The sequence below is a fragment of the Equus quagga genome, chromosome 12 (genome assembly GCF_021613505.1).
Source record: "Equus quagga isolate Etosha38 chromosome 12, UCLA_HA_Equagga_1.0, whole genome shotgun sequence".
Classification (NCBI taxonomy): Eukaryota; Metazoa; Chordata; class Mammalia; order Perissodactyla; family Equidae; genus Equus; species Equus quagga.
The window spans coordinates 4,545,768-4,617,856 of record NC_060278.1 but is presented as its reverse complement, the minus strand read 5'-3'; the positions used below and the strand labels follow the sequence as shown (position 1 = coordinate 4,617,856).

Genomic DNA, 72,089 nt, shown 5'->3' with positions numbered 1-72,089 from the left:
CATATGTCCATTACTAATTCCATCTGGCATTTGAACTTTCATGTTTATATCCTTCATGGTGAGTGTCTTTGTATCTTCAATGTGTTGTGTAGCCTTGCATGTGTGTGTTTAAAAATTAACTTTCTTTCTTCCTTCCTTCCTTCCTTCGTTTCTTTCTTTCTTTCTCTCTTTCTCCCTCCCCCCTCATTCTCCCTCTTTCCCTCCCTCCCTCCCTCCCTCTTTCTTTCTTGGTGAGGAAGATTGGCCCTGAGCTAACATCTACTGCCAATCTTCCTCTTTTTGCTTGAGGAATATTGTCCCTGAGCTAACATCTGTTCCAGTCTTCCTCTACTTTGTATGTGGGATGCCGCCACAGCATGGCTTGATGAACGGTGCGTAGGTCTGCACCCAGGATCTGAACCCATGAATCCCAGTCTGCCGAAGCAGAGCATGTGAACTTAACAACTACGCCACCAGGCCCCCCCCCCATTCTTTTTTAATGTAAGCATTTACAGCAATAAACTTCCCTCTTAAACTGCTTTTGCTGCATTCCATAAGTTTCAGTATGTTGTCATTTTGTTTTCCTTTGTCTCAAGATATTTTCTAATTTCCCTTGTGATTTCTTCTTTGACTCATTGGTTGTTCAAGAATGCATTGTTAAATTTCCACATATTTGTGAATTTTCCAGTTTCCCCTCTGCTGTTGATTTCTACTTTCAGTCCACTGTGTTCAGAAAGGTACTTTGTATAATTTCAATATTCTTAAATTTTAAAGATTTGTTTTGTGGCCTAACACATGGTCTTTTCTGGAGAATGTTCCATGTGCACTTGAGAAGATTGTATATTCTGTTGTTATTGGATGGAGTGTTCTATATGTGTGTGTTATGTACTGTTGATCTATAGTGTTGGTCAAGTCCTCTCTTTCCTTATTGGCCTTCTGTCTGGTTTTTATATCCACTATTGAAAATGGGTTATTGAAAACTCCTACTATTATCGTGTTGCTATTTCTCACTTTAATTCTGTCAGTGTTTGCTTCATATATTTAAGAGTGCTGATATTAGGTGAATATAGCCATGCCTTGGAGATATTGTGGGTTTGGTTACTTTATTGCAGTGCAATAAAGTAAGTGTCACAATAAAGTGAGTCACACAAATATTTTGGTTTCTCAGTGCTTATAAAAGTTATGTTTACACTATACTGTAGTCTATTAAGTGTGCAATAGCAGTATGTCTAAAAAAAACAATGTCCATATCTTAATTAAAAAATACCTTACTGCTAAAAGATGCTGACCATCATCTGAGCCTTCAGTGAGTCATAATCTTTTGCTGGTGGAGGATCTTGCAAAATTGCAGTATCTGTGAAGTGCAATAAAACATGGTTTGCCTGTATATGTTTACAATTATTGTATCTTCCTGGTAAATTGACACTTTTATCATTATAGAATGTCCTTTGTCTCTTGTGACAATATTTTTTAAAAGATTTTATTTTTCCTTTTTCTCCCAAAGCCCCCTGTTCAGCCTATGTGTGTTCTTAGATCTAAAGTGAGTCTCTTGTAGATAGCATATAATTTTTTTTAATGCATTCAGCAAATCTATGTCATTTGATTGGAGAGTTTGATACAGTCACATTTAAATAATTACTGATAGGAAAGGACTTACTATTGCCATTTTGTTAATTATTTTCTGTATGTCTTGGAGCTATCCCTCTTTTACTGCCTTCCTTTGTGTTTTACTGATTTTTTTGTAATGACATGTTTTGTCATTTCTCATTTTCTTTGTTATTTGCTTGGGAGGGGGTTGGGGTTTTATGTTAATCATCTTTTACATTACGCTTTTATAAAAAATAAACTTTACTTTTTTAGAGCAGTTTTAGAAGCACAGAAAAATTGAGTGGAAAGTACAGAGCATTCTCATATACTCCTGTCCCCTCACATGCACAACTTCCCCCCCATCAATATCGTGCGTGCAGTGGTACATTTGTTACAATTGACAAACCTACATTGATACATCATCACCCAAAGTCCATAGTTTACATTAGGGTTCACTATTAGTGTGGTACATTCTGAGTTTTCACAAATGTATAATGACATATATCCACCATTGTAGTAGCATACAGAATAGTTTCACTGCCCTACAAATCCTCTCCTCTGCCTATTCATCCCTCACTCCCCCATAACTTCTGACAACCACTCATCTTTTCACTGACTCCATAGTTTGCCCTTTTTCAGAATGTTGTACATTCATCATACGTAGCCTTTGCAAACTGGCCTCTTTCGCTTAGCAGTATGCCTTTAAGTTTCCTCTGGGTCTTTTCAATGCTTGGTAGCTCATCTCCTTTCAGCACTGAATAATCTTCTATCATCTGGATATACTACAGTCTACTCATCCATTCACCTATTGAAGGACATTTTGGTTGCTTTTAAGGTTTGGCAATTATGAATAAAGTTGCTATAAACATCTGTGTAAAGCTTTTGTGTGGACATAAATTTTCAATACCAAGGAGCATGATTTATAGATCAAGTGGTAAGAGTATGTTTAGTTTAACGAGAAATGCCAAACTGCCTTCCAAGGTGGCTGCAGCCCATCGCATTCCCCGTCAGCAGGGAATGAGAGCTCCTCATCAGCATATGGTGGTGTCAGCTTTTTGGATTTTGGCCATTCTAATAGGGGTGTAGCAGTATGTCATTGTTGTTTTGATTTGCAATTCCTTAATGGCATATGATGTTGAACGTTTTTTCATGTCAAGTCATGCTTACTTGACATCTGTGTATCTTCCTTGATGATGTGTCTGTTCAGGTCTTTATCTTATATTTTTAATTGAGTTTTTCATTTTCCTATTGTTGAGTTTTGAGAGTTCTTTGTAGTTTTGGATTTCAGTCCTTGATCGGATATGTCTTTTGCAAATATTTTTTACCAGTCTGTCACTTGTTCTCTCATTCTCTTGACATTGTGTTTCACAGAGCAGAAGTTTTTAATTTTAGTGAAGTCCAGCTTACCAATTCTTTCTTTCGTGGGTTGCATCTTTGCTGTTGTACGTAAAAAGTCATCACCATACCGAAGATCATCTAGATTTTCTATGTTGTCTTCTAGGAGTTTTATAGTTTTGAATTTTGCATTTGGGTCTATGATCCATTTTGAGTTAATTTTTTTTTTAAATTTCTTTTTTCTGCTTTATCTCCCCAAACCCCCCCGTACACAGTTGTATATCTTAGTTGCATGTCCTTCTAGTTGTGGGATGTGGGATGCCGCCTCAACGTGGCCTGACGAGCGATGCCATGTCCGCGCCCAGGATCCGAACCCTGGGCCGCCACAGAGGAGCGCACGAACTCAACCACTCGGCCACGGAGCCGGCCCGATCCATTTTGAGTTAATTTTTGTGAAGAGTTTGCAGTCTGTGTCTTGATTCATTTATTTGTATGTAGATGTCCAGTTTTTCCATCTCCATTTGTTGAGAAGACTGTTTTTTCTCCATTGTTGTACCTTTGCTCCTTTGTCAAAGATCAGTTGACTATATTTATGTGAGTCTATCTCTGGGCTCTCTATTCTGTTCTATTGATCTATTTGTCTTATCTTTGATTTTCTGAAGTTTAATATCACATGCCTCGGTGTAGTTTTTTTTTGCCAAATAGTGTCCTCTGAGCTTCTGGATCTGTGATTTGGTGTCTGACATTAACTTGGAAAGCTTCTCAGTCATTATTGCTTCAAATATTATCAGTATTGCTTTAAATATTGTTTCTGTTCCTTTCTCTCTTTCTGATATTCCGATTATGTGTATGTTACCCATTTTGTTGTTCCACAATTCTTGGGTATTCTGTTCTGTTTTTTTTTTTTCTTCGTTATTTCTTTTTTGCTTTGCTTTTCAGTTTTAGAAATTTCTGTTGTTGTATCCACAAGTTCAGAGAGTCTTTCCTCTGCTTTGTCCAATCTGCTAATGAGCTTATCCAAGGCATTCTTCATTTCTGAATGTAGTGTTTTTGAACTCTAGTATTTCTTTTTGATTTTTTTAGAATTTCCATCTCTCTGCTTACATTATCCATCTGTTTTTGTAGCTTATCTACTTTTTCCATTAAAACCCTTATCGTATTCATCATAGGTTTTTTTTTGTTTCCAGGTTTGATAATTCCAACATTCCTGCTGTATCTGACTCTGCTTCTGATACTTGTTCATTCTCTTCAAATTGAGTTTTTTGCCTTTTAGCATGCCTTGTAATTTTTTGTTGAAAGGTGGACATGGGTAAAAGGAACTACTGTAAATAGGCCATTAATGTGGTGGTAAGGTGTTGGGGGAGAAGCATTCTATAGCAGTACGATTATGTCTCTGTCCTTTGGAGCACCTGTGCCCTTGGACTGTGAACTCTACTAGTGCTTCTTAAGGGCTTTTCCGTCCTCCTTAGGTGGGACAGCATAGCTAGAGGAGACTGGAGTTGGGTATTTCCCTTCTCCCACTTGTTGGGCTAGAACTAGCCAGAAATAGTTGTAGGTCGGGCTGTGATAAAACAGCATCAGGTTAGTCTTTGGTAAAATAGTTTCTCCTGAGGGCAGACTTGTTATGAAGAACTGAATGCCCTGGGGTATTTCAAAATGAGTACTTTTCCCCTCCCCCGGCCAGAAGCTTGAAAGGATTTTTCCTCCAGTATTCGCTGTGAGGACCTGGTAGGAGCTCCTATCAAACAATCTTAATTTGAAGGAATTTAAATGCAATCTGTTTGAACCACTAGGATATTAGTGCCAATTTGATTTCAGATGATATTTTTCTTAAAGTTCAAGTACATAAATAACTGTATGTGTAAAATTAATGCAGGACTATTTCAAAAGGAGTGTTTTTTTACATGGTATGTTTTTAAAAAGTTTTTCAGAACTCAGTTAATATCATCAAGATAACTAGCCATTTTTCTGCAAATTGAGGTAAATATTCCTACTTCTTATTCTCTCTTTGAATTGATATGTCACCAGTAATATATCATTTGAATGATCTTTTTTAAGAGTCCTCGTAATTGTTTCTTTTCTTTTCTTTTCTTTGTGAGGAAGATTGGCCATTCTTCCTCTATTTCATGTGGGATGCCACCACAGCATGGCTTGATGAGTGGTGCTAGGTCCACACCTGAGATCCAAACCTGCGAACTCTGAGCCACCAAAGTGGAGTCCGCGAACTTAACCACTACACCACTGGGCTGGCCCCTGTAATTGTTTCTTAAGAGTCTTGACTTTGTGTGTGTATCTGTGTTCTCAACTGGGGACAGTCTCCCCACCTGGGGAATATTGGGCATGTCTGGAGACATTTTTGATGGTTACAACTTGGAGGAGAGTGAGGTGCTACTGGCATTTAGTGGGTAGAGGCCAGAGATGCTGCTGAACATCCTACCGTGCACAGGACAGTCCCTACAACAAAGAATATCAATAGCATCAAGGTGGACAAACCCTGATATGTGTGTGTGTAAGATGTATGAATAACAATGTCATTCTAAAACATAGGGATACAAAAAGAAATTAATTTTTAGATGATACTTTGTTATCAAATGCAAATTTTTATTCTTTATCATTCAATTATAATTGATTGCTTCCAAACAAATGTCACTTGCTAATGTTCTATAAATATGTATTAAGCACATATTCTTTGCCAGGCACCATGCTAGACGCTAGGGGTAGACGTCATTCCTGCCATCATGAATCTTAGTATACCTTCCTAAAGAGACTTGAACATTAACTTTTTTATGAACCTCAATTAAACTATTTCACAGTGTGATATTTTCCCAAAAAGAGGGAAGGAAATGGCTGTTGACTGTCACAACTCAAGATACAAATATAAAATTAAATTAAATGAAAATAAATTAAATGAAATCAATGAAACTGGTCATTGTTGGCTTGCAAGGTTGTTAGAAAATAATGGAGAGGTCGAGCCACTGCTTTTTCTTTTCTCCTTTCCTTTAGGGAGTAAAGTTTCACAGATATCATTGCTTTTACTAGAAGTAGCTGTCTCTTAGGACATAGTGAAACATGACATTTGGAGTTTTAAAAATGATCTATTCTGGTCCTATTCTTCCTATTTAGTGACACTGTTATTGTTGTCCATAATATGGCAGAGCTACACTTATGCATGAATGAAATGAGTATAGCAACTTGAAAGCATTAAAAATATTTATTCCTGTTATGCCTGAAATTCAAGAACTTGAGAGTAATTCCTTTGGGTAGGCATTATGTCTTCAAGAGTTTTTTTTATTAAAATGCAGATATTCCAGAGAGAAATAGAGAGACAGAGAATACAACAAAAAGTAATATTGGTAAACAGTTTATTTTGAATGTTATTACTTTGGGGAATTAGAAAAGATATTAATTGACTGGAAAGATATGAGGGGGAAAATAGATTGCAATTTACAAAATAGTAGGTACAATCTAAGATGTATATTATACGCTTCGTGTATAACATGTGATATATAATTCACTCTGGGTGGTATGATTCTAGGTGATTTTTATTATTTATTTGCTCTGATGTACATATTTTGTTTCTTTTCCAGTAAACATGTACTATTTATGTCAGTTTTTTAGAAAGTTAATCATTTAGGTCAAAAAAGGAAGCACTGAGGCCTCAAGTAGGTTTAACTTCAAACTACACAAAGTGTTCTAGAGATCTGGAGAGGGAGTGGCGGCACATTTTAGCCTAAGAGAATGTGTATTCCATGAAGGACCCAGGATGGAATCTCAGAGATCTAAGTCTTCACAAATCTCCTGTCCAAGTTTAGCACCTCTTGCCACTGGGCAGCTATTGAACTTACACAGGATGTAATGCACTGCTGCAGATTGCAGTGTGGCCTTGTTTTGAGTCAAGAAAAGATGTCACTACATGAGGAGCAAATGATGAGATTGTTTGCTTGGCAGTTTACAGTTACATTCTGCTCAGGATGAGCTGTAAATACACAAGCCCTTTTTCATAATCTATGATACACTGAAAAGATCTCATGCTCAACATAAGCATCCAAACCAAATGTACAGACGTGCCAAACAATCTGCCACCCTCCTCAAGGGAGGCTACAAACAGACACACTTCTAAGTAAACCACTTCTGTTGAGAATCATCTCATCTAATGGCTGAGAATTTAGCTAATGGCATACTTGATTCAAAGAAATACAATAGCAGAACTTCAGAATATAGAAATTCACAGCCAATTTTTGCAGGTTAAGAACTTGTAAAATACTCTGAAATAAACAGTGAAGATTGTTTTCTGTTTCAGTGTAATCACATGCAATGTTTCAATTTGTCTGACCAAGCATATGTTGAATACCTGCTATGTTTCAGCTTTGCTAAGTTTGAAGACAGAAAGATGAGTAAGCTGTGATCTGTGCACACAGGGCTTAGAGGTCAATGAGGGGGACCAACCTGTATGGTGTGTGTTTGATGCCATGGAGCCCAGAGGAGGGATGCTGGTGTGGGCGCAGGTTGTGCTGGGAAGGTTGGGAATGGAACCCAGTCTTGCCAGACAGACAGAGTGGAAAGGAAGGACGTTTCAAACTGACACAAAAGCTGAGAGACATGCAAGAGACCAAAGTTTTAAAAAACGACAGATAGTTCCAAAAGATTGAATTAGACTCCAACATCTGGCCAAGATGGAACGATGGGGACTGGGTTTACCATTTCATCTGAAACAACTTAAAATCAGGCAAAAATATAGAAAACAATTGTTTTCAGACACTGCACACCAGGCAGTGAAGACACTGATCCCTGAGAGAGGGGAAATCAATGAGGTGAACCTGTGGTTATCCTTACTGACTGCCTGAACAGAATTTCCGGGGTGTATTAGACAGGGGGCCCCCACGTGGAGCCTGAGTGTCCACGGAGGCCATGGCTTCTTCAGCTCAGGCAGAGAACTAGGGAGGGGCGCCCTGCCAGGGCGAGAGCTCTAGAGACCTGCGGGGGCCCCCAGAGTCTTCAGGGGAGTACCGCTCAGCACCAGAGTGTGGGGAAGCTACTCAAGGCTCAAGAAGGAACCACTAGATGGGATCAGAGGAAATAGCCCTTGAAAGAAAAACCTGGTAATTCACAGGGCATCAGATAGGCTGTTTAAAAGAACATTGCTTCAGCAGTGTGGCAAAATTAGCTCTAGAATAAAGGCTGCTCTCGTGCCGCCTATGGAAGCTTAAAAGAAGCTTCAAAAATATCAAACTGCTTCCAACTAATTTCCTGCTTCCCAGAATAAAGCTCAAGAAAATATTTATAGGAATAGAAAAATATCCAGCACCTAAGAAGGTAAAATTCACAGTGTCTGGCATCCAAGTGAAACATGACCAGGTGCACAAACAAGTAGGAAAATACAATGAATAATGAGGAGAAAAATCAGTCAATGGAAACATAACCAGAAATGACACAGACATTAAATTAGACAAAGGTAGAATTAGTAGACAAAGAAACTAAAAAGTTGCCATAACTATATTCCATTTGTTTAAGAATCTAAAGGAAAGATTGAGCCTGTTAAATAGAGAAATGGAAGAAGTTAAAAAACAAACTGAAATAATAGACATGAAAAATATGTCTATGGTGAAAAATATACTAGATGGAATTAACAGCAGATTAGACCCAATAGAAGAAAAGAATAATGAAGTTGAATGCATAGCAAGAGAAACTATCCAAAATGAAACACATGGAGAAAAAAGTAGAATGAACAGAGCAGCAGTGAGCTGTGGGACATCTTCAAGTTGCATGCGCTGTAACCCTGTACCTGAGGCTAAAGCTGATTGATTTATGGGTGGACACATTGACCATGGCTGGAACAGTGACTTTCTTCCTTGAGATTTTGAACTTAGGACCCAGAGAGAATCAAGCTAGTCTCACTCTGTGAGACTGAAGCAGGAACACAGAAACTTTCATTGTTCCCCACCAAGTAGACAGAGGTATACAATATGGAGGGAGAAATCATTGAGTTTTCTGGGTGCTGGTTCCAGTTGTTTCTGAGCTTTGTTATACTCCTGACCTGTAAAGCTTCTCCTTAGATTCCATGAAATATGTTTTTTTGTCACATATAATGAAAAAGGCCTTAAATTATAGAGAAGTGATGCATTTGATGTTGGATGCACAATTGGAGTGTCTGTGGGATGTCAGCATGGAAGTGTCCACTAGGCAGGTGAATACACTTATCTGAAGCTCAGAGAATAAGTATGTACCCTAAATTTACATTTTTATTCTATCAGTCTATAGAAAAAATAGACTACCTAAATCCATAGGAGTCTATGAAATTGACAACGGAGAACATACAGAGGGAGACAAAAGTAAGGCCAAAGATGGGACCTGGAAAACAACCACATCAAAGAGGCCAGAAGTGCATCGAGAGAAAGACTCTGAGAAGGAATGTTTATCAAGGTAGGATGAGAGCATGATGCTGAGGAAATCAAAGGAAGGGAGAATCTAAAGAAAAGAAATTGATAACATTGTCAGATTCCTAAAGGACCCAAGACATTCCTGACCCTCGATTGGCAACCACTGACTCCCTGTATTGCTAACCTTACTTCATTTTTTCTGCTCATATTTGCCACACCTGAGTCCATATTTCCTTTTCTCACTTCAACATGCTCACGTAACCATAGTTATCAATCTCTTTAGGACAGTTTGATTTTGGCGATCTTAACCCTATGTTACTGACAATACCTGACAAGGATTAAAGACTCAGTCAAAGCAGATGAACAGAGAAGAGCTGAACCCTTCTCCCCAGAAAGACAATTGTATGCCAGTAGGACTGGGGGAGGCAAGAAAGGAGCTGGAGGGGAACTTATGGTTTCCATAAGAGGAAAGCAGACGTCATCAATTATTAAAGCTCTTTTAGGAGGCACATATGCATATAGACAAAAGCTCATGAATGGTGTCTATTTAGATTTCAACAAGCCTTTCACAAAGTTACGCACAAAAGGCTATTTTAAAACTTGAGTCATCATAGTGTGATGCAGACCGGTGTAATACACAGGAAAGTTGCTTAGAGACAAGAAACAATGGTTTAGGATAAAAGGGCACTTCTTGGCGCAAGAAGTGTGACCATTGGCATTCCCCTATGACTACCCTTGTTTAATATTTTTATGACTTGTTTGGAGGAAAGAAGGTACAATGACACTACGTTCTTCTGATTATGAAAAGCCCAAGTATATGGGAATGACTTGATGTTAGTATGAGGCTATGTGAATAGGCATAAAATATTGAACTGGTCTTTTATATGGCAAAAATAAAGTATTGAACTTAGGGAAAAATAATCTAAAGTATACTTAAAAGATTCATTTACTCATTAATTCATTATATACTTATTGAGGATCTACAATGTGGCCAGATATTGTCAACAAGTTGGGGAGAAAATAATAATTAAGAAGGCATTTCTCCCTGCTCTTGGAGAACTTAAATGGAACAAGAAGGTATTTCCTGAATCTCAAGAAGAGCAAATTTAATAGGAAACACGTGGAGTTTAGTTTTCTAAGAATTAAGTTGATAAGATTGCAAAATGTAAATATACTCCTAAAAGGGACCGATATGATGGTTCTGTTAAGGGAAGCTAGAATATTTGGGGCTACATCCATAACATCTGGGTGTGTTAGGACCATTTTTTGTTGCAAGTAACAAAAACCCAATTCAAAATTAACTAAAAAAACGGTAAGCCTGCCTGCAGGCATAGCTGGGTATGGAGAGGCAGCAGATGCCATGAGACCTTGGTGTAGCTCACTCACTCTCCATCTCTCAGCTCTGTGTTATTCTGTTGGTTTCATTCTAAGACTTTTTTCACAGGGAGCAAAGGAAGCTTATATATAGGCATGGAAGAAATTCCAGTTTTCTGTGTTCCACAGCACCTGTGATCTTAGGAGACCCTTTTTCTCCCAGCACCCATGTGAATTCGTGAAAAAGGACAGTGAATGGCCCATTCCTGAACCACTCACTGTGGCCAGAAGTTTGAAGTTGATTGTTACTGGCCAGGCCAAGGACCCCACAGCTGCCAACCGCAAGAGCCAGGGGGAGGGGAAACGATCAGCCCCCCAGAACCACACAGACTGAGAATAAGGAGGAAGTCATTTCCCAAATATATGGGAGGCAGACAAGAAATACGAGAGAACCACTATCTACTTCCTCTCTCTGAGTCATCATAGACTGATTACGGCTGTGCTGGGAGCCTCTAAAATAATCCTCCTCTGATTCCTGCCTCCCGGTTCACACCCTTGTATAATCCCCTCCTTGTCAATGTGGGAGATTTAGTGACTCACTTTTAAAGAAAAAGAATATGGCAGAAGTGTTGGTACGTCACTTCTGAGATTAGGTTATAAAAAACTGCAGGTTCTATCTTGGATGCTCTGACTTTTTCTAGCTCTCTCTTTGATTGTTCACTTTAGGGTAGCCAGCTACCAGGCTGTGAGTAGGTCCTATAGAGAGAATAAGCTCAGAAGTGGATTTTCTGAGACTGATAATAACTAGGTGTATGAGCTTGGAAGTGGATCCTTCCCCAGTCTAGTCTTTAGATGAGACTGCAGATCTGGCCGAGAGCTCAACTGCAACCTCATGAGAGAACTGGAGCCAGAGGCACCCAGCTGAGCTGTGCCCAGATTCCTGACCCACAAAACTGAGATCAGACATTTTTATCATTATAAGCCACGAAGCTTTGGGGCAGTTTGTTAAATAGCAATAAATAACTACTACACTGGGGTTGGTACAATAAGGTAATATTTATGTACAAATGACCAAAGATAGATAAATACATACAGGATCAGACAAACAAATCTGTTAAAATAGCACATGTGATTGTGTCATATATTTGAATATTTTCTGTGTTGAACATGAAGAAAATGAACTTTTCCCCCGTAGATGAAACTATTGAGTATTATTTTTATCTATAAACAGACTGAATATATAGCAGCTATATTGTATCTTATTAAGTAAAGATCTTAAATCCAGATACAGCAATTACAGCATTCTGTAGCTAGTTAAAGTCTAGACTACATTATTTGGCTATATTCTGGACTGTTTCTCTAATTTTTCCATGCTTCAAATGAGGTTTTCAATTGTAATTTGAAGTTAAAAAGAATCATTTTGCCAAGTTTCCTTTGGCTCCTTGTTTAAAGACATGGATCACCATAAAGGAAAGGTCCATATAAGGTCAATGTGACTTTGTCTTTGAGATCTGTTTACGTCTTTGTGTTTGTAGGTTACCTAAGTACCTCTCCCTGATGAAAAGTCTACAAGAATCTCCGGGGAAAAAGAAAGAGGACTGAGTCCAATAGCAAAAGAATGTTTACTAAAGCCAATTTTCCTTAGCAGCAGGCTTACAAGAAAATAAAAGGTATTTTAAAATTTATAAATCCATAAACCTGTGTATAAACACCAGGCTAATGTAGTTCATAAAAATGATCAAGTCATAACCTTTGAAAACTGGGTAGGTGATAGAAATGTTGATTAATCTCAAACGAAGTGCTTATACCTGCTACTATTTTCAGAAGTTAATAGCTACCCTGGGGCATTTTTAACTTACGTGTAACATTGAGTGGTTTTTTTCCTCTGATGATTGCCCTAATATTTCACAAAATTCTAATTAGCATTCCACCCTGTCATCACACAACCCCCTGCTGCTGCCGTAACTTTATTTCTTCAGCGATGACAGAGGGAGACTCCAACAAGTTCTGAAGGTGCTTTTGATGATTATATAGCACAGGGAGCAACACCACATTTGCTAGTATTTCTGTAAGATGTAACTGTGTGCAGACAGCCAGTGCGCTCAATGTAGAGCCAAAACAAAGCTGATTTGCTTGAGTATTTTGGGAGGCCAGCGTCTCAAAGTGAGCCTATAATATGCCTCTCACCTTCTTATAGGCTCCAGGTTTTCTTGCAAGGGACTGGAAGCAGGGCCCTTTACTTGGAATTCATTGGAATTCAATGAATGCTTAGAATTCATTACTCATTACCAGTTAACTCATGTTATGGTGCAAATTTCTTCATCCTAACCAATTCTCACTCTTGCGCATAGAAAATTCCATGTTTTAAAATATAATATTACATTTGCTTGAGTTTTTTTCTTTCCTTCTGTAACTTTCTACTACTATGGAGGACTGTTTTGAAGCTATTTAATTCTTGTTGTTGTGGTTCAGTCCTTTGAAGTTTAATGAGGAAAATTGTATGAATACACACATGTTCATGCAAACATACCTCCTTATTACCTATGATGCTAGGTAATGCGCAAAGTTATTGACCCCAAGATACTGAAGTCGTATTTGTGATGATGGTGTTTGCAGAGAGCAAAGTCTATGGGACCTGGGGAAGAAACAGAACTGATGCTCCCATCTTCTCTCCCAGGGTCAAGCACTTTCACACCTCAGGCCCCTGAGAGGTGGAGCTCCTCCTGGAGCTGCTGCAGACCTAATCTGGTGCCATTACGTGGAAATGGAGGATTCTGTGCACCACCACCTTAATGTCACATTGGAAAGCCAAGGTTTCATTCCAACTCCAGATAATTCCACAGAGAAATGGTTATTATGTATGATTATTTGCCTATTCAAAGTACAAAAGACTTCTATATATAACAGCAAAGAAAGAAACAGTAAAGGGAAGACTGATAGATTTTGCTACAAAAAAGGGAAAATGTTTGCAAGTGAAAAAAATACTGTAAATTAAAAGGCAAATGAAAATAATGGAAAGTATTTGCAAAATATATGACAAAGGATTAGGGATAATGTTTTTAATACATAGAGACGTCTTTTTAATCTCTATAAATAAAATTAAGTTTCTGTTTCTTTTCCTCTTCTGAGGATAGTGTTCAGAACGGTCCCGCACTGGACATACCATTGTAGGCTATCTTACAATACAGGCTCTAACAATGCTGGGCTGTCCTGAGCCCCGGTATTAGAATTGTTTACCTTTATACCAAGAAGGGTGTGATACCAAAATCCACATGTAACACGTGCCCAGGTCAGCTTCAAGGAGTTTGTGCCATAAGATCTAAAGTTCTTATGAGACTGTCTAAAACAAAAATCATGTCATCCAGGCCTATGATACTTCCATGGTTGCTAAATGTGTCCGTGACAGGATCAAGTATGCTTTTTCTTATGGAAGAGCAGAAAATCACTGTGAAAGTGTTGAAGGCACAAGCACAGAATCAGAAAGCTAGATTAAAAATGGAGATTTTTGAAATAATAAAAAAAATCAAAAGCCTCCTAAAAAAGGTTAAGTTCCTTCTGTTACTACATCATGGGAAAATGGATGGGCATATCTTCACCAAATCTGGAGCTATATTTGGAGTGGTCTGACTTGAAATATAGTCTATGTGTCGTACAAGAGGTCCCTTTGGGAGGACCCTGAGGAAAACCAAGGAAGGTGAGCAGTCCTACTTTAGAGCAGCTGAACCTGAGGTTCAAAGCTAGGCCCTTGGGAGTGCCCATTGGGTCAGACATACAGCTAGGGCACTAATGGCATTGACACTGGCTGAAACGGAGAGTGTTGTGAGGACTCAATGAGATCATCCATGTAAAGTGCTAAACTCAGTGCCCGGCACATGCACTCATTGATTCATTTACTCAGCAAAGTTTTATTGAGTGACTACTGTGTACCAGGTGCTCTGCTAGGTGCTGGGGATACGGCAGTGAACAAAACAGACAGCCATGTCTACCCTCTTGGGGCTTACATTCTACGGACACATAGTAAACGATCATAAAAGGTAGCTAGCATTATAACATAATACAAAACATGCACAATTTAAAAACCAAGATACCTTCTTTCACCAGCCAGATTGGCAAAGGTTCTCTGATAAAGATAGTACCCAGCAGGTATGGTCCAAGGGTGTGGGCACTTTATCTATTTCTGTAGGCAGTATAAATTAACACAAACTTTCAGGAGAGCAGTTGACACCATATCTCCAAAGCCTTGACTCCCTCAATTCCACTTCTCTTGATTTATTATCCTAAAGACATATTTTTGGATTACCCAACAATCTCTACATTGGAAGGAAGCTAAGAGGCTCAGAGCCAGAGCTGTGGAGTCGGACAAGCCTGCGTTTACAGGCTGGTTCTACCATCGGCTAGCTGTGTGACCCGAAGGTTAATTACTGACTGTCAGCGGCTGTGTGATCTTAGGCAAGTTATTTATAGCCACCATGCAGGCTACGAATGTTCCTCATCTGTAAAATGGTGATAATAATAGGATTTACCTCCCGGGACATTGTGAGGAGTAACTGAGAAAATCCACACGAAGCACATAGCATAGTGCTTGCTACATGGGAAGGCTTCAATACACATAAAAGAGAAAAAAAAAGAAGTGTGTGTTCAGCCCAGCATTATTTACAGTGGTAAAAAGTAAAATAGAAATTACCTAAGAGGTTTAAAATAAATACAGAGACTAAATACCATACCATCACTGAAAATCACGTTGCATATGAATAGTTACGGACATGGAAAATGACCACAATATATTGTTAGGTGAAAAAAAGTTGGTCATAAGTGATATATTCAATATAATCCAAATTTTAGCAAAAGAAAGCATAGAAAGACAATGCTATATATTTTAGACAATGAGCATGCATTATTTTATAATTCAACCAAACCCTACATATTATTTATAGCAGACATATATGATTTTGGATGTCCAGCATCATTTTACTTCCTTATAACATCCCAGTCTTCTTATGGGGAGTAATCTTCCTACCTGTGCAAGGAGTCTCAGCAGGAGGGCAACTTTTAGCTTCCACATTTCACGTCCACCTCTCACTTACGGAAGCCAAGAGGGCTTTGACCTTGGAGGCAGTGCCGCAGGAATGTGGATCTTGTGGAGGACAGTCTTAGTGTGGTGGTGGCGTTGTGGATGGGAACGTGGGTGGGGCTGGGACCTCCCTGACCTCTGCCTCTTCCCAAGCCTGGTCTGCCTCCTCCTATTGTGTTCATGAGCCCCTATTAGCTTTCCAAGAAATGATTTTCTGCTTAAGTTAGCCCAAATCGATTTCTGTTGCTTGCAACCAAAACCTCTTACCAATAAGTTATTTTTGATAACTGCAAAATGAATAAAGCGAGCTGCACTTAATGTAATGGCAGCTACAGGCCATTCTTTGCAGGAATATTGAAGCCCAGGTGAGGCTGAGAGGGTTAGGAGGAAATGCTACATGACCTGGCAGTGGCCACAGGATGCCAGACATCTGGTTGAAAACTGGAAAAATTCATTATAAAGTTTAGATGTTTCCAAATGTCCAGTTGTTTGACATCATGTGCAGCTGATGGTTGTTATTCTTTGATCTTTGTGATTGCATTGATTTAGAATTTAGAACACTATAAAGGAAAGGTTAAACTAAAATGAACAAAGACCTTAAGCATGGTGCTAATTAACCACGTATACTGTAGGTACAAAAGCTACCCCTATATATGGCATTATGAGACCATAGACCTTAAGCTAATACACTTTTAAAACCTTACTGCAGAAGAATGATTTGAATTATAGCTTTGGTGTTATGCTATAACAATAGCAAACACATACATATATCCATCTACACTTAATTTTGGTAGCATGACACCATTTGTTTTCAAAAGTTTTCTGTAAGCCATCTGCTATTAAAATAATTACTGCCCTTGATACAAGTAGCTTTACTAGATATTAGTCACACATCCTCAGTCCTCGTTTTTACAGTGTTTTAGGAGTGTTCACTTCTAAAATCCCTTGGCTTGCCTCAATTCTTTTGCCAGCTTTCTCTCTCTCTCATGGAGAAGATACACTTCAACTGTGAGTCTGACCCAAGATTTGGACAAGTTTGGACATTGAGAGAACACAACACATTTAACAGAATACAATTATCCAGCTTTCTGGGAACGATTACTCTAAATATGATTTTCACTGGTTATCCAGTTTTTCATAATTTGCAGTCAGTGTTGTTAAGGGCAGTAGGGAAATTAAGTTACACAATTTTACTTTGAATCAATACTTCTCACATTTTAATGTGCATATGAATCATTGAGGGATCTCGTTAACGTGCAGATACAATTCAGTGGGTGTTCTGGTTATCTGTTGCTGCACAGCAGATCATCACAAACTTAGTGGCTTAAAGCAGCCATTAAATGATTAGTCATTTATTTTGTTCGCAAACCTGCAATTTGAGCAGGGCTTGGTGGGGTTGTCTTGGCCCCACACATCCTTAGATGGGAAGGTTGGATAAGGAGGGTGGCTTAATGGCGGGGAGCTGAAATCATCTGAAGGCTCCCTCCCTCAGTCTGGTGGTTGATGCTGGCTGTTGGCTGAGACCCCAGGGGGGGCTCAACAAGAAACCCACAGGCATCCCTTCCACGTGGACGCTTCGCTTCCTCACAGCACGGCAGCTGGCTTTCACCAAGGGTCCTAACAAAGCAAGGTGGAAGTGCCTGGCACTTTTATGACCTAGCCTCAGGAGTCATACAGCATCACTTCTGCCATGCTCAAGTAGATGCAGTTATAAAGGTCTTCCCATGCTGAAGGGAAGGGGACATTCCCCGTCACTCGATGGGAGGAGGGCCAGTTTCACAGCATATGGGGTGGAACAGATTGTAGTGGCTGTCTTTGGAAAATATCATCCGCACAGAAGGTATGGTGGGGCCTGATACTCTTCATTTCTAACTTCCAGGGGACACCAGAGCTGCTGATGCTGAGCCTACACTTTGAGCAGCAAGGGTGTGGATGGCTTAATGAAGCCAAATTTTATTATATAGATACTTTGGATGGTTGTAGAAGTAGACAGAAGACGCGTACGTGGATACATGAATACTGTGGATATTCTTGAAAGACGTCATATAATTTTCTTTTCTTATTTTTTTTTGTTTCATCTTTCTTTTTCTTACCACATTCTATTAGCCTAATCTCATTTACTCTCCATAATACCCTTAAAGAAAGAATTGCTTCCTAAAGCTTTGGTTAGATAGATCTATACCTCACATATAGAATTTTGTGCCACATATTTCATAAAGGCTACTGGACATTGTATTATAGTGTATTTTATTGAATGTTTATGGAAATAAATATTTGTTATTGGAAGTCACAATCTGTTTCTTAAGGGCAAAATTTGTGAATTTTAAAGCTATTTAGTTTTAAATTAGTTTATCTTTATGACACTGATTTAAAAAAATCTTGGGAAAATACGTTAATGTAGTCTCGGGGTCACGGAGAACCGTGAACCACCCCTGTGGCGTGACAGGATACCTTCAGGAGATGCCTGACTTCTAGAATCCCTGAGGTCCGTTCATTGAACTAGTGATCACTGAGTACCTTCGGTGAGCTCCGCACTGTTCTAAGTGCAGGCGATACAGGATAAGATTCCTGCCCCTCTGAAGCTTATTTTCTAGAGGGTAGGGTTTGGAGGAACAAACTATAAACAAGTAAATAAATCATCACTTCTCAAAGTGTGATCCATGGACCTTTGGGGATCCCCAAGACCTTTTCAGGGGTCTGCAAGATCAATATCATGTGTGAGTAAAACATCCATTCAAAGTACGAATGAACAATGGATTTTAGTATAATAGAATACAAATGGGGTCTGGCCCCATGGCCGAGTGGTCAAGTTTGCACGCTCTGCTTCGGCGGCCCAGGGTTTCACCAATTTGGATCCTGGGTGTGGACATGGCACCGCTCATCAGGCCATGCTGAGGCAGTGTCCCACATACCACAACTAGAAAGACCCACAACTAAAATATACAACTATGTACTGGGAGATTTGGGGAGAAAAAGCGAAAAAAAAAAAAAGAAGATTGGCAACAGTTGTCAGCTCAGGTGCCAATCTTTAAAAAAAAAAGAATACAAAGAATTCAATGATATGGTTTCAGATTCCATGTTGCAATTAACGTCTCAGAAACTACTACTTGCCAAGTTTTGGTGTAGTATCAAAGAACATCCAGGTACCTGAAAAAGCTAGGCTCCCTTTTCAACTCCACATCTGTATGAATCCAGATTATCTGCATAAACCAGAACAAGATACTGTGACAGGCTGCATGCAGAAGCAGATGTGAGAACTGAGCTTTCTTTTAAACCAGATATTAAAGAGACTTGCAAAAGTGTAAAGCAATACCACTCTTCCTGCTTAATTCTTTTTGTTTTGGAAAATATATTTGTTTTCATGTAAAATATGCTATTTATGTTTGCATATAATGTTTTTATTGATGTTTAAAATCAACTAGTAAATACTTTAAAGTGTTCTCACTTTTAACTTCTCATATGATAAATATGGATAGATGTAAAGCGCATCAAGAAAAGCTTTTTGAAGTACTCCACAAGGGCGAAGATTTCCTGTGGCTGTTAATCCCCCACGCTTCCAAGCTGCATCATCTGTACTTTGTGTGGACATTTAGGATGTCAGAACCCACGCCCTGCCATGTGGTTTCATCCAAGTCCAGAAGTAGCAGGAGGAGGTAGAAGCTCTGGGCGTGTGGTCGGCCTGTCTAAGGAGTGGCAGTGAAAGGAGAGTCTTGCTCACCCAGGCCCAGGGGTTTGTTGGGCCCAGATGGTAGAACCATGTGCTGAGGTGGACCAGAAGCTGAGGGTCTGGGAAGTGGCTGGTGCCTGGGAACTGAGAAGACATGTATTGTTGTGTCTGATACAAGCATGCCTTGGTCATCTTTTCATGGAAGTACATATAGGTCTACCTCATTCTTCAAAACAGTAGTATGGGGGCCAGCGCTGTGGCATAGTGATTAAGTTGGCACTCTCTGCTTCGGCGGTCTGGGGTTTGCAGGTTTGGATCCTGGGCGCAGACCTAGCACCACTTGTCAAGCCATGCTATAGTGGTGCCCCACATAAAACAGAGGAAGATTGGCACAGATGTTAGCTCAGCGACAATCTTCCTCAAGCAAAAAGAGGAAGATTGGCAACAGATGTTAGCTCAGGGCCAATCTTCCTCACCAAAAAAATAACAGAAAAGAGCCACAGGAAGACACTCTTCTTCCTCTGTGTCTGAATGTCATGCCTGGAGTTGCTGCAGCCATCTTCCCACCAGCCTGTGGAGAAACACACCAGTGCAGATGGCGGTCTTGTTTCCAAATTTCATCATTACAGTGATTCATGGAACATCTTTCTATACAATATATCTTTGCACATTTGTGTGAGTCTTCTGGTAGAATAAATTCTTAGAATTGGAAGAGCTGAATAACAGGATATACACATTTACAATTTTAATACATCTCTTTATTGATAATTTGTCCTCCCCAAAGTTTGCATAAACTTCCACCAATATTTATTTCACAAGCACTTATGTAAGCCTACTATGTGCTTACTAAGCAGCTGTTCTAAGGTTTTCACAAGTATTAATTCACTAATGGTATATGTGAGTGCCTGTTTCTCTATTCCTTTGCCAACTTATTTTATCCTACTTGTCTGATAAGCAGAAAATATCTTACTATTTCAAGTTGCATTTCTTTGAGAATTAGTAAGGTTGAACATTTCAAAAAATATTGTCTTTCAATGGTCTATTCATGTTCGTGGTCAATTTTCCTTCTGAGTTGTCATTCTTTGTTGTGTGTGAGGAAGATTGGCCCTCAGCCAATCTGTTGCCAATCTTTCTCCTTTTGCTTGAGGAAGACTGGCCCTGGGCTAACATCTGTGCCAATCTTCCTCTATTTTGTATGTGGGACACCGCCACTGCATGGCTTGATGAGCTGTGTGTAGGTCTGCACCTTTAGCCTTCGTATATTCCACTTAATATGAAGAGTGGTACATTTTGCTGAAGAAAAAAAACTGTGTTTGATTATAAGGCCTAGACCTGACTGGTAGTGTTATTTATATACTATCATCTTTTCTAAATCCTAAAGAACTCAAAATTCCATAAAACATTTGTCTCAAGGGTTTCAAGTAAGAGATTGTGGATTTTATTTATACAAAGTGTTCATTCTTTTTCGTTCCCTTTTGGACGTGTTTTATTGCAGGTGCCTGTAGGCCTTTCAAGTGGATATGGCTTGCATGCAGTTGGATATATGAGTTAGAAATTGATGGGAGAGAATAAGGATGGAAAAGCAGATTTTGGATATATCAGTTTATAGATAATAGTTTAATGCATGAGGGTCCACGTGAAAAAGCATGAATTGCCAGAAAAGCAATGGGACATCAGTGTTGAAGAGATGAATAAGGGAGCGAAGGGATGGATGACGGGGAAAGTGGCGAGGGTAACTATGGAGCAGAGTTGAGGTGTGATCATGCTGGGCCAGAACCGTTGACGGCAGCCATGGAAGACGCACGGAGTTTGGTGGCGGCCGAGTTCTCAGTGGAGCTGTTGTCAGGGATCAGGGAGCCTGGCCTTCTGGGGCGTGTGCTGGGGGTGGGGTAGGAAGGGTCTTTGATGGTTGCCTCTGTGTTCAGGCTCAGGGATCTGGACCTCAACATTCCTTAATAACCAAGCATCTTTTCATCAGCCCTCCTGAGTGGGTCTCCAGGCTTCCCCTGCTGTAAAAGTTCTGTTCAAGCGGCTGTGGCAGTTTCCCTGGCCCATCAGATCTCTGTGGGCCCAACCCTCTAGCAGGTGGCTCAGACCTTAAAATGAGCAAGGTACTACAATGGTGGGTGCGGGAAGAAGTTGGTCCTCATCACTCATACTGGACCAGAGGAGGCCAGAAAGAGGTGTTGACTTCTTCCTATTTACTCCGGGAGATAGGCCATGTCGGGACCCTTGACAGGAGCGTTTAGGAAGGACTTTGCCAGTGGACAGCCACCTTCAAAGAGGGAGCAACAGGAAGAGCTCAGGTCCGCCTCTAACTGTGTGCTGCAAAACGCTTTCACTCAGTCTCCTGTCTAGTGGAGGAAAAATCCGCTTCACATTTTCAGTTGGATGTTCTCAGCCTGAAAATGTGTGCCTTTTGTTCTTTCAAATTTGTCTGCATCTGCATCATTTTCAGAGCAGCGTGGAGGGGGACTGTGCACAATTCCAGTTATTGTATAGAAAAGCTGTGTGCCTAACTTTTTATTCAGCAAGAAAATAATATATGCAAGATGTGAGTGTGGGAGTTTCTGTAGCTCAGACTGGTGCTGTCTTGTCTCTCTCTCTAGAAACAATGGGCGTTTATTTGGGATTCCTTAGATTTAGTTACACTACTGTATCTTTCATGTCAAATGGCTCTCAACTGCTAAGTGGGTGAAAAGTGAGTTGATTTCTTGAATATTTTAAATAGTTGCATAGGTTCTGATTTTACTTACAGTGGAAACATTTCAAAGTTATTATGTTAACATTATTCTGGTAAGCTAATATGAAGTGAAAAACATTAAATATTTTGATGTAGATCATGACACAAATACTTCCAGTCTTGAGCTAACTTCTGTGTTTATTTTAAAAATCACTTCTCTTCCAACACTACTGAACCGTGCACTCAAAAACGGTTAAGACTGGGGCCAGCCTGGTGGCAGTTTGTATGCTCTGCTTTGGTGGCCCAGGGTTCATGGGTTTGGATCATTAAGCCATGCTGCGGTGGCATCCCACACACAAAATAGAGGAAGATTAGCACAGATGTTAGCTCAGTGACAATCTTCCACACCAAAAGAAAAAAAAAAAGGTTAAGATGGTAAATTTTAATTTGTTTATTTTGCCACAATTTTTAAAAAACCACTTCTAAATCTTCAAAATTTGGAAGCATTTAATGAAGAAGTACTTTTTTTTGAAAGATTGGCAACTGAGCTAACATCTGTTGCCAATATTCTTTTTTTTCCTTCTTCTTCTTCTCCCCAAAGCCCCTGGTACATAGTTGTAGGTCCTTCTGGTTGTGCAAAAGAAGTATTTTTAATAGCTGTTTACTTCAGTTTGAGAGACCATGTGGGTTTGTTTTCATATAAAGTCAGTAATCATGAAGGCTTAATTTAAAATAAACACTTCTGAGGCCAGCCCACGGCTGAGTGGTTAAGTTCGTGTGCTCCACTTTGGTGGCCCTGGGTTTCGCAGGTTTGGATCCTGGGCACGGACACGGCACTGCTCATCAAGCCATGCGGAGGCGGCGTCCCACAAAGCACAACCAGGACCTGCAACTAGAATATACAACGATGTACTGGGGGACTTTGGGGAGAAGAAGAAAAAAAGATTGGCAACAGGTGTTAGCTTAGGTGCCATCTTTAACAAAAAAGAGCTTCAGATGTTTTTTATATATATATATATATATACATACAAATATATAGAGAATATTATATATAATTATATATAATTACTGTATATATTCTATATATACAAATATGTATAATATATATTTTGAACTCAGAGAAACATTTTACTTAAAAATATGGAATGCTTCACAAATTTGCATGTCATCCTTGCACAGATTAACATGTCATGTTAATCTTCTCTGTGTCATCCCAATCTTTAGCATATGTGCTGCCCAAGTGAGAACCAATGTTATAACTCTAGAAAAGATTACTCAGCATCACAGAATTACAGAGCAACAAGGCACCTAAGAGTCACCTTGAGGTTTTCAAATGACCATTCTTGGATCTACAAATGAGCAAGCTGAATTCTAGGGTTAGAGCAAGAACCTGGGACCAACATCCAAAGCCATCTTCAAAGGCGAGCCGCTCGCCGACAGAACAAAGCTGAGCCCTGAAAAGTCAAACATGATCTAGAAAACCTGTGTCGAAAAACAGTGGTTCTCCTGCCCCACTTCACCTCTTTCCTACTCTCCAGAACATCCACGTTCTTTATTTTTCATCCTCGAATCTCTGCTACTTCTCAATTATTCACGTTGAAGCATTATCTGTGGCCTTGTCACTACAGAAGGATTGAGCACTCTTTCACCATCGACACACAGACACACCCCCAATCCCTCTTGCTCTCAGTAAGGTCGCATCATGATTAATAATCCATGTTTACTATGACAATGAAATATGCCAATCACACCTGAGCTATGTAACAGACTATGGCGACTTTTCCTTTCTTATTACAGGCTTCTTTTTTTGAATCAGTGACTTTTTTCTTAGTGTTCTATGTACTAGTCATTTAGTCAACCCCAAACTCCTTGGTTATATAAACCTCGTCTCAAAATCTTCAGACACATCAGTTCCTCTGTCTGTTTTGTCTTGGAAACATCTCTCTGGTGGCCTCTGATGGCCCGGCTCCCATCTGGACTGGTGGCTCTTTATGTGGTCCCCTTGGTGACTCCCCTCTTTTGTTGGAGCCTTCTTTTGTATGTCCCACTTCTTCTTCTTTAGTTTAATCCCTGATCTTGGTTGAGCAACAGCTTCCCAATAACGTGTACATAAGAAGTAAAGTTTTTGAGAACTTGCATGTCTGGAAACCTTTTTATTTTACCTACTTTTACACCAATTGAGGTTGGAGATAATTTTCCCTCTGAATTTTGAAGGTATTGATCCATTTTCTTCTTTTTTCTAGTGTTGTTTGATTCATTCAGATTCTCAATCCTTTGTGCAAAATCTGTTTTTGGTCTTCTTTGTACTGAAATTTCAGTGATGTACCTTCGTGTGGGTCTATTTTTATCCATTGTGCTGGGCGTTGGAAACTGACGGCCTTGTTAAATTTTCCTGAATTATTTCATTGGTGATTTCCTCTGCTTTCTATGGGATGCTTATTATTCAGATCTGAGGCCGTTTGCTCCAGTCTTCTAATTACTTTTTCTTTCCTATTTTCCAGGGTTTTTTTGGTACCACTTTGTTGGCAATTTCTTCATCATCTAACCCTTCTATTGAGTTTTTATTTTCAAGACTTTTTTTGTTTTCTGATCTTTCTTACGGCCCCTTGTTTTCAGTGGAGACAAAGTTTTTTACTATCTCAAAAGCTGAGGATATTTGTGGTAGTTCTTTAAAACGTTTTCTCCTTCCTTCATGGTCCCACTTCCCTCTGTGTTATCATTTTGCTTTTTTTCTGTTTGTTTATTTTGATCCTTTTATCTTAAAGGCTTTCCTCAAATGCCTGGTGACCCTTGGCTGTCTACACATATTCAAGATGGGGACACGAAGAAGCCGACTTGAAGCAGAAGGTTGATCTGAGTAGGACTTGTTGGCTGTGGCACTTCTGTAACCATACTGCTTCCATGGGCACACCCATCAGCTGTCAAGTATTTCAGGGAAGAATCTTCTAATCTCCTGGCTGGAGAGCATAAGCCTGGCTGCCAGCATTCAGGTAGCCAAGTAAGGGGACAAGAGCCGAGGTTCTAAATATTCTCGTTATAGACTTTGATATTACCCTCTGCATCAGTCAGGGTCCAAAGGATTAACTACAAATGGGTACAAAGAACTTTAAAGAATACTTGAGGACAAAGAGAGTACACAACGAAGGAAGAAATGTGGAAGGGGTCCCCTCCCGATGTCTGGGATTCAGATCTTGTTGGCAAATGTGTGGTTGCAGCCCACTGGATGGCAGAGAAGTTTGCTAGGTTTCCCGGGCCAGAGCTGGGCACAGTCGCTGGGCAAGCAGGAGGCATCCCTCTGTGGCAGTCAAGGTGAGGCTGGCAAGCAGGGAACCATGGCTGGGACTGGGAAGGAGACACATCACTGGGTACAAGTGGGCCAAGGCTGGCAGAGCCCTTCAGAGTGCAGGTGGGCAGGAAATGCGCCCCTCTGTGAAGCTGGTGGGCAGGCTCACAGGGGGAGTGAGGACTTTGGGAGCCCACTTGCTGGTCAAAGAAGTGGCCACAGAGCACACTTAAAAGATCATAACCAAATAATAAAAAATTTAAAAAAGGAGTAAAACACACAACTCACTGGTCACCACTAGAAGACAGTAGTGAAGCAACTCATTATTTGAAACTTGCAAATAAAGGGAAAGAATCACACATTTATCATTTTTCCTATAGAACTACACCACTAGGTAACCAAATAGTAGACGAGGACAAGTTTCTCTACTGCAGCTAACAAATGAAGGAATGACAGAACTAGAAAATCGGCATTCAGTAACCCCTAATAAAGTGATGGATCTAGGCACTGATTATGAGTGCTGGCTAATAAGCCAAAAAGAGACAACCAGACATGATGTGCCATCTGATGGAAGAATATCACCACTATGACGGAATACTGCCTCTCACCAACAAAACAAAACTCTGAATCTGATTAAGTCTGTGGATCCCAAACAAATTTAAAGAAAGTACAAAGGACAGAAGAATATGTTAAATAATATCAAAAGGACACAATCAGCAAAATCTGGGAAATTCAACAGGACAAATAACCTGTTTTCTTCATAAACTAATTGCAGGGAAAAAAATGAGAAAGAGATGAAAGGGGACTCTATTGCAATATATTAAATTTTTTTGTAAGGAGATTCACCCTGAGCTAACACCAGTTGCCAATCTTCCCTTTTTCCCCCCCCAAAGCCCCAGGTGTATACCCTAGTTTCAAGTTGTTCTAGTTCTTCTATTTGAGCCACCATCACCAGAGACGGGTGGTGTGGTTCCACAACCAGGAAGTGATCCCAGGCTGCTGGAGCGGCCAGTGCCGAACTTTAGCCACTAGGCACCAGGGCTGGCTTGCAATGTATGAATTTTAATTGGATTGTTTTTTTGCAAAGATCTTATTTTTCCTTTTTCTCCCCAAAGCCCCCTGGTACATAGTTGTGTATTTTCAGTTGTGGGTCCTTCTAGTTGTGGCATGTGGGATGCCACCTCAGCATGGCTTGACGAGTCGTGCCATGCCCGAGCCCAGGATTTGAACTGGTGAAACCCTGGGCTGCCGAAGCAGAGTACATGAACTCAACCACTGGGCCACAGGGCCAGCCTCTTTTAATTGGATCTTGATTCAAATAAAACTGTTCACCAAAATTAAAATTTTGCTTAGGAAATTAATTTTTTTGGTGTGATAATGGTATTTGGTGTGTGTTTTAAGGAGTGTGTATTTAAAAATGCGTAATGAAATATTTATGGATAAAAGCATAGGTCTGGAATTGCTTCAAAATAATACGGGGGGGGGGGTAATGCATGAATGAGGTTATGGATGAAACAAGATTAGCCATGAGTTGTTAATTCTTGACAATTGTAAAAACTGAGTGATAGGAACTTGGAGGTTCATTATTTACTCTTTTATATATGATTAAAAATTTCCATTAATAAATAATTTTAAAAGATAAAAAGCCAATCACCACCAGAATTTAGGAATAGTCTTTCCTTTGTTTTTTCCAGCTAGCCCTGAATGACCATTAGGGAAGCCAAAGTAACATTTCTTATACTGGTTAATAAAACAATCAGGCTCAACTGAACCCAACTATGTAGACTAAAGTGACATGGGGACATTGAGAATTGACTTCCAGCTCTTAATTCTTCAGCCTACACATCTAACTAACACCTGCTGTCCAAAGAGTAGCCAATGTATTAGAAAAAAATACGAATATAATGACACATTGGTCGCTATTCTGTCAAGACGGAAGGCCACTTAGTCATATACATCAACCTAATGCTCCACTGAATAAGATTTAAGAAAGTCATTACATTTCAAAAAAATTTTCCTTTTTATTTAAACATAAAACACATTTACAGCATGCAGGTTAACTTAAAACTTAAAATTATATGGCGTCTTCCCAAACCAATTATCTTTGACTGTGTTTTCAAGCCCTGAAAATGCACCCACACGTTCCACAGGTAGACCCAGGCTCTTTCTGTCACCTCATGTCAAACTGAGACTGACGCACAGTAGTTTTTTAAGTTAGGAAAATAACTTAATTGATCACCATGAATAAATATTACTCTTTTATTTCACCGAGTTTCTCTTCTGAACCATTTATCAATACCATTCAGAGGAACGTTAATATAGTCAGTCCAAAAAAAGACACTGCAAATTGAAGTAAGTGTCAACGTTCTAGATGATCAGAAATTTTCATTTCTAAGAGTAAATGCTGTGTTTAATGACCTACCATAGCAAAAAGAGCAGTTCACAGAAAACAAATTTATGAAATTCTTTGTACACTTTTTGAAAGTTTGAAATTATAAATAGAAAAGAACCACTGAGATATTTTGAAAAACCTAACATTGTGTATTCTGAACCATTCATTGTTACACAGCACCAATACCCGTGATACATCTTACAAGAATGAATTACCATATTCAGACAAAAGAGAAAAAAAATTCTGCCTCATTTATGAATATTGCCAAAGAAGCAAGTTTTCATTTGAAAACAAAATACAAATGTCTGTGTGAATGCAGCCAAATATTTCTCCACTTAGAAAAGTGTCATAAACAGGCTGTAGCACTCTCCTTTTTAGTCAACTGCATTACTTCAACCTTGCTGCACCAAAGTTTCACCTCAGTTTATGGACTGTTTCTTTTGATCAATCTTAAAAGCAACACAATCATTTTAAAGGTTGCAGACTACAACAGCAAGGATTTTTGACTGTTAAAAAAATAAATAAATAAATTCATCTTTTAAATGAAAATTATTATAAAAGTGGAAATTACAATAGTTAAGGAAATAGAAAAATAAGCCAATTATGATCTGAGTCTTCTGACTATGGCTCCAAATTTAATACAAATATCTGTGTATAAAACTTCTTCAAAAAGTTAATTCTGCCAGCCAGATCCTAAGACAGAACTTTCTAAGTTTCAACCTTATATCCCCAATCTCTGCAAATTTCTAAGACAGTTGCAGTCACCCCCCATTGATGAAGCAAATATTGAAATCTTTCCCTATTAGTTTTATATCTCCCTAAAATAAACTGTTGACTAAGTTTAATCATCTGAGGAAGAAGTGGCAAAAACAGATACACTTAGTACTAATTACAAAATTATGGGCTACAGCCAACAAAGTAATTTTGAGGATTATTAGTGACTTGCAAACCATTTACTATGTCTAGACTAAATGAGAAATAAATTATAGTGTATGACTTACTGGAGCAGGTTAAAAACACCTCCGGGATTTCAGACCAAAATTTACCTGCATAGTGATAAATTCACTATATATTTGTCCTGTTCTTCCACATTTTCTCAATTTCCATAGTCTATAATTCAACTAATATAGTACTAACAGTATAAAATCATGTTTAATCCCATAATATCTTAACTCATCTCACTATATTAAGATGACAAATTAGTATCTGTCCAATTCTCATATTAACTAGCAGGCTCACCAGAACGAAGCAGGGTATTTTCATTCCATCGAGCTATGTTGATTACAGGATTGGGAAGCAGAGAAATACAACTCCTTTTCCAAACTCTCTTTCTTAAACTGAGATTTGCTTTTGAAATTGTAAAACATTTCTATTCAAGAAAATACAGCAACAGGCATTTCATGAGATAACAATTAAGTAGCCTTGCTCAGTCTCGAAATGCCCACTTAGGCAGTTTTAAGGTTTCAGTGCTCAAACCGTAGTTTTCAGAAGCAAACTTCAGAGATGATGCAAGTAATTTTCACTTTGAAATCATTTCAAGGGATTTTAAAGTACAGTACTAACCTGATATATTTTGTGGGCATGTAGTGTTGTAAGTGGTAAATTTTAAGACATTTAATCTAAATGTTCCATTTTTTCTAAAATAAGGAAGACATTTTAATAAGAAAAACAAGAAGCTGTAGCAGCTAGGTAATTTAAACTGAGATTTTAAAAAACATACACACAAAGAACAAGTACAAAAAGCACAATCCTATATGATACAGTTAGCTTGGCACAGTGAAGACTAAATTTAAGACATGAAGACAAACTGTGTAATAAATAGGGCCACAGTTGTAAACTGTCATTTTCCCCTCCTAAGACGCCAAAATTGCACGCTAGTTGTGTTGGGAAGCAGCAGAGTTTACAAGAAGAGTGGGTAGGAAAGAGCTGTACAGGCCAGGGAGAATTTATACATTAAAAAAAAGTTATAATTCTACAATTCCCAGGGGGTAGAGGTTACAGTCACTGAATGACCCTGCTAGATAGTATGTCCTCTTCATACTTCAGTTACTTTCAACACCTGAAAATGAGAGAAAGCATAGACAGAAAATATTTTTACTTATAAAACAAAACGTGTTTGAGACAATCATGAAAAGAAGCAAAAAGGTAAATAAAGCAGACCAATAGTTTAAAAAACATTTTAGCCAACAGCTTCGACCACTTTCCCCCAAACTAAAAAGATGGCACCATTAAATGATTTGATTTCTTCTCTTTTTATTCATCTTGTAAGCAGAGCTATTTTGAGCAGTACAATGTTTAAAAAGAGGTCAGCCCTGCATTTTTTACACTCCTCAAAAGAGTGACAAGTGAGCTGATGTATGAATTATATTTTTTTATAAAAGAAAAAGATGGTTAATAAAATGGAAGCCAGCAGACAGTGTCAGTGACATTCCTAAACCAAAGATCACTAACTAGCAATGTTACATACCTGGGAGCTCGGGGGTAGCAGGAAGGATAGAGGAGGAGAGGAGTGGAGGAACAGGGATAAACGAGAGGTACGTACGGTAGGCAAAGTGACAGTGAAACAATTTAGGCAGTTGTTACCTGGAGGCATGCTTGTATTAAACTGCCTAGTTACCTATGGGTTTGAAAAACTCACCCTGTTCAAAGTATTATGCAAGGTAGAAGACCAGCCATGTAAAACTGGGTACTAAAGGTATCAGTATTATTAATACACTGTCATCTTTTCGAAAAAATGAACCATCAGTTTTGAAATGTTTTTCTTAATAATTAAAAAATAATTTAAAAATTTCTCTACAAAATATTTAATTTTTCAACAATTTATCACTTAAGTAGATCATACACGCCTCAATCGTGGTTTAAGAGTAATACAAGAGTTTAAAAAATTAAGAACCAACTATCCTTTGGATCAGTGATAAAGCAAACCTGTAAACAACACTTTTATAATGACTTCAAGTCTTGAAAACCTAGTCTAGCTATCTCCCTCATGTGCTAAACTGCTGTCATTACACTGGGATCAGCATTTTACTTTCAAGCTAAAACCTAGCTATATTTAACAAAGGCCATGGTCTATCCTCTTTGTAATCCAGATATGTGTTCAAACTTTACATGAGTTTTACTGAGAACAATATCCAAAAAGGATAAACTTTTATCTGTATCTATATTTATGCTCTGAAAATCTCCTTCTCCACCTTCCACGTCCAGAGGAAAAGCAACCTGCATCTAATGAACCTCACTCTGTACTAGCTAACGACTTGTGTATTTCTTTTGTATTGTAACTTCTGTATTTTTCAAGAATGACTTTCATTTAACTAATAAAAAGGACTCAAAAAGTTACGACTCCAAAGGGGGAAAAAGAGAGGCCATCTTTAACTGGCAGGAAAACTAGCTATTGTATGTCAACTGATGTGTCACAATATTAAGCACATACTACCTACCATGTCAGTCTTGTTAAAAATGTTTACACTAAGTTTCATGAATGCTTTCAACATACAGGGAATAGAGCAACAAGGCAACTACACATAGAAATACTCAAAACACACCCAGAAGGCACCATATGCTCAAGACAACTGGCCTAGTCTCTTCAGTAAGTCAATGTCATTACAAAGGGGGGTTACTCTAGATTTTCAAAAGTGACTTAAGGGATATAACCAAATGCAAACAGTGGTCCTGGACTGTACCCTGGTTGAGAGAAATCAGCTGTAAACGACTTAAAAAAAATTGGAGAAATCTGAATATGGATTGGTATTAGATAATATTAAAAGTATTTTATTAGGTGTGAAATTATTGTGGCTATGAAAAAAAATTATGTGTTAGAGATACATTAAATAGGTCATGAATCCATAATTTACTTTTACGCTAAAGAATTTTAAAAGCAGTCAAAATGAGAAATTAATTATAATTAATTAAATATAATTAATTATATTTAATTATTATATATAAATAAATATAATTAAATAAATATATAACATATTAATTAAATATAAAAAAGTAACTTGCTCAAGTTCATAAAAGCAGAAAAGCCCAGACTCTTAGAACTCCACAGCCCATGCTCTGCACTATATCACTCTCTTAAATCCCACACTGTGTGGACAAAAAATATTTTAAATTGTTGGAAATGTGAATTCTCAAGAATACTACTTAATTCTCTACTCAAATTGAGAGCCAACATTATACAAAATGCAAAGTAAAAACAGATCAAAGTAAAAACAACAGTAAAATCAACTGGCTTTAGTATTTGTCAGAAACAACAGTTAACCATATCATAATTATCTAGTATTTTTAGTTTCCAATGCACCTACAAACACATCTGAGACTTCCTAAAAAAATTAAAATATGAGTTCCTGCCATATGATGAAACAATAGGCAGCTATTAACTAACCAATCATGTTGGAGAAGAAAATGTCCAGGCTATATTGCTCAGTTAACAAAGCAGGCTACAAAGGAGCACATGGAGTAGAATAGGGTAGTATGTTGCTGGAATATTTATAACAGTTTAAACTTTTTAATTTAGAAGTTATAATATGTAAAGAGTGCTCTAGAAAGATACACACAATATATTGGGTGGTATCTCTGGAGGATATTTATCTTCTACTTTGTGATATTCTTTATCTCCCTATAATGAACAGATATTACTTGTATAATTAAAAATAAATAAAAGAACTCATAAATCTGTTAGAAAAGTCACTCAGGACAGGCAAATGAAAAAGGACACAGAAATAACTCATAAAAAAAAGGAAATATAAGTGGACCAATATATGCAAAAACTACCCAACTTCATTAATAAATCAATGAGATGCCTACTTTCACCCATTAGAAGCTTAAACACTATTAATACTTGGCGCTGGGAAAGATGCAACAAAATGCACTGTATCCAATTTGTTATAGTCTTTTTGGAGAGCAGTATGTTAACATGTATCAAGAGCCTTAAAAAATGTTCACATTTTCTTGTAATTCCACTTCTGGGAATTTTCTGGAAATAATCTAAAAAGCGAGGGGTATAAAAAGATGTTTCGCACTTCAAACTTCATATATGGAAATTTCAATTTTGGAAAAAACTAACTTACAAACCATGGTATACCCATTAGAAAACGAAGAGCTTTTAAAAATGATCCAATATTAGGTTAAAAACAATACAAACACAAATTTGAATATATAGGATGATCTGAACTATGAAAAAAAGATAAGAAATTGTGCCAAGTTACTTTCATAATTACCTGCATTACAAAAAAAAAAAAAAAAAAAAAAAAAAAAGAAAATCATGGGGCTTGCCCAGTGGTATAGTGGTTAAGTTCATGTGCTCCGCTTTGGTGGCCCAGGGTCACAGGTTTGGATCCCAGGTGTGGACCTACACACCGCTCATCAAGCTATGCTGTGGCTGCATCACACATACAAAATAGAGGAAGACTGGTATAGATGTTAGCCCAGGGCCAATCTTCCTCAAGCAAAAAGATGAGGACTGGCAATAGGTGTTAGCTCAGGGCCAATCTTCCTCACCAAAAAAAAGAAAAGAAAAGAAACAAAGGAAAAAAGAAAGAGACTCATTAACACTGATGTGAGAATCCAAAGAAGTGTTCAGCAAATAATGGCTAAACCTTTCCATTTATAGTTATGATCAAAAGCCAGACATAAACTACAAACCTGTGGCTAATGTGTGAGGCTTACACTTGTTTGCCTCCTCCACCTCGTACTGTCACTGGCTGGCTGTTCTGGACAAATGCGCCTCCTCCACGAATTGCACTTGGATGAGTTGGAGAAGCTGCTGGATGTTGCCCAGGACGAATAGGTTTAGCTAATATGAAAAATAAAAACTGACTTTAGAATAAATCTTAACACATGATTGTAATGACTTTTTAGGTCTCTCTCTTTTATTCACAACAAATTCCCAAACGTTTTGTTTTTCTTTGCCTTTGTGTTGCTCAGCAAATTCCTTTATCTTTTTCTTCTCAGTTACATCCTTTTTTCCAGGATCTATACAATCCTTAACCTCTTAAAAATCCTACTGTGTATCAATGATTACTCCAAAATATGAAATATTGCTGATGACTTATTTTCTTGCAATTCTCTCTTTGCTTTAATAACATTGCTCTATATAGTTTCTCCTACCCCTGACCATTCTTACTTATTTATCTTCTTGTCCTGTTACTGTGGTTATTCTTCAACTTCGTTCTTACCCTAACAATGCCACATGCTCTTTGGTAAGTTAGAAAATAAAAACAGACAAATACTACCACCACGACAACAGAAAATGAATCAGATCATGTTTTCAGGTAAATGAAAACACTCAAATTGAGCAAGGTTTAAAGATTTTAATGTGTTCTACTAACCAATTTGTGCAGAATGTCCTCTTCTGGCCATATTTTTTGACCTGACTGCTTCCTTTATACGATCTACTTCTTGCTGATAGCGTTTGCGATCACGAGATGCATTTTCTTTGGCTTCTTTTAGTGCTGACTCCAAAGCTTTCACTCTCTCAGCTGTAGCTCTAAGTCGCTTTTCCAACTTAGGAAGTTCACAGCGAAGATCTGCATTATCACGTACCAACTACAGGTACATGAAGAAAATAAGGATTCTGGCTTTAACAAGACGATTTGAGAAAGTATCAACACGTTATAATTTTTCTTTAGAAAAGTAAAACTATATTTATATTAATGTTTTCCATTTAGCTAATTTAATTTAGGCAGCAACATGCAAGGAATATATACATCCATATATGTCACACACATATATATTTCTCACAAAGATACAGTTTCATTAAAAATTTTTTTGGTGGGGAGGAGATTGTTCTTTCCCTCTACTAGGCAACAACAAGTCATAACACAGTGTTATATCTCTTCACTAAGACACTAATCTAGTGGAAATGCATATACTTTTAGGTTTTAGACCCAGTAAGACCCACAGTAAACAAAAATTTAGCAAGCCCCTTAGTAAGTGTTGAAAGCAATAAAGTCTAAAATTTCTTTAACTTTACTGTAGTACAAGTATCAGGTTTACAATAACAAAGATATCAACTGAGTGCGCCATGGAATTTTTTAAATAAGTCAGTCATTTACCAAGCCATTATAAAAAATAAGCCAAAAAATCCATAATAAGCATTTCTTTCCAAAAAAAATATGAACTGTCTCATGATATATTTCACCCTCAAGGCATTAAATGTAAAAAGACATTAAAAAATTGTATTTTAACTGCAAGACTTGTCTACAAGAGATTTTAAAATTACCATAAATAAATTAACAAAACTGACAGATCTGAAATCCTAGAAAGGAAATAGGAAAGAATACATGTTTTCATTGGCCTCTATGGATAAAAGGGTTGTTAAAAATATAATTTCCTGGGGCTGGCCCTGTGGCTAAGTTTGCATGCCCAGGGTTTCGCCAGTTTGGATCCTGGGCGTGGACACGGCACTGCTCATCAAGCTATGCTGAGGTGGTGCCCCACATACCACAACTTGAAGGACCTACAACTACAATATACAACTATGTACTGGGTGTCTTTGGGGAGAAAAAGAGGAAAAAAATACATACACATAATCTCCCTTAAAAATTGCTAGTGGTTTCTTTATATCATCGCTTGATAAAATAATGGAATGGGTAAAGGTATGAAAATTCCTTAGGACTCTGAAAGACTCAAATACTTGCCAGGACTCAATTTTCCATTCTTACAATGCTGTAGCTACCACAAAATATACTTTTTATTACCTGTTTGTGCACTTTAGTGAGTTGTTCAAGATTATTTTCAAGAAAGGAGATTTTTTGCTTTTGAGCAGCACTGCCTCCAGTGTCATCAGAATCGATTTCGGCACTCTAAGAAAAGAAGGTTTATGAATACTGCGAAAAATTTAATGACCAAAAAACCCTAAGCCTAACTACACGTACATTATGACAATGTCCAATTAATTAAACAGAGAGAGCACCATTTATAGAAACACCCACCTCAGCATAGCTTTCTTACCTTTTTAACTCTGGTGGCCAGGTCCTGAACAAAGAGCTTCCGCAGGTTGTGTAAAGTCTGAAGTTCTTTTGCCTTGAATTAAGAAGTGCAGTATTTTTTAAAATTCAGACTTCAAATTTAGTATAACCAAGGGGAAAAAACCCATTCAATATTCCCCAATCCTATTTAGTTTCAAGTTTTCTTACCACTGTCTCCTCCAAACCCTTCAAGTCTTGTCTTGCTTGTTCTCGTCTATCTTGCATAACCCTAAAAAGTAGAATATACATACATTTTCAACTTTGAGTCCATAAAATTCTAGTTTTATTTAGCACAAGAATTGAATCAAATATTTTTTATCTGAAAGGATCAAGTCTTAAATTCAAATAAACGAAAGCTATTTATTTTTTACTATGTTTACCCATGTTGTGTCTTTCAAAGAAATTTTTATGTGCCTTATAATCTCCTTCTAAATCTATAGTTTATTAGGAAAAAACTTCTCCTCGTATAGAAATGGAAGAGAGAAAATCTGGCAGAATTCAAAGAATAAGGATTGGTTCTTATTTATATTTTAGAATATGCCACATATGGCATGCTGCTATTTATCCAAAATAATTCTGGTTAACTGGGAATTAGAGATTATAAATTATTGCAAACTCGAACATTTTACACATTTTACATTAAAATTATTCTAAACAAAATTATGGGTGAGATTCAGCAGAATCTTCATAAATCAATTATGACTTGGTCCTGATGGTGAGTCCATCCTAACAATAGCAGTTCATTTATAAATTAGTTCTCATAAATTCAAGGTATGTGAAAAATTAAAATCATGAGTTTTCTAACTACTCAGATTCTAGAAAACTGTGTATTCACTATACTTAGTAAATCGGAAAAAGTAAATGGTAAAAGCCTCTGTTCAAAAGGCAAGGCTAAAACAATAATGTTCTTTTATTCAAGATCAAATTTAACAAAAATTCAGTTTTTGTGGCAGATCCTGAAATCTTCCAAATTACTCAACGTCATGTTTTAAGTTTATTTTTATGCAGGATCTTGAACTAATAAGGTGGCACAGAGAGAGAAACAAGAAGTAGGTTGACAAGCAGGAATGTGAATCTTGACGAGCACTGGAATAGAAGAGCTTGCTTTCACTGAAGTACGAGAATATACGCAGGATTTTAGGCATACATCAAACCAACTCAGAGGGCTTAAGAAAAACACTCTTTAACCTATACAAAGTGAAAAACGTATCCACTGGATAGATCTGATAACAATACCTGCAGTCTTCTAATTTAATTTTTAATTTTAAACTTGAATTAAAACATTCACTCACGTAAGTTCATGTAATTTTCTGCTCTTTTCCTGATCTGTAGTTTTCAACTTCTCATGTTCTACTTTCAGACGTTCCTGCTCTAACATCATTTTCTGAGTTTGGCTGACAAAAGAAAAAAAAAAAACAATATAATATCAACATCATCACTTTCTGAAAGTTGTCTGTCAAAATTTTTCAAACTCTTATATTCTAAATCTCACCATTCAAATACCCCAGGTGTCCTCTGTTATCCTGTCCTACAGAGGGAGCGATGAGGAAGACCTGGCTACTTTCAGCCATACAATACTTTGATATTTTGGTTTGAAACCATGGTTTTCTTCTTCTATAGCTTTCATCTCCCTGATTCCTTGTCCCTAAATCCATCGGGTATTAAGACCCGTGTCACAAACTTTGTCATCATTTTTTATTAGGCTCCTCTGCTTCCTAATCAAATCACGATTTAGTTGCAGACTTCCAATTTCTATAAATTTTATGCTACATGCATACGACATGGAAGAGGAGAAAATGTCATCTAGATAAACTAAGACGACAATTTCTACTTAAAAAAAATTTTTTTTAACTCACAATTTCCAATAAAGTTTTTCTCAGTTAAGAATATTTTTAAAAAGGAATTTAAGAAAATGATTTGGAGGAGACTGTGGTGTCTACATGCAATAACAGTTGAAGACGGGGATTTTTTTTCCCTTTACTGATTGGTTAACATCAAAGACCTAAGAAAAATTTTCAAAAATTCCACTTGGAACTTAGATGTTATACTCATAAATGAAAAGGTTCTCTATTTTTTAAGTAAAAATAATTATAATTTCACTGAAAAATGCAGGTTTCCAATAGGACATATTATCTATCAATAGCTTATTTCCTCTTGTCTAAAGAGTCAATCTTTTTGAGTTCATTTCTAGTATCTTAGAGGAAAAGAAAAGTATACTTACTCTTGAAGATCAGTAATAAGTTTTTCTTTCGCCTCAATTTCATCTCTCAAACTACTGATTTGTTTTTGATGAGTTTCTCTGTGGCTTTGGATCTGCTGTTCAACGGCTTGCTAAAAGTATGAGGGGGAAAAGGATGTTACGTCAGACTAATAAAGATTAATAAGGATGGATTAAAGCCATTCGAAGCCAATGTTATATCAAACTTGCCTTAACTTCATTTGCAGTCTGAACCTTATTTAAGTGCTCCTTTTCCATTTCATGGACCTTCTCTGTTGGTGTAGGGAAAGAAAACAGAAGAGATGAAATAAACCTTAAAATTCTTCATATAAACCAAGAGGCAAATGCATTTTATATGAGGGCTATGTTCCTTAGCAGTACTTGACTTTAAATTATCCACAAGCCACATAGTAAAAATCTTGTTCTCCAAGCTCAATGACATGTTGACTAGTATACTTAATTTGTGTTGATATTAGGGTTTCCTTTATTTTCCTAGCCTAACCTCAGAATAGAGGGGTTAGGGAATGGTAGGGAAATGAGATTGCTTCCTAAAAGTCCCCATGTCAAGATTTATATAGATCTGTGTGTCTATGTATGTATATACACCACTTCATAACTTTATGGGAAATTCCCAAATTGGCCACTTCCACATTCAAACAATTTCAAAAATATTTCAAAGCCACAATAAGGGCATATTATTTGTTTACTATTGCAAGCTATCCATATTCCTACTATCTTATACCAGTGTGAATGTCAGTTTACTACAGTTATACATAAAGAATGAAATAATGTAGATGAGACTCATAAATAATTAGAAGCTAATACCTTGTGCTCGAAGCTGGACTAGTTCTTCACTGAGGGAATCAACAGATTCCTCCAGCTGTCTCTTCTTTTGCTCCACATTTTGAAGGTATTCAGTCAATGACTTGATTTTGGCTTCATGCTTTTGGGAAAAACGTACTGAGTTGAAGGGGGAAAAAATCTCACGCACACAGTTTGTTGTTAAGACTATTTGAAAGTAAGCAAGTTTTATCAATAGAGCTAAACATATAATACATTTAAAGGAGAAGATATTTAAACCTAAAACGTTCAGGGGCCAGATTTTGTAATGAAAAAGAATTTTATCAATGAAATAGTCAGCTGTATAGTTTATAACACTTCCAAAAATAAGGCACTGAAGGCTAAAATGAGATATTCTTACTGTTATCTCCATCTGATGTTACCCTCTTCCCTCCTACAATTCCTGTCTTGGTTAATGACCTCATCTACTCACAGTTGCTAAAGCCAGAAAACTGGCTCTGCAGTTCTCTCCACCAGAGAATTCTTCCAGAGTCTTCAACAGTCACATATTTCTAGTAAACTTCTATACTTAACAAATACATGTTAGCAAATATAATCCTGTTAAATCATTAATGTTATTATACTGCAGCTAGACTAGGAAAAACTGATCAAATTAACCTCGTTAGTCATTAACTCAAACTATGGAAGTTCATTTGCCTTAAAACTCTTACTATAATAAAATTTACATGCGGCTGTTCAAAAAAGTGAAGAAACCTTGTTCTGCAACACATACTTGAGAGATGCGAAGCTGGCAGGCTGCTAACTCCTTTTCATTTTCTTCCATCTTTTTGTTGCTCTCAGTCTGTGTGCTTTCTAACTGTTTGCAGCGTTTTACCATTGTTTTTACTTCTGACTTCATTTTGCTAATGTAGAGCCTTGCAACAGTGAACTCTTCATCTATCATGCCAGTTCCCTCGGGCTGCTGTAAAAAAAAGTGAAACAAAAAAATTCAAGATTGGGGTTGGCCTGGTGGCATAGTGGTTAAGTTCGTGCAGCCCACTTCAGTGGCCTGGGGTTCGCAGGTTTGGATCCTAGGCGCAGACTTACCTACCACTTATCAAGCCATTCAGCGGCAGCATCCCATACACAAAACAGAGGAAGACTGGCACAGATGTTAGCTTGGTGACCATCTTCCTCACCAAAAACAAAGTAATAAATCATAGTAATAATTCAAGAGAAAAATGTTCAGTGTGTGTTTACCCAATTAAGACTCTAAAATCTTATAACAAAATTAAATACATACTCAATATTCATAGGAAGTCTGGAATTTTTTACTAAATATTGTTTTTAATAAAGGGCAAGTAAAATAGACCTTAATTTTTACCTTCCTTCCTTTCTAGAAGTTAACACACACCTACAAGGAAAGGCAAAAGAACGTAAACCTAAAAAAAAGGATCTCCTTTTCATAGGCCTTCTTCAGTAAGTTCATTGTTAATCATGTGTAAGTCTAGTTTAAAACTAAACATGGGGCCAGCCCCGTGGCCGAGTGGTTAAGTTTGCGTGCTCCACTGCAGGCGGCCCAGTGTTTTGTTGGTTTGAATCCTGGGCGCAGACATGGCGCTGCTCATCAAACCACGCTGAGGTGGCGTTCCACATGCCACAACTAGAAGGACCCCCAACAAAGAATATACAACTACGTACCGGGGGGCTTTGAGGAGAAAAAGGACAAAAATAAAATCTTTAAAAAAAAAAAAAAGAAAGTATTAAAAAAAAACTAAACAAATAATGATGTTTTAGGTGTCAGGGAAAGAATGACTTTGAAGCCCATCAAGGAGAACTGTGATCACTGTACATTCCTAACTTTTGGGTTTCATTATAAAATTCCAGTATAAGAATCACTGTCAAAATTAAGCGGAGTTTGAGAAGGAGGAAATAAAACTGTTTGCAGATGACATGATTGTTAAAAAAAACTCCTGGAACTAATAATCCATTATAGTAACACTGCAGGATACCAGGTTAACACACAAAAGTCAACCACTTTCTTATATATCAGCTCGAACAAGTGGAATTTGAAATTAAAAAGACAGTGACAATTATATTAATGCCAAAAAGAAAAAACGTACTTAGATATAAATGTAAGAGATACGTATAAGATTTATATAAAGAAACATTAAAACACTGATGAAAGAAATCCATGAAAAACTAAATAAATGGAGATATTTCATATTCATGGATAGGAAGACTCAATATTGGTAACGTGTCAGTTCTTCCCAACTTGATCTATAGATTTAATATAATCTCAATCAAAATCCCAGCAAGTTACTTTGGGAATATAGACAATTCTAAAGTTTATACAGAAAGGCAAAAGACCCTGAAGAGCCAACACAGTACTGAAGAAGAGCAAAGTTGGCAGACTGACACAACCCAACTTCAAAACTTATTATAAAGCTACAATAATCAAGATGGTATAGTATTGGCAGAAGAAAAGACAAAAAGGTCACTGGAACAGAATAGAGTGCCCAGAAACAGACACACACAGATACAATCAATTTATCTCTGACAAAGTGGCAAAAGCAATTCAATGGAGAAAGAATAGTCTTTTAAACAAATTGTGCTGGAACAACTGGCCATCCACATGTAGAACAATGAATCCTGAGACTTTATACCTTTCAGAAAAATTAACTCCAAATGGATCATAGACCTAAATATAAATGAAAACTAAAAACTTCATAGAAGATAACGGGAGACAATCTAGATGACCTTGGTTTTGGAGATGAGTTTTTAGATACACCAAAAACACACTCCATGAAAGAAAAAATGGATACACTGGACTTGGGTTAAAATTAAAAACTTCTGCTCTGCAAGAGACACTGTACATATCTATTAGAATGACTCAATCCAGGAAAATGATGACACCAAATACTGGTGAGGATGCGAAGTAACAGGAACTCTCATTCAGTGCTGACGGGAATGCAAAATGCTACAGCCACTTTGGAAGACAGTTTCTTATAAAGTTAATATAGTCTTAGCATAGAATCTAACAACGATGCTTCTACATATTTTTACCCAATTGAATTGAAAATTTATGTTCACAGAAAAGCCTGCACATGAATGTATGTAATTGTCAAAACTCAGAAAGAACCAAGACATCCTTCAATAGGTGAATGGATAAACAAAGTGGTACATCCATCCAATGGAATATTATTCAGTGATTTAAAAGAACCTTAAATGCATATTTGCTAAGTGAAAGAAGTCAGTCTGAAAAGGCTATATACTATATTATTTCAACTTTATAACATTTTGGAAAAGGCAAAACTGCAGAAACAGTAAATGATCAGTGGTTGCTAAGGGTTCAGGGGAAAGGGATGAACAGATAAAGCACAAAGGCTTCATTAGGGCAGTGGAAGTACTCTATGTACTGGTGGATCTATATTACGCATTTGTCAAATCCACAGAACTGTACAACACAAAGAATGAACTGTAATGAAAAAACACAAAACAATTTAAGTGGAGCTCAAGCAGTGCTTACTGATGATCTAATAGGAAAAGAATTATGTGAAAACAACCAAAATATTGAGGAATCCATAGATTTATTTTTTTAAAAAAAGAAACTATTTGCAAGGCTGACTTGTTTTCAAAATGTTATAATGGTGTACTGAAAAAAGCAGTCTAGGAGTCAGGTAACCTACTCTGCCACTAAACATAAGCCATTTCTGCACTCTTTATTTTCTCCATCTTCACCACGTTTTCACTTAAGATTATTTGAACATGAAACGGAAAGATTTTTCTAAAAAGAACTTGCAAATCTACAAAGCAAATTTTGACCACCACTTTTCTAGTGTTCAGTGATACGAAGTAAATCTACTTTTCCACCCAGAAAATTCCTATATGGCTCTAACATCTCACATGACTTCACCATAAACAGGGACAGGGCAGACTGTTCCTACTGATGGTTAAGAGGTCACCCAGTACTTAACAATAATAGCTTTACTTTGTTTCAACAAAGAGCCAACAGTAAGAAATGACAATATTTGGAGAATGGTTACAAGAATCCTTGCCTCCATCAACAAACAGCAGCTCTGAATAACAACTGACAGAAGGAATGTGCACTCCATATTGAAAATTTTTATTTCATTTCTAGTTCCTGATAAACTGGGCTTCTTAGGAGGCTCTCACCATAAACCCAAGTATAAGTTTGCTCTCTTTGTTACTATAATTAGGCTTTAATCAAAAAGGTAAGGTCCAAATACCTACTGCAACATACAAATCTTTCATGTTACGTGCATGTTTTTGCAGTTGAGAGTGTTAGCTTGCTTTGTTGGTCTAAGTTTTAAAATCTACCAGGTCCTTAAAATTTTTTACCATGTGCCTAGGGGCTAATACTAGTGCCTAATACTGCCTATAACCAGTATTAGTATCCCGGAAAAGATTATTAGAAAAAAATCACAGATAAAATAAGGGTGGCAAAATTTTGATAAGTGCTTCCTCTGAGGTGTCATGATACTATTCCCTCTAATGCCATATATTTGAATTTTTTCATAATAAAATTTTAAAAAAGAATTAATTAGCAGCACTCATCTTTTGTCTTTTTAAACATTTAAAGCAACTACAGGCCAATTCATTTATGAGCTTACCCCCAGAACTAATCTTCACTGTTGTTTCAATTACATACTTTTATGTATGGAAATTTATTAACATAATTTCTAACTGTAAAATCTTTACGCAGTAAAGAACGAAACATGGGGTCCAAATAAATGCTACTTACTATGTCTATTGAGTACCCCTTATTCTCCTCTCTTTCTCTCATCTAGTTAAAATGAAGTTAATACTATCTACTACACATGATTATTGTGATGATGAGATAATGGGTATGAAAAGGACTTTGTAAAAAATAAACAGTAAACAAAAGTATGAATTATGTACACGTCATAATATTTGGGGTATTATATTTACCTTTACATCATTATTTCCTACAGCAATTCCTATTTCTGCAAGGTCTTTTAGTAAAGATGCCATCATCTCTGCTGCTCGTTTTTTCTGGTGGTTGGTCATTTCCTTAAGTTTCTGAAGCTCAGCATCTATACTTGCTAAAGTTGCCTAATAGAACCAAAAACAAAAGGTACAGTTAAATCTATTAAATGAACAAATTAAATATTGACAGGTATTTCAAGTTTTCACCTAGAAGTCGCAAAACCATTATTTTCTGCTTTCATTTTCTCAAACTTCTACTGAGTTCTGGGATAGCTCCCAGCTCAAACTTTAAAAAGTATTTTAGACTTGACAGACTATGTTAAGTAGCCATATCGTACTCTATTAAGAGCGGGTAGTTTTTATTATTTCCCTAATCTTTGAGATTGGGTAATACTTTCTGTCTAGAAATGGGTAACTTCCAAATTAATCAGATGTGATTTTTGCTTATTACCAGAGTATGGGTTATTTTTGGAAACTGAATCTGAACAAATTAATGTTAGAATAAAACTGACAGTTTTCTAGATGGTTGGCATGTTTTATCTACTTTCTGTATACTTCAGTAATTTTTCAATGATGAATACTTGTACTAAAGCCTTAAGAAGGAAAACAAAACTATATCCTACTGATTTTTGATTCAGTTCATCACTAAGCAATTCATATTCCTTAGTTTTGTCTTCAACTTCCTGAGACTTCTGATCATAATTGACAGCAAGTTCCTCTAAGGCTTGTAAAACTTCTTTCACTTCTTCTTTGGAGGCATCATTTTCTGCCTGCAGGCGATTCAGCTCAGCTTGCATATTATCTTGATCCCTTCTAGTAGACGCCAGAAGCTACACGAAAAGAGTAAAACACCCATTTTTGCCAAAAGTATACAGGTTTCAAAAAATCTAATTGCTTTACCATTTGCTAAACACAAAGGGAATTAAATGTGGATGCCAGTAAGTGTGGTTAACATTAATTCAACAGATTCACTGAATGCCTACTATGTACAGGCACTGCGGGAGACAAAGGAAATCAAGTAACGCCTTTGCCTTTGAGGAATCGAACAGAAGACAGACAGGTACATAAACAAATTACAAGATGAAATGAATATAAGAGCCATAAAGGAGGGACAGGACATAGACAAAGTGTTTGGTAGTATAGGGGGATACTTTTGTAGGGTATTTATGGAGAAGGTGGCTAGGATAGATAGATTTTAGTCATCTGCAAATTAATGTTAACAGAAAGAAAAAGGCATTCTAGGTTCATAAACAGTGTGCATAGAAAAAGAAATTAGTACATGTTTAGAAGATATGCTTAAAAGTTTAGATTTTCTTGGACTGGCTTTGTGGCCTAGTGGTTAAGTTTGGCATGCTCTGCTTTGGTAGCCTGGGTTCAGTTCCCAGGCACAGAACTATACCACTCATCAGTGGTCAAGCTGTGGCAGTGGCTCACATACAAAAAAGAGGAAGACTGGAACAGATGTTAGCTCAGGGGGAATCTGCCTCACCCCTCCCCCCCCCACAAAAATGTTAAGATTTTCTTTGGTCACGATGGGATGGCATTTGAGCTATGCTCAGGAAAACTTGGTATCAGCATATAAAATTTTAGCTAGAGAAGCCAAGAGACTAGTTAGGAGGATACTGCAATCATTCAGGGACAGTAGCTCTTAAGTAGGGGCATCTGAAAAGATGTGCGAGTATTAATAATCGGGCAGAACATTAATGGCACTTAGAAGTAGGGGCCAGGGATGCTAAATGTCCTCCAAGCACAGGACAGAACAATATAATGAAGAATTATGCAAATGCTACTAGTACCCTTTGAGAAACAATGTTATAGTTGGAATAAGGATAAAGATGATATGACCAGGACTAATTTGACTGATGATAGATCTCTCTTTTTTGTTTTCTTTGTGAGGAAGATTGTTGCTGAGCTAACATCTGTGCCAATCTTCCTCTATTTTATGTGGAATGTTGCCACAGCAAGGCTTGACGAGTGGTACTACGTCCGGGCCTGGGATCGGAATCTGACAACCCTGGGCTGAAGTGGAGTGCGCAAGCTTAACCACTACGTCACCAGGCCAGCCCCTGGATAACTCTTTCTTATTGAAGATATACAGTCTTTGGCCCATCCCCAAAACAAACCTTAAAGGAAAGACCATTTTTCAATCATCCCCCTGCTCTACCAGGTGAGATAAAATGAAGGACCAAACTAGGTGACAAACTAGAGAGGAGAAACTTGGAAGAACTAAGATGAATGTAAAGATGGCAGAAATGAACAATAGGTTAGAAGAGGGTAGAAATGGTGAAGGAGTAAAAAATGATTCTATTCACTGACATCCTCATTCCCACAGTTAGCCATACTCAAAATTATACAATTATTAAAGGTAAAGTCATGCAATTCAGAAACCAATATTTTCTCTTTAATAATCCCTTCAGACCCTTTAGTGTGTTTAAGTAAATGAATGAGAATAAAACGTGCTTTTTATGTCCTTTCCCTCATTTCCATGTGGAAATACTTCTCATTAAGGGAGGGGGAGTCTAAGGTTACTCCAGCTCAGTATAAGTCTTTCCCAAGGGCCAATAAAAAATGTTTTAAGGAGAATAAGGAGATAAAATAGCACTGTACTTCAAACAGGGGAAGTAGAAGACAGTGTTAAAAAGTCCAACAGATGTGTGTTAAGGAATAAATACTAAAAAGTGATCCCCTCCACTCTAGTTAGACAGAATTCAAACTTTAAAAGACCCAAAATCTTAAGAGGAAGTCAATCTTTCCTTCAATGCATATATCAGTGTCACAAGACATCCATAGTAAAGCATGGACATATTCAAAAATTTTTAAAAAGTACTCTAGTATATTCTGAGCTATGTGGATTCCTTCATCTTTTATGTTTAAATGCTAATGACAAACTATAAAGCTTTTCCGGAAGGAATATGAAAGGTATTCAATTTACCTCTTCCTGATCCAACATTTGTGTCTTCAGTTTCTCTACCAACTGGCTCTGTTGATTAATTTCTTCATCCTAGAATTTTAAAGTAACATGTTAACCAAGTAGCTCACAACCTGGTTCTGTTTCCTAACACAAATTTTAAGATAACTACCCACCCCCAATATTTCAAAACTGTTTCTCCAAGTTCAACATAGCTTATTATGATCTCGTTTCTTAAGAAAATGTTGAAAACAGATGGAATTTCTTTCAATTATCAATTGTAACATTTATCATCCAATAAGAAACAAAGTTTATGTTCATGAAAGCTAGTCATTAAATATTTTAAATGCTAAGAAATAATGTTTAAAGCTATTATTGAAAATAATGGCCATGCAGCCACGTCAAACCTGCCATCTTTGCTTAAAATACATAAAAAATACCACCTAAAAACAAAGGACAAAAACAAAACCAGAACTATTTTCTTCCAGTCTTTTTTTTTTCCTGAGGAAGATTGTTGCTGAGCTAACATGTGTGCCAATCTTCCTCTATCTTATGAGATGCCGCCACAGCGTGGCCTGATGAGCAGTGCTAGCTCTGTGCCCAGGATCTGAACCTGCGAACCCCAAGGCGCTGAAGTGGAGCACGCAAACGTAACCACTTTGCCACCAGGCCCGTCCTGCTCTTTTTTCCCTTCCTCTCTATTTAGTTCATAATTTGTCATTTTTCACACTACAGACTGACATAATCAAAGCAGAAGATACTATTTCCACTCTATTCTGTTCCCTCGATCTAATCTCTTGCCTTATCTTTTATTAGAGTTCTCATATCCCTGATTCTAAGAGGCCAGTTCATTAAGGCTTTCTGAAGACCCAATACCAAATTTCCTTTAGGAAGTTCTTTAAGACGGAAAAAAAGGGGGGCAGAGGGATATGCCTCCTACATAGTTTCTACAGAGATGAAAATTCTAATTCTACATGTTCTGCTAATACAATGATTTTCAAAAGGTAAAGAGAAATCAAGGAAGTAACGATTTTCAATAGGTTAAGAGATATCAAGGGAGCTGTATATAGGTCAGAAGAACTCATAATATTGAAATTAGTAAATAAAAATACCCATGTCAAAAATATTCTAAAACAAAATAGAACATGAACAATACCAACCTTGTCATCAAGTTGTTTGTACAATTTAGCAATTTCTTCTTCACACTTTCTTCTTTCAGCATCAGTAAAGTTTCCAGTAACTCCAATCGTGGCTGCAGGTTTATCATTGGTAATAGTAATATCCTTATCCACTGTGAAAGCTTCCAAGTTGGCTTTCTCTTTGTCAAACTGTTCATCAATAGGCACTGTCTCTCCTAAAATAAGACAACAGAATGGTTAATAAAAACTCACCTGTAAAACTACTCTAACTTTGATTCAATTTCAGCAACTCTTACCAACTCATCAGCTCAGTCCCTGAGATTTGAAAAGCTAGAATTACCTCTGACTCTACCCCATCTTCTAAGTTCAATCACCAATCTTGTAATTTCTATTGCTTCCACTCTAATCTAGGCACCTTGCCATCTTGTGACTGCTATGGCTTCCCAGTTGGCCTTTGTGCCTATTTAATATTTCAGGTAAAATCAAAACTTCATGTAAAACATTTCATTCATTTTTATTTGACAATCCCTAATGCCTAAAAAGTGAAAATGAATATGATCTATTTTTCTTATTTATACTCACATGAGAATGTCAAATTTATAAAACAGCTCTAAATCTGTATTCAACAATCTGAAAATGACAAACTCTTAAGTTATTACCATTACGCCATCTGTTGAGTTCATTTTCAAGCCACTGAATGGTATTCCGCAAGGTCTTATTTTTTTCTTTTTCTCTTTCATACTTCTTTTTCCACTGTTCTGCAGTCAACTCTACATTGACACAAACTGTGTTCTTAATTGTTTTGGCCCTAAGAGAAGTAAGTAATTGGAGGAAAAAAGAATGTGACTGAAATGATTTTCAACTGGTATTTATATCTGTATATAATCTATGTTTATATGGCTACGTAATTTATTCCTGTCCAGTTATCTGACTAAATACTAAGTTATAACTGGCTTAGTGCTTATTCACAACCCAAATAGGTTTGGGTCAGCCCCTACATCTGTGAATAGCTTAAAAAAAAATCAACAACCTGATGAGGTAAAAAACAGGGGCCTATATTTTTCCAATTCATTTGGAAGGCCAAATTAAGAAAAAAAATTATTGTTGAAGGTCTAAAAGTTATCGTTATTGATTTTCCTAGGCTAACCATCTCATATATGGTTATCTCACTATTTGAAGCTGTCACAAATGTCAACAGGCTTAACATAGGATTCTATTTGTCAGGACTTTATTATCTCATTCAAATGTTTCTTTTCTTTAATGCTGAATTAAAGCTTCTCATATAAATGTGACTAAAGTTAACATTTGACTTTAACATGCAGTAAACATAATTCAAACCCAAGCAGCCTAAAAAATGGACCTTGCTTTATCTCTCAATTAAAAAGCTGTATTAGTGCACTAACAATATGCACTAATTTGAATAATATCTAACTGATATTTTCCTAAACTTAATAAACAAAAGGCCTGTTTTAGACTTTGCATTTTTTTAAAAACAAACCTTTGACCAAACAGGAGCGTAGATTTTGTTTCAGATTCATTGTACGACGATGGGGAGCAGCAAATTACAATAGTGGTTCTACAGTTCCCACCTAATGAATCTTGAAGGATTCTTGTCATTTTACTATCTCGATATGGAACATACGTCTACATACAAAAACAAACAGAAAAGCACAGAAGACCAATGGATTTCTAAATAATAAAGCATATTATATAAACTACTTTAAATAAATTACAAAGTGATTTCAGTTACTTTAACTACTTATATTAAAATGGGAACTACAACATATACACTAACACTATAAATTTTCTAAAAGACAACTAATTCACACATACTGATTTAAATGTAGTCAATCTCTCTCCCTCACTCACTCACTCACACATCCATGCATACATATACACACATCTGTATTTAAGTAATTCCCCATAAGATAACAACAGGAAAGTACAAGACATATATACTCACACTACCCTCAGCCAAAGCAGAAATGACATTTCCAAGAGCAGAAAGTGACTTGTTGATGTTCTTAGCTTCATCCAGCACAGCACCTTCAGCTCCAGTTTTACTCACCTATACATACGATTTCAAAAGAATGAAACAAAATTACAAGTTTAAGATGATTTTCTTTGCCACGTTTACATTTGTACTTTACTAATTTGTTAGCCTTCTTTACTACATTAGAAAAAAGGAACCTTTCAAAATTTGCTAAAGCATAATGTTGATGATGTAACTTTTGGAAAACAAAGATGGAATTTAAATATTTAAGCAAACTTGCTTCTTTTTAAAAAATGTAAAATACATACGTTAAAGATAGGATAGCAACATGGTAGCAAAGTTGGCTAAAGAGCTCCTCAGAATTCACAAAATTAGAGATAGGCTTTGAAGGATGCATCTAAGACTTTTGAGTTGAAGGGAATAGGTGTGTCATTCTAATAAGAAACAAAATTAGCAGAACAGCACAAATAGTCACAGAGGTTCAATATTAAAACATTTGAACTTATTTTGATTTTGAGATAAAGAGAATCAGATTGTAAAGGACTGTAATAATGAAATAATCATCCAAAGGAAAGAAATACAACCAAACTAGAAAGTTTTCATAGGGAACCTATTGCCAATATGGATAAAACATACTACCAAAAATTAGGACAAGGAGACCTAGTAAAATTCATAATGACACATGCCAAACAAGTTCTCAATAAAAACATACATCTTAAATCAAAGGTAATCCCTGTTAGTTGAATTGGCCCAACTATGTCCCAAATGACAATAATTCGGAACTGACTACTCAGTTTAAATAATCATAAAGCACTGACAACACTGCTCGTTAATTCTCAAAAATATTACCAAATCCAATTTCATAAAAGTCTTCAGGATGTATCAATGACTAATGTGTAAGTCCAAACTCAAGCTAGAGTTTATAAAAATGCTTAAATATCTATCAGAATATAAACATTTTACCTTTTCACTACCAGCTAAATCAACCAGATAAAGTTTTCCACTCAGCTTCTGTTCCGTTTGTGTGTTCTCTTGTTTTACATTAATAAGAAATATACTGTGACTCCTAGAGCTATGTTCATTCATATCTGCAATGAAATTACACAAACAACTATAAGCAAACATGGCTCTTACTAATGATTTCTTTCTTTTTTTTCTTTTGAAAAGAGAAATGCATTTCTTTCTTTTAGGACATAAAAAGGCATCACACACTGAACCATGGCTCTCTACGCACTCCTCTGATAGTGCTGGGGATGCATTCCAAGGGAATGTTCTCAGCTGCCCAGCTGGGTGATGCAGAATGTTTAAAAATAAAAATCATAGAATTCTTTTAAGTTAGTGTTTCAGTTTTAAGCAATTAATTTTTCTTAACTTATAAATAGCAATATTCCTTTTCTTTATAGAGATCATCTTTGAATTCCTCACATCCTCATATGAACTAAGTTTTACACTCACCCAAAACAACATAAAAATTTAATTTTATTTCTTGGAATTAACATACACAAAGTAAAAAGAAAAAGTGCTTAAGAACAAAAAATTGATTTTTCCAAGTACTTTTTCTTTCCAGTATTCCTTCATTTATTTAACAAATATTTGTTATACTATGCACAAGAGAACTTTGCTATGTGCTAACACACACACACACGACACTGCCCCTACTTTCAACTCAATTATGGAAGATGGCTATTTTTAACAAGAACAAAACTTATACACTTTAACATACATTAACTCATTAAATTCTAACAAAAATACCTGCTATGATTACATCCACTTTATAAATGGGGAGAACTGAGGCAAAGAGAAGTTAAATAATTTGCTCAAGTCAGACAACTGGTAAATCGAGAGGGTGGACTTCGAAATCTGGCTTATTTTCTGGTCTTTTAACCATTACAGTGAATTTCTTCTCTTAGGTATTCTAAGCCAGATACTTGTATCTTCCTGGGGTGGCATACGACATATGTTTGTATTTTCACTGAGAGGTTAATTCGTCTAAGATAATCAGAAAATATATGTGCTGAGACTAAAAGATGGACAAGTGGTTGGAAATAATGGTGGAAGTCATTAGTTAATGTCCTTCCAGAGAGAGGATCACAATGAACTAGTAAATGAAGACTGGAATGTTCAGAAAAACAGTCATTCAGAATGCCTGGAATACTGGGTAGGTAAAAGCAGATGGTGGTGCCGAGATAACAAAGTACGTGCTGCAAAAGCTAACACCCCGCATGTGCAGAGACATATAAGTGAGGGCCACATGTGCCACAGTATGTGGTTTCACCTTTACTGCATAAGAACAGGGAAGTCATGAAAGTTCATTTTAAATATATGTGATGGGGGATGACTTTAAGCAGGAAGATTACTTCAAAATTACTGCATGGTTTAGGCAAGATCATTACAGCTGGAAATAAGGCTCCTGCTTCGGGGAGATAGAGGAGAAGGTGTAATTTGAGGAACGTTAGGTGAACAAACAGGAAAAAGTGATTTAAACAGGACTTGAAAAGGTAGAGAATTCAATAACAGTTGCCAGATGTTTTTGCCTTACTAATAATCTCTAAAGCATTATTTTACAAAGGAAAGTCTTAGAATTAATCAACTTGATAAAGATATTTTAAGGCAGTTTTGTAACTTAAACTAGCGTTAAAAAATATTCTACTTACTTGTAACTGCTACATGTCTGTTAGATTTTCCTTCATCTATGGTATCCATAACTTCATCTGGACTACATACAAAACGCTCTGTGCATCCCTGTAAAATAATTTTTTTAAGTATGGATATTTTATTAAAAAATTTTACTAGAGGGCTTTTCTAAACAATCATTCTACATTTTAAGTACCTTTACATAGGGAACTCGATTTTTATCTTCATGAACTGAAAGGTTGGTCTTTGAAACTGAAAAAGAAAAATAAATAAATTAGTATTATTTTCCTAAACTCTAACACTGGCTGTGAAATAGCTAATTCAATTGATTGTTTCCTTTCCTGAGCAGCCTAATAACAGGCAAACTTTAAAAATATGAAAACATCACTATTAAAGTAAGACCCTGTAAAAACAGTAGGAGATTTAAAGACAAAACAATGAAGCAATATAGAATTTTAGGTCCAGTCCAACTTCTATCACCAACATTTGGAAATAAGAACATTAAGCCAGAGTGGTTCAATGCCCAAGGACAATATATATCTAATTGACAGCTGAGAGAAGACTAGACCTCAGGAGTCAAGCTCTCTAATTCCAGTCCAATGCTCTAAATTACTATTTAAGAGGACTCATAAATATGTGCTTTAAATAATAATTATTCTATATGTCAAAAGGCATTCAACGAAAACTTTAAAAGAAAAAATTTTAAATGTCTGTTTCCTATAATTCAAGTCAATTTCATATAGTTTACCAAGAAATGGTCTCACATCCACTACTAAAAAAAGTAATGTGATATTCTAAAACAATCAAAGAGGAAGAATTTAACTTACCATCTAAGAGGTCCCTTATCTTATCCAAATAAATTTCAAAATATGAAACCTAAAAGACAAAGAAACAAAAGGAAAAAAGCTCAACCAATTAAAATTATAAAATAATTTATTCACTTATTCAGTAAATATTTATTGGGGTCCAACTGCCAGGGGGTCAGAGTTACCAACAACACAGCCATAGCTCATATTCTAATGGGAAGTCCTAAATTAGCTTACATAACTAAAAAGCAATTTTCACTACAAATATATTCACCTAAAATGAATTAATTAAAGTAGCAAGAACCTTTGAGTTCCACACTAAAACAAACTCCTTTATTTTACGTTTAAGGTCAACTAATGGCAGATGAAGAATCCATGTTTACTAACTCTAATGATCTTTTCACTATATTTGTCCATAAAATAATTTTGAAAATATTTAAAAATATTTTTTAAAAGGAACTTAACATTTATTATTTTTTGGAACAAAATTTATCCTAGATGTAGAATGAAATATAATCTTTCCCCAAAGATTTTACCTTAATATGAAATTCCAAATTTTCATCCATGGAGTAAATATAATTAAAAATATCTTGCACAATTCTTGGAATAATACCCATGCCTTCTGGATCATGAAGTTTACCCTAAAGAGAAAACAAAATTAGACTTCTTAAACAAACTAGAAAGTACGAATTAAAATTCAAAACTTTTAATCTACAGGGGCTGGCCCCGTGGCCGAGCGGTTAAGTTCGCGCGCTCCGCTGCAGGCGGCCCAGTGTTTCCTTGGTTCGAATCCTGGGCGCGGACATGGCACTGCTCATCAGACCACGCTGAGGCAGCGTCCCACATGCCACAACTAGAAGAACCCACAACGAAGAATACACAACTATGTACCGGGGGGCTTTGGGGAGAAAAAGGAAAAAATAAATATTTAAAAAAAAAAAAAAAAAACTTTTAATCTACAATTTACAATCAAGAGAAGATGGGAATTCTAATTACTGCCATTTTGGAGAGAAAATGGCTCTACAAATATCTAGAAAACCCAATTCAACTGTTACATATTTTGTTAAGTTACACATAAATAGTCTATGTCCACCACATGGGTTACGAACTGATCTTAGCTTTTTATTTAATCATTAGATTTAGATTATTCACGCTTGTAAATGAAACATTCTAGGAAAATGCTTTGGCTTCCTTCCATATACACCTGAATTATTCCTTCTACTTGAAGTCAAATTCACAGAAATGGTAGGAATGTCCTTTCTCTACGACTCTATGAACATGAGTAACGTGAGTTACACTAAAATAGCATTACTTTAGATAGTACGCTCAGATAAACGGTAAAAGCAGATGCTCTGTAGCAGTGGCAGACGATCAGAGGCTGTTTTCCAGAAGCAAAGCTTGATCAGGTCAACATCTATTATTAACAGTGGCACCGATAATTGGGCAGACAGTCTTACCAGAGAAGAGTGGCAGGTAAGGTGGGGGTGGGGGGAGTTTCAGGGAAAGGAGGAGAAAATTTTAACTGCTCTGAATAGAAGTGAAAATATAAACAATCAAAATTTCAAAATTTATCATTATTATAAAGTGACAGAAAATTCCTATTTAATTCTAAAATATTCATAATTTTGTGGTTATGCTAACTGATAAAACAAAGCTAGATATAATTTCACTATTCAAATTCAAGAACTAATTAAGATTCCAACGTTACCTGTATATTAGTCGTATAAGAGAAACAAAGAATAAACAAAGATGTTTAAGCACGGTAAAATAATTTCACAAATAATGAATGAATGTACTGTCTGTACTCCAAATCACCTCCAAGTACAGATTATAAAATGTTACCTCCATTGTGTGTGTCTTCCCAGAAGATGTCTGTCCATATGCAAATATTGTTCCATTGTATCCCTCAAGTACGTCTATTGAGAAAATAAGGGATTTTATATTTCAGGGGATTTTTTTTTCCTCAAGCAAGATTCATAAGAAATTACTTAAGAATGTTAGAAAACACTAAAAAAATTCACACACACGTTAACCCTGTTTCTTATCCATGCATAATCAAATTTGCATAAATATTTGCAGGAAGAATGGTGAGGAAGATTTAGATTTTCTTTACACTAATATGAAAGATTCCATCAAAACCAAAGTTTGGTACATAAAAGATTTATAAAGATAGTAAAGGAAATAAATAAGACTATATTTAATAGTAGTTTTCTTAGTGATGGTCCATCTAAGCAATTACTTTCCTTCCGGCCCAGATTATTTTCTGTGATTAATAGCAAACAAATTTTAAATTCCATAGCCTATAATCATCTCTTATGTCAATGTACATCTCAAACAACATTACATCTGTATTACAAAGCTTTATGTGATCTAAAAGAAAAAAATGCTCTGCTAATTTACATATACATACAAATTAGCTTTTAGAAACAGGACTACTGATTTGCGGTTAACTCATGGTTAAACCTCACAAACCCATCCTTCCTCCCTACACACAATGTAACAAGCCCAGTCCTACCATAAAATCAATCATCAGAAAGTTCCTGTGAAATTAAAAAATATCTTTTTTAGCCCTTTGTGTACCACAAGAACAACCATTAACATTTAAGTATCTTCCTGTACTAGGGTGAAGGGGAAAAAAGGGAATGTGAGTTAATGAGAAGGTGACTTGACTGCCATCTTTCAGGGGCTCCGTTCTGTTTTGCTTTTGCTAACAAGAAAGGTACTATGAAATTACATTCCATTCTAGAGGAAACCTCAGTAAAAAGAGAAGCCTCTACTGGCAAGAGCAGACGGTAACAGTGGAAGGTAAATTAGCAAGCAAGCAATCTTTGTTTTTTTAATTGATGATTTAAAAAAAAAAAAGAAAAGGGGACCAGCCCTGTGGCCGAGTGGTTAAGTCTGTGCCCTCCACTTCAGTGGCCCAGAGTTTCACTGGTTTGGATCCTGGGTGCGGACCTGGCCATGCTCATCAGGCCATGCTGAGGTGGCATCCCACACAGCACAACCAGAAGGCCCTACAACTATGTACTAGGGGGACTTTGGGGAGAAGAAGGAAAAAAAAGATTGGCAACAAATGTTAGCTCAGGTGCCAATCTTTAAAAAAGAAAAGAAAAGCAAGAACAATCTCAACTTTGGGCACAACTAACTAGATAACAGATTTCCTACATAAACATTTATTAACATGAAAAGAAGGCATCAGTACTTACTTCCCTGGGAAGATTTTAACAGACTCGAACATTTGAAACTTTCCTTTAAAATCTTTTCAGTTTTATAAGAAGGGAAGCAAAATAATTTCAAGAATCACATTTAAAATAGATGGGATTACAGTACTTCTGTCAGCAATGCTGAAGAAATCATCTAGAGAAAAAAGCTCTAGAGGTTTCCAATTCACCTCCTGTATATATAATCGTTCTCAGAATGTCTACATCATACCCTGTTTAAGATCTTTGGATCAATCACACAAAACCTAAGCATAAATTCCAAATTTTTGTTAAATCTATAAAAGGTCCATTCATGATATGATCCCCTTATCTACAGCAACTAGCACAATAGGTACTTAAAAAACATTTGTAGGTGAATGAACATGCAACTTTCCCAAGATCCTATTAGCAGCATATATCTATATGATATCAGAGTACATCTGTGTTATGTGAAACTATATTATACAAAGGCTCCCAGGTTAATAAATGTAAGCAACACATTTGTATTTGGGATTTCAAGCATAACTTTAAAAATCTCCTATGTTTACAGAGATTATGGAATATCCAACATTCAAATATTTACTGAGCACCCACTATGGGTGCAGGGGAGATAAGAGCGACTGATTAGGTGATTTCTAGATACATCAAGTTTATCACTAAAATAATAAAATTTAACCATTTAGAAAAATAATCCCTTCTTGCCTACCTTCAAATCCATTCCTGACTTTGCCTTCTATAGTGATTTAACCCCCGTTTTATTACTAAAAAATCTAAACATACAGAAAAACTGAATGAATTTTACAGTGAACACTCCTATAACCACTACCAAGATTCTACCATTAACATTTGATCATTTTAGTGTTTGCTTTAATTATGTATCTATTTATCTTTATTCTTTTTTTTTGAGGAAGATTAGCCCTGAGCTAACTACTGCCAGTCCTCCTCTTTTTGCTGAGAAGACTGGCCCTGAGCTAACATCCATCCATGCCCATCTTCCTCTACTTTACACGTGGGATGCCTACCACAGCATGGGTTTTGCCAAGGAGTGCCATGTCCACACCTGGGATCTGAACCGGCGAACCCCGGGCCACCAAAAGGACTGTGCGAACTTAACCACTGCGCCACCGGGCCGGCCCCTATTCATCTTGTTTTTTTAATGCATTTCGAAGTAAACTGCAGACTTCCACCTAAATACTTCACCATGCATATACCCTTAACTAGAATTCGGTCTTTCACAGTTTTATTTCTGAGGTAAAATTAATATATAACGAAATGCATATACTTTAAGTACAAACTTATAAAAAAATACAAATAATACTCATCTATTTGAAAATCCTAGAGAGCACACATCCATAATCAGACAAAATTAGGCACTTTTCAACCTGGCTCTCGTTTGCTTTTTCAGCTCCATCTCCCACTACCTTTCGTCTTACGCTGCTGTATAGGTTGGTAAAAATGATCAAATCTGACAATTTCATATGGCTCAATTTCAGTCATACCATAAAGTATGTACGCAACAGTACTCTCAGGGGGTCATGCCCTAGCCCATGTGTCTTTTCTCTGCCTGGTAGGCATCCCTCCCTCTCCTTCCTACTCTGTGCATCCTTAGAGACTAACTCAGGCTTTTCTTCTTCCTCCAACCCAACTCCACAACCCACTTTCAAATGAATCTGAGTAACAGTCCCACCTGTGTGTTCTTATAGCATCTGCAGCTAATCATAATACTTATCACTTGTATTGCAATAGTCAATTTACTTGTCTGCCTTCCTTAACAGTCTGTAAACTCCTTGAGGCCAGGACTGTGTTAACTCCTAGCATAGTGCCCGGTCCCTAGGAGGTACTCAAATGCTTGCTACGATCACTAACACACAGCATCTCCTTTTTAAATATACTTTTGCTGTTCTTGTGAGAAACGGAGGTGAACAACTATGGATAAATATTACTTCTGCCACACTTTGTAAACAAGAAAAACATATTTAATAAGTGAGACAACTGCACAACACCTTCTGAAAGTCACTTAATCTCTCTGAACTTCGGCAAAACGTCTGCTTAGGGGAAGACTGAGAATTAGAAGACATCATATAAAATTATTATTGTTAACATCTGAGAGCATACAATGTCCCAGGCTCTAATAACTTTTCATATATTAAAGTATTTAATCCTCACAAAACCCTACACAAGACACTTTTTTAGTTCCTTTTTTACAGATGAGGAAACCGAGGCAGGGACAGGGTAAAATAATAAGATGGAGCTGGGATGCAAACCTAAGACAGTCTTGGGTCCAAAGACATGCTCTTAACCACTATACTATATTCTCAAGAAAACCAAGAACTAAAATATATGGCAGGCTACATCTGAAAAAGTTAGAGGTGGATACCATGGCAGACAGTCCAGGTCAGGAAGCCAGGGTGGGAAACAGAGATCTATGAAGGCCTGGTCTGATGCCTGGCATAAAGGAAGTATTGAATATATAACAATTACTTAATACAGGGGAAACAAACTTGCATATATTACTCAGATTCAGAATTCAAGAGAGAATACAGGTGGGTAAATCTTGTTCAAAAGAAAAAAATCTATCTAATGCATCTATAAAAAGGGAAAGGTAACAGCCCCTATATATAATAAAGTTATGCAGTTGTATAGAAATTTATAAAGCAATGCAACCTCAGTGGACTGTCAAGGGCCCAGAGAGTACTAGCTGCCTTCAGGTCATTCCTGGCAGCTTGCTCATCAAATCCACATCGCAGAAGAAATACCAGCTGGCCCATCATTTTGCTGATTGTTGCCTCCCAACAGTTTTTCTAACCACGGTCTTCCCCCAGATCTGTTTGCCAATGACTGTCTAAAGTCCAATCTGCCATGTATTTAATTGGTTTCCTGTTCTCACACCACACCAGGCACCTATTCCCACCTCATCTCTCTCCTTAAATCTATGTCTCTACTGGTAACTCTCCCACGTTCACATCCTTGCCCAGGACCAGACCCATTAACTACTACATCCAAGCTCCTCCAAAATGGTAGACAGCATCTGTGTGAGATAAAAGGACGACATCATAGTCAGGTGATATTTTTCTAACATAAACCACAAAGCTGGCATAGAAGCAGGAAAGAGACAGTGAGAGAAAGCTTCTACTGTAACAACTGCTTGGAGTCTAATTTTGTAGAGTAAAAATATCTTAGGCTAGAAGTTATCCAAAGTACAATTATGGCTGATTACATTAAGAAAATAATTCTCTAAGAAAATAGAGGAAACAAATAGCACTTGATACCTGTTGTGTGCTTACTTTCTACCACGCCCTGGGTGAAGTATTTCTCTTCATAATCATATTTTTGAATCCTCACAGTACCCATATTTTGCAGAAACGAAAACGGAGACTTAGAAAGGTTGGGTAACTTGCTAAAGTCAAATAGCTAGAAAGTGTCAGGGCCTAGAATCCAATCTAGGTTTGTGTGACTCCAAAGCCTGTGCTCTTAACCATATGGCAAAGAACGAAACTGCTATTCAGAACTTGGTTCCCAACAGTAAAGCAGGAATTTGCTGGTGAAGTAAAAGCGACCAAAATTTTGAGAAAAGGAGGGAAATTGGAGGAAGAGAATGACGTCACCTTAGAACTGTAAACAGTAATAAAACAGAACAAAAGGTAGTAGAAACCTGGACTTCAGGACAATAGATTTCAAAGAGGTCTGAGACAGGGAGGTATGAATCTATTATTAAAAGACTATATAACCAAGGATGTACAAGAGATAAAAATCAGTGGAAAAGCATGAGAAAGGTAAAAGCTTAGGATAAGTTAAGTCTTACAAAAACAAAACAAAAACTAAGGCCTTAAAAAGAGCTTTTAAAATATTCAGAGAAAGAATAATGAATGAGTAGACCTGCATTGCCTAGAAAAATGATACACTGTTAACAGATGATGTAAGACAGAGGTATTCCTATTTTATACCATCTTCTTCAACATTATCCTTAGAACGGAACAACAGAATAAACACTGACAAGAGAGACTTTAAGGTTGAGGTGGGTAGGACAGCCAAAGAATGGTTTTAAATAAGCCCAAGTTTCTAGTTCTAAGAGAATTATATTTCATGGATAAAAATCCCACAGCTACCATAGGTAAGTTGTAAAAGCCACACAAAGGGGCAGGCCTGGTGGCATAGTGGTTAAGTTTGCACACTCCGCTTTGGCAGCTCACAGTTGGCAGGTTCAGATCTCGGGCTATGCTGTAGAAGCATCCCACATACAAAAGTAGAGGAAGATTGGCATGGATGTTAGCTCAGGGACAATCTTCCTCACGAAACAAAAAGCCATAGAGAACAAAGGTAACAGAAGATGACTAACTTGTAAATGTTATATTTATTTTCTAAAAGGGAAAAATGATAGATTCCTGGAACTACAGACAAGTATACCAAAATTTCACTAAGGAAAAGCTATCGTTGAACTAACCTCATTTCCTGTTCGGAGAGGGTCACTCAACTGATACTTTGGGGAAATACCACAGTCATGCACCAAGATTTCATAAAAGGATCCAAGTTTCATCATATGGATGATGCTGACAAGCTAAGAACTATACAACTATATAGGTAAGAGAATCTGAAGTTGGTTGAACGCCCAGTGCAATTTCATTAATTACCAACAATCTTATTCGGCTTTTAAAAGATCAGGCGAAGGACCATGGCCCTTTAAGCATTTTATAAATGATTTAGAGTAATATTTTTCAAACTTCGATGTCTTTAAATAAAGATCTTTAAAACAAAACCTTCAATGTTCTTGACACAACAGACTTATCAAATATGCTGATAGCCAACTTAGATCCCTAGTAAGATAAACATAAAATCAAAACTCAAAATATGATCTACAGCTAAAATCAACAATATGGAATTTGCATTTTAAAGGCTTGCTTTAAAAATTTAAAAACTTCAATATTCAAGTATGGATTGGGGTTTAATGTTAGCTACAGCAGATGTGAAAAAGATCTGTATATTTAAATTGCCCATGAGTTCATGAATCAATTAACTTTATATTATTAAAAATGCTAACGTAATCTTAGGCTGTACTGATAACAAAAGTACGTTACAATAAAAGAATGTAATATAACTGTGTTTCACGATGGACAGACCCTTTGGAAAATGATTTCATGCTTACAAAAAACATGACACTGCCTATTCCTCTTTGTTGCAATCATTTACAGAATCACAAGTTAATTCTCACTCATTTTATGAAGATTTCAGCATCCAGTCCACTGTCTCTCACCAATACCATTCCTGTTCTAATTCTTGGTGGTTTCAATGTCCATGTAGATGATCCCACTAAAACACCCTGCCTCTCAGATCCTTGACCTAATTTTCTCCATGAACTTGTCCTTTACTCCTCAGATGCCAACTCCATGGTCATACTCTAGACCTTTTCATTACTAACTGTACTGCCTCTCTAATCTCAATTTCAAGTATCCACCGCCCATTACGCCTTCTAGTACCCTAATGCCAACAAACTTTTGAGTCCACTCAGAGTATATCATACTAATCTTACACCTTTTTTCACTGTCCCTCAAACCCACCTCCAAGCCCCCATGTCCTCCTTCCCCTCACCCACCATTCCATGACTGACCATTATCATCACTCTCTTACTCTCTTGACTACATCCTCAATTCTCTTGCCCTTCTTTCCCTCTTTTGTACTCATCTGGCAAAACCCCACCTGGGTAAAATTCAACTCTTCTGGCAGCTAACCTCAAGTGAGCCCTTAATGCCACCTGGCAATACTGCCCCATTTCCCTAATCCATTCACTTCTATTGCTGAATGACTTCATATCTATTCCTAGAACCTCCTCTCCAGCTTCACTCTCATGACTGTGCTCCCCAAATCACAGACAAAATGAATTAATATGAAGAGAACATCTACATTTTCCCTTCATCACACCTGCAGACCTACTTCTATCCATAAACTCTCTTTTCTCCTGTTACTGGATGAACTGTCTGTGCTCCTTAATCTTAACCTATCCACTTTTATACTGAATCCCAACCCCTCTACTCTGGTGTTGCATAAAGACAGATACGGCCTTAATCTAAGAAGCACATTTTAAAAATTAGATCTGTCAAAAAACAGAATAAAGCACCATAAAGTAATGGCTATTTAACTATAAGATCCCTTTGATAAAAGAGATTTCTGTAGTAACTGGAAGTGCAGAAAATCACTTAATACCCTCGCAGCTCTAGGAGTCTATGGTTTTAGAAAATATAAAATGAAAAATATCCTAGAATGGGGCTGGCCCCGTGGCCCAGTGGTTAAGTTCGTGCGCTCCGCTGCAGGTGGCCCAGTGTTTCGTTGGTTCGAATCCTGGGCGCGGACATGGCACTGCTCATCAAACCACGCTGAGGCAGCATCCCACATGCCACAACTAGAAGGACCCACAACGAAGAATATACAACTATGTACCAGGGGGCTTTGGGGAGAAAAAGGAAAAAAATAAAATCTTAAAAAAAAAAAAAAAATCCTAGAATAAGTTAATAGTATTAACTGGGATATACATACTTTTCTCACCCTTGGCAACCCCTGTTAAATTCCTCAAGGGTTTCTCTGTTGACTACAAGATAAGTCTTTGGGGAAGGAATAACAATGGAATGGAAGAATGATAGACTGCCATTTTCTACTACCGTTTAAAAACCTGTCTAGCCATTTTGTCTTCATTCTCATGCTGTTGTATTTCTAGAATTGCTACCTTAGAAACTCTCCAGGGAATATCTAATAGAAATGCATTTTCCAAGAAGCATGTAACACTATAATTTTTATAATACCCTTCACTAGGTACTGTATATAAACTAGATCATGGAATTTGAGCAATAGTATGTTCACTAATGGTATTTACCTTTTTATTATTTAAACTTTCTTCCGCAATTAACTAAGAAGGAGCATTAAAATGAAAAATAAGATGTTGGGTAAATGGGAAAGAGCATAAACAAAATTTTACTTATTGCTGGGACAACTCAGCAGGCTACGTATATTTACCTTTAACAATCTTCTTTGCACAGTCATTATACACTTGCTCTTGAGATGTATTTGACTGGAACACCCGATCAAATGCATAAGGCTTGGACTGAAAAACAGAAACAGAAGTTTCAACTACACAAATTAAAGGTGAATGAATATTTTTAAGCTCCTTTAAAGATGTCATCAGATATTTAACCTTCAAAATAGGATACCTACTACGCATCACTTCATGTCATAGAATCTTTGTGGAAAAGATCTTAGGGATCACCAAGTACAAACCCACTAGAATAAACTCCACAAAACCAAGAATGTCTGTTTTAGTCTCTGATGCAGCTCCAGGGCCTGGCACAGTAACTAGCACTACTATACTAGGCCCTCAAGTTTTGCTCAGTGAGTTTTTATTTAATGAGCATCTACTCTGGCAGGTCTTGAGACTATTTTCAATACTAATAGCACTTTGCAGATAAGGAAACTAACAGTCTTTGAAAGGTACAAAAGTCGTTAACGACAAAATTAAAATTAGAACCCAAATCTCCTTTCAGTTGAGGGCTCCTTCCATCACTCCATTCAGCTTTTCAGTTTATTCCAACAGCTTTTCAATCATTAATTCAATTAGCAAATATTTATGGGATGCCTATTTTGCCAGACACCATGATAGAATGACCAAGAGAAATTTACTCCCGACTTTAGTGGAACATAAGTAATAGCAGGTCAGACATCAGACAAACAATTAAGTGACTCGAATTTTGACTTCGAATTCTCATAGAACAGGGTGCTATGAGAGCACTTAACAGGAGAACCTGAGTCTGGGGAGAGGCAGAAGAATGTCAGGGAGATACTCTGGAGAAGAGATGTTTAAGATCTGAAGAATAAGTAGCACCTAGCCCACTGTCGTTCTCTTCAGTATTAGTCATGAGGGAGGGTGAGTGTGGGAAGTAGTCTAGGCATTGGGAATAGGATGATTAAAGATCCTAAGACAGAAAGGAGCTTGTAGCATTCAAGAAATAGAAGGAAGTTAAGTTTGAAGTATAAGAAGCAAAGATCAAATGCAAATGTCAACACAGTGAAAAAGACAAATAACATCTTAGTGTTATTTTGAAAATAGTTTTCACTTTGTGGGCCCCCTGAAATGATTTTGGGCCTCCACCCTTGGGGATGCATTTAAGGAACTGCTGATGTAGTTTGAGAAGGAGCCCAGAGGTGCAAAATAAAAAAAAAAAATCACTATAGACATTATAGAGTATAGCATGCATGCAAATCAAAGAAGAATTTTTGAGGAGGGAGTGACTGTGCCAAATATAGCTGTAAGGTCAAGGCAAAACTGAAAAATATCCAATGACAAAGGTCAGATTGGAATGCGTTGAAAAAAGAATGGGAGGTAACCAAGCAGAGCAGAAATCTGGCTGTCACTCTAAGGGAGGTATTTTTTAAAGATGGGCAAGACCGGAGTAAGTTTACATGCTTACAGGAATAATCTCGTAATCTAAGAGAGAAAGTGGGCATGTAAAGATGAGAGAGAGGGGCAAGGGGGTTCTGGGTATTTAAAATTAAGTGTCTCCCTGCTCTCTAGTCTCTTCTAAAGGAAAGGAAGGAAGCTGGGCTCTAAAATACAAAACAATCATGACTCCAGAAAAAAAATCCTTTACATTATAGAAACACTTCCTAGCTTTCAGCTAAAAAAGATCTTTTTAGAAGCTATATGCCATAATCCCCTTCCCAAAGCTTGGAACGACAGTAAGAATGAAGCCGACACTCTCAAAGGGCTATCCAAAGCCATTCGCAATTCCCCTTCCCCTTGCCACGGACCACTAGATAGTTCGGAAAGCTAACCACCTGCTAAGCCTAGTCTCCTTGCAACTAGTGGCCACATGACCCAGTTCTGGATACTAGCAAGTAAGTGATGGTCTGCTGGGAGGTCTCAGAGAAGGGTTTTGTTTTCCTGATAAAAAGGACCATCTCAGCTGAAGCTGCCCTTCTCCTTTGGTGAATGAATGCCTGGAGCTGTAGCACCCATCTTGCAAACATGACAAATATGATGATGAAAAGTCCTAACTAAGAATGACAGACGATAACGAGTTAGTAAGTAATAGCAATATAAAGGCTCATCTCCAGACTTTTTATATGAGAAAAATAACCTCTTATTTATTTAAATTGCTATTAGTTGTCTGTTTTCCTTCTGCAGCTGAGCACATTCCTGAAGGATATACTAAGATGACCTCACTTTGGTGTCTCAATATCTAATTATTCTTTGGCTATAACATACATAAAAGTGTCCTTTTGCTAAGATGCTATTGACACATTAATATTTAACACTACAGGTGTGGCTAAAAAAAGACAGTCCATTCTTTCACTGATTGTACAAGATGTGTTCATCATAAACAATTCTAAAAACAAATACAATCAAAAGAACAATAACCACCCTGACATAAATCATGCTAATATTTTTTCTATGCAAAAAGAAAGTTAATTTTCCCTCTTTATTTATCCAGCAAACATATATTTAGCACTTACAAAGTATTAGATATTGTAAATGAGTAAAAAAAAAGTACAATTTTAGAAATTATACTTAACTAACAGAGACTGTAGAGTTCAAAGAATAGAAAATAAAGCTGGGAAAGTCTTGAGTACTAAGCTAAGATGTATACTAGGATCTAATATAAGTGATCAAGTAACGATAACCAACTGAAATGGAGATAGCCTCTAGCGTTAAAGAACTCACAACCTGGTAAACAGTCAAGAAGAGATTGCAATTAGCCAAAATATATGTTTAATAACAGATGTGTAAAAAAATAGTATGAAAACAACAATTAAACTGATTAATTCTAATTTTGCTTGCAAGAAACAAGTTAATCAATAGAAAATAAGTAAAAGTATGAGTACAACTGTATCCATCCAAAATGAGCCAAATAATAAAATTTTCTTAAACATTTAAAGAGTAGAAAGAACATAGACTACTGAGCTTTAAGTCATATCTCCATTTTCACATCAATAAAAAACAATGCTCATAAACCATTCAGAAAGAGATAAGCCAAAAATAATGGGCAATAATCAAGCCTGCCTCAAAAGTACTTTATGCAGCTGTTCACTCTAGCACCACTCCACAGCAGATACACAAACCACCACTACAACCTTACTAAAATAAGAATATGAACAGGCAAAAATAAGAATAATCAAGCAGGTATTGAGTGATTTTTTAAAGGTGTTACATCACCGTTAAATAAAAAATTAAGTGCTTAGCATTAAGTTGACAAAACTGTCTTAATCCCGAAACTAAATTATAACTTTATTAAATAAGGCAAATGTTTAGATTAGAGATCTAGCCATAAAGTTACTAACCGACCCTGGCTTTCTGGGATGAAAACAAGACTTCTAAAACATAAAGACTATTTCTAATGGTCTATAATTAAGGCACATCTCGTAACTAATAATCTGTCAAATAAATTAAACAAAGGAAAACAATATCTGGATACCTATATTTTAAGACCTTGGTTCTTTAAAAACCTGGCCTTGAAATGTACATTATGTAGCCTTTATTTCTATGAATATTCAGGGATACTCCAAGTCACAAGATGCATTCACATCTAACTTAGACTTCAAGAGGACAAAACCAAATAAGAATAAGTTTATCTGAACTGCAACCATATCTTAGATTTCTTAAGTGAAGTGGTTCCTGTTGGAGTTTGCACAGACCAGGCTGAACACCAAATTTGGTTATGAAGGATACCCTTCTGGCAGGGATATGCCTTTCTCTGGAATTCTGAATAGTGATCTTCAGATCACGTGGGATTATATCATATTAAATTTTCCTTAGTTTGACACTGATTGTGGGCTAACATTCCACAATTGTAAAGGTCTGTGATGATGGCTCCTTCTCTTTCAATATCACTGTTAAGGAAATCAGGATCAAACACCAAATCATCCTTCACTTGAAAAGGGACATCATGTTGTGCTGTAGGCAAGGAACTAGGTAAGATGATCTAATTAAATTTATTCTCCTCTAATTTCAATGAACTCCAACAGCCTGTTTTTGGTCCTGGCAGCCTCTACAGCACACCATATGAGGAACAATCATTAGTAAAGATACCTAATGATGTAAAAGTGCATGTTCCACTTTTATGACGCATAGATAGATACAGGAGTAATTTTTTCTATTGATATTTTCCCCGATGTTTTCAGCAGGCTCACTTGAACTGCATAAGGTGTTTCCTTTGTCCCCTCTTTCTTGAGGATAAAAACTTCTCTTATTTAAAGCAAATAGATTCTACCTGCATCACCTAAAGGTTTTAAGAAAATAATTCATTTATTTCATGCAACATGTGATTATTCATAGCACTTCACCAAGAACATAATTTCAAAAAAAATCTAACTACAAAACAGAGGAGTCGCATTATATTAAAATCCCGTTACATGCATAACAAGAAACAAGTTTGGACAAAATACTGGAAACTGAACTTAGATGAAAACCAGAATGCTTAAGTTATTTTCTACATGAGCACTGATTATACTTATAATTTGGTAACATCATAAACTAAAACTTATTCTTCAAATTTTGATTTAACCAGAACACTGTTTTTAAATAATGTTTAAAATAATTTAATTTTAAATGCTGCATTGCAGCAATTCCTTCTTAAACTATTTTGAATCACAATCAGGATCCAGTAAAACGAACAAAACAAACCAACAGACAATTTTACCTAGAGACTTTCTAATTTTACTCCTCTGAGCTGCCCTTATAAATTCCCAAACCTTTTATAATAATAAAATAGTTCATTTAAAAAAATGAATGAGACTTACTATATGCAAAAGATTAGCTCCTGCAAATAATGAACTAAACATGTTGCCTTACATTTTTTAATGCTATGTTACTCAGCTGTACTTTTGCTTTTATACTTTTTAAAAAAACCAGACTAAAATGTTTATCAGTTTACCTAACGGCCAACTAACTGTGCATTACTGACTCACAACTCAACTACCTATCCAATATTTCTAATATTATCATTTCAATTTATTTATATTACTAAAGAAACTTATATAACGAACTTACAACAACTTTATCCAAAGGAAACAACCTAGAATAAATGTGTGCTTCCTGTGGTAACTATTCCTCTTCATTTGACTCTTTCCTCATATTATATGTCATATTTGGGCTGCATCAGAAGGTTGCTTTCTAACCTAATCTTTATGCATTTTGCGAATTCTAAATTCTAGCATTCCAACAAATGAATCTTAGTGATACTTATAGATTTGTGTAAATACATACATACAAGTCTGAAGAAATATGATATTCCTGATACAAATCTAAAAGGAAAATAGCTTTGATGTGTCAACCACTGTTGAGGTCGAGTAATCAGAGAAACGTGGTGAGATACTGGCAGCCTCTAGTTTGCCCACTAACAACGCAGGCCTTGCAAGCTTCCTCTGATTCACGTAAAGCATGTCATCCTAAAGAGAAAGGACTGCCTCTGTGCTTAACTTCTTGGCCTCACTATGATGTCATTTATAGCCAGAGTTTTTGCGGACTTGTTAACAAAGAACCAGCCTGACAGTCTTCACAGGAGGAGCTCACAGTTGTTAGTAACCTAACGACTTGTTTGCCAAAAGCCGACAGAGCAACTCTGACGCCGTGACATTCATTTTCTAAAGCTGAGCTTTGGAAACTTTCACATAAAAACTCTAAAGAACTTTCACCTATCTCAGACATCAATACTTTTAATCATCAATGTCCCATCTCCTGTGACCCCTCTGTCCTATTTCCGAATTAAACTCTCCACAAACAATACGCTAAACGTGGAATGCCATGAGAGAAAAAAACATTAAATTTTTTTTAACCATGAAAGCAATGTAGAAAAAAGTTCTGCCACATGGCATCTACCAAGAAAGATGAACTTACGTTTTAGTCACTGTTCCCTGTTCTGTATGCAGTTTCTTACTGTCCATTGCAATCTCCTTGAACTGGGGATGCTCTTTTCAGAGATCTCTCAATACCAGAGCTCAGACTTCAAAAAAATCAACCTTACATGCTGGTCTTCCTGACCACGATCCAGCCAACTCCGGTTGTTACGTTCCGTACTACGAAGGGACAATATGGCACCACGCCTGGGATTACCAAAATCAACCTTCTTCAAGACAGATCTTAACTGTAGAAGTAGAAATCTAATACTAACAACAAATCTAGTTTACTGGTCAAATTTTATCTTTTTTTAAAAGCTTGCTTTTACCACACTTTGATGTACACACAAAAAGTTATCACTCCTCCCTAGGCACACACTTGACTCAAACTGAATTAGCTAGATTTGCTGGAAGATCAGACAACACTGATCACTCAGATTTTAAAAGAAAACTCACGATTTCTTTCTACAGTCGTCGATTAGTCACTTTCAACTGGTGACATGAAACTGCCTTCATCACTCGAATGGCGGTGGGCACACCTCGGGGGTGCAGGGTATTCGCAGTGGTCTGGCCGTTCTTCCCCCTCCCGCGGGGAACAACACAGCTCGGCACGCAGCGCCGGCTCTATAAACCGAGCTCCTGACTGTCGAGGGCGCCGGAGGGCTGGCTGGTCTCGGAGCTCCAGGCTCCGGGCTGAACTTGACCCTTGCCCACTTCACGACCGGCAGACGCGGGGCGCGGCCAGCCACCGCCCGCACCCGCGCCAGCAGGCGCGCCGACACCCGCGCCCGGCAAACGCGCGCGCCCGGCTCGCTCCCCACAGTCCCTCAGCGCCCAGGCGGGGCGTGTCCCCGGCGGCTGCCGGCGCGGAGGCGCGGGGTGGGGGCAACCGGCGCCGGCCGACTCCCCGGGCTCTGCGGCCCCTCCGCTCCCTCCGCCCGCGCCTGCCACTTCCCCGAACGCCAGGCCCCGCCAGGCCCGAGGAGCGGGACGGCTCGGGTCACTCACCGCGATCATGACCGTGTCTTCTCCCTGAAACTTGGCGACGTACTTATCGCCGCGGTTCACCTCAGACTCGTTGAGAGGTCTGAAGCGACACATCACTTTGATGTTGCACTCGGCCGGGTCCGCCATCTTCCTTGCTACCGGGGCCGGAGGCCGGGAGCCACTCCCCGCCGCTCAGCCTTGGAGGCAGCGGGCCCGAGCTGAGGGTCTGGGCTCGCGAAGGCCGAGATAGGAGAAGTTGGTGCGCCGCGTGGCGCGTTCCCCCGGCGGGAGCGGCAGCGGAACCCGGACTCGGAGCGCCGGCGCCGGCAGCCGTCGCCCTGAGGCTCACTTCCGATCCATCATGGCAGCCATGGCGGCGGCCCCGGGCGGGGCGTCAGGGGCTCCGCGGCCTCTCCCTCGCCGGCTGGGCACGCTGCGGGGGTTCGGGGGCTTCTGGAGGCCGGGGAAACGGCCCCCTCCCTCTTCCTCAGAGAGCACGCCGGGCCCCCAGTCCGCCCGCCCGGCCGTCCGCTCGCGGCTGCCGCCCGATCACTCCTGAGGCCGCGGAGGGGCGACGGCACGGTGGGATGGGCGGTGCGGCGAAGCAAGGCGCAGGCGCACAGGCTGGGCGCCCCGGCGACCAATCCGGGCGCCCCGGCGACCAATCCGCGCGCCCCGGCGACCAATCCGCGCGCGCGCCGCCGCCGCTCGCCGCCGGGGTCTCGGATTTGAGAGTTACCGGCCGGTCACTGGGCTGGCGCTTTGCTCCACCCGCCCGGCCCGCCGAAGAATTCCCCAGAGCTGGGGCAGACGAGCTTAGCATCTTTTTCTTTAGACGCGAGGGATTCGTTATAACTATTTTATGTTGTAGTTTGTTTAAATAAAATACTGCAATCCTATAAGGAAGGGTTTGGTTTCTAGTCGGTCTGGACGTAAAATTGATTCCTGGGGCCGCCGGGTGGCCGAGTGGTTAACTTCGTGTCCTCCGCTTTGGCGGCCCAGTGTTGCACCGGTTCGAATCCTGGGCGCGGACATGGCGTTGCTCATCAGGCCACGCTGAGGGGCGTCCCACATGCCACAACTAGGAGGACCCACAACTAAAAATACACAAGTATGTTGGGGGGGGGTGGACTTTGGGAGAAAAAGGAAAAATAAAATCTTTAAAAATAAAATAAAATCTTAAAAAAAAAATTGATTCCTAGCCCACCGTTTTAGAGCGCTTTGCCAGAAAAAGGATTTGAATGAGGGGTGGGGCATGACTCTGGTTAAGTGGTTGCTCTATCCTGAGAGAGTGGGTTGGATAGATAGGAAGGGGAAAGAAAAAGGGGATTTCTCCTAAGGAATGAAGTAGGTAGCTGAAGAAACATCCAAGAGTAGGAGGAGATGAGAGAAGGCCCTCGGTGAATCGGGGGTCCCACTTCCCTGGGAATAAATAAACGTATGGAACTGTCAGTCCCCACACTGTAGGAATGACTGGCCTGTAGTGTAAAGATGGTCTTAAAAGGCCTGGATAACTTTGTGGATTACACGTCTAAGGAAACCCACTCCACAGCTGATTTCGCCTCCAATTTTCAGAACACGGATACCATAAAGGCTCTTCACGTGGAAGTGGCTCTGATGTGCTGTGGAAGGAGAACTGCAAAGACAGGAACCCTTCCTCTGGTCCCCAATTTTTGTTTGTAAAATGAAGGATTGAACTATGAAAACCTTCAGTGCCCTCTCTCCTCACGAAATCATCCTAATACCTCCAGAAATGAATCCATAGTCCAACAAATTCAGGTTTATGGATCCACTGCAGTGAGGGAGAGCTCATACCAGAGGAACCACGGGATGTCTCACCAAAGGAAAAGATGAAGTTGTTACTGGGCTTTGGGGGAAGTGTGTGGAATTTAGGTAAAATTTGAATGAAGCTGTGTTTTGATAAGTTC

At 37.6% G+C, this 72,089-nt stretch overlaps 1 protein-coding gene and 1 pseudogene across 1 annotated transcript; both read right to left on the bottom strand.

Moving 5' to 3' along the window:
* Window positions 1-23,147: 23,147 nt before the first annotated feature.
* LOC124249253 (uncharacterized) lies at window positions 23,148-23,261 on the bottom strand (annotated as a pseudogene).
* A 4,036-nt stretch (window positions 23,262-27,297) lies between these two features.
* Window positions 27,298-70,744, bottom strand: KIF5B (kinesin family member 5B). Its single transcript, XM_046678520.1, has 26 exons — window positions 70,183-70,744; window positions 63,304-63,391; window positions 54,947-55,020; window positions 53,641-53,745; window positions 53,126-53,174; window positions 52,495-52,550; window positions 52,319-52,406; window positions 50,628-50,752; window positions 49,635-49,739; window positions 49,170-49,315; window positions 48,331-48,479; window positions 47,693-47,886; window positions 46,557-46,625; window positions 44,248-44,454; window positions 43,607-43,750; window positions 39,447-39,635; window positions 38,699-38,816; window positions 38,084-38,145; window positions 37,877-37,986; window positions 36,948-37,049; window positions 35,824-35,884; window positions 35,639-35,710; window positions 35,386-35,490; window positions 34,015-34,231; window positions 33,329-33,479; window positions 27,298-29,747 (listed from the first exon to the last, which is right to left on the bottom strand). The coding sequence occupies exons 1-25, from the start codon at window positions 70,306-70,308 to the stop codon at window positions 33,349-33,351; spliced, it is 2,892 nt and encodes a 963-aa protein (XP_046534476.1). The 5' UTR covers window positions 70,309-70,744; the 3' UTR covers window positions 27,298-29,747; window positions 33,329-33,348.
* Between the last annotated feature and the right edge of the window lie 1,345 nt (window positions 70,745-72,089).

Excerpts from the sequence above, each read along its gene's own strand:
- KIF5B (XM_046678520.1), bottom strand. The coding sequence starts at position 70,308 with ATGGCGGACCCGGCCGAGTGCAACATCAAAGTGATGTGTCGCTTCAGA. Across the intron at positions 49,740-50,627 it reads ATTTAGCTGGTAGTGAAAAG|GTGAGTAAAACTGGAGCTGA; the intron begins GTAAAATGTTTA and ends TCGTATGTATAG. Across the intron at positions 38,146-38,698 it reads AGTCCAGCTTCGAGCACAAG|AGAAGGTCCATGAAATGGAA; the intron begins GTATTAGCTTCT and ends CTACACCAACAG.